At 33.3% G+C, this 71872-nt stretch overlaps 6 protein-coding genes across 9 annotated transcripts; 4 read left to right on the top strand and 2 right to left on the bottom strand.

Annotated features, from left to right (window-relative positions):
- The first annotated feature begins 112 nt into the window (after positions 1 to 112).
- LOC142618035 (7-deoxyloganetin glucosyltransferase-like) lies at positions 113 to 1677 on the top strand. Its single transcript, XM_075791013.1, has 2 exons — positions 113 to 634; positions 724 to 1677. Exons 1-2 carry the CDS (start codon positions 118 to 120, stop codon positions 1653 to 1655), a joined length of 1449 nt encoding a protein of 482 aa, XP_075647128.1. The 5' UTR covers positions 113 to 117; the 3' UTR covers positions 1656 to 1677.
- Positions 1678 to 5749: 4072 nt separating this feature from the next.
- Positions 5750 to 8558, bottom strand: LOC142617755 (serine/threonine-protein kinase RHS3-like). Its single transcript, XM_075790708.1, has 3 exons — positions 8489 to 8558; positions 7363 to 8273; positions 5750 to 6862 (listed from the first exon to the last, which is right to left on the bottom strand). The coding sequence occupies exons 1-3, from the start codon at positions 8525 to 8527 to the stop codon at positions 5998 to 6000; spliced, it is 1815 nt and encodes a 604-aa protein (XP_075646823.1). The 5' UTR covers positions 8528 to 8558; the 3' UTR covers positions 5750 to 5997.
- Positions 8559 to 10954: 2396 nt separating this feature from the next.
- LOC142615158 (peroxynitrite isomerase Rv2717c) lies at positions 10955 to 14329 on the top strand. Its single transcript, XM_075787862.1, has 3 exons — positions 10955 to 11325; positions 11618 to 11686; positions 13836 to 14329. Exons 1-3 carry the CDS (start codon positions 10996 to 10998, stop codon positions 13953 to 13955), a joined length of 519 nt encoding a protein of 172 aa, XP_075643977.1. The 5' UTR covers positions 10955 to 10995; the 3' UTR covers positions 13956 to 14329.
- A 631-nt stretch (positions 14330 to 14960) lies between these two features.
- LOC142617307 (DEAD-box ATP-dependent RNA helicase 27-like) lies at positions 14961 to 23195 on the bottom strand. Its single transcript, XM_075790092.1, has 11 exons — positions 22675 to 23195; positions 21713 to 22084; positions 21177 to 21260; positions 19443 to 19484; positions 19170 to 19241; positions 18321 to 18620; positions 18180 to 18218; positions 17959 to 18063; positions 17443 to 17511; positions 17231 to 17356; positions 14961 to 15382 (listed from the first exon to the last, which is right to left on the bottom strand). The coding sequence occupies exons 1-11, from the start codon at positions 23095 to 23097 to the stop codon at positions 15200 to 15202; spliced, it is 1815 nt and encodes a 604-aa protein (XP_075646207.1). The 5' UTR covers positions 23098 to 23195; the 3' UTR covers positions 14961 to 15199.
- A 14672-nt stretch (positions 23196 to 37867) lies between these two features.
- Positions 37868 to 40928, top strand: LOC142617779 (aspartic proteinase NANA, chloroplast). The gene is made up of 2 exons (XM_075790739.1): positions 37868 to 38820; positions 40009 to 40928. Exons 1-2 carry the CDS (start codon positions 38171 to 38173, stop codon positions 40826 to 40828), a joined length of 1470 nt encoding a protein of 489 aa, XP_075646854.1. The 5' UTR covers positions 37868 to 38170; the 3' UTR covers positions 40829 to 40928.
- Positions 40929 to 59248: 18320 nt separating this feature from the next.
- On the top strand, positions 59249 to 64227 carry LOC142615872 (YTH domain-containing protein ECT2). Of its 4 annotated transcripts, none has more exons than XM_075788786.1 (9): positions 59249 to 59388; positions 60024 to 60126; positions 60685 to 60850; positions 60951 to 61027; positions 61524 to 61967; positions 62111 to 62599; positions 62709 to 62921; positions 63094 to 63246; positions 63643 to 64227. In XM_075788786.1, the coding sequence occupies exons 2-9, from the start codon at positions 60070 to 60072 to the stop codon at positions 63739 to 63741; spliced, it is 1698 nt and encodes a 565-aa protein (XP_075644901.1). In that variant the 5' UTR covers positions 59249 to 59388; positions 60024 to 60069; the 3' UTR covers positions 63742 to 64227. The 4 variants fall into 4 exon arrangements, with proteins under 4 accessions (XP_075644901.1, XP_075644900.1, XP_075644903.1 ...); XM_075788785.1 differs by lacking the exon at positions 59249 to 59388 and adding an exon at positions 59409 to 59734; XM_075788788.1 differs by lacking the exon at positions 59249 to 59388 and adding an exon at positions 59409 to 59734 and having other exon boundaries at positions 63646 to 64227.
- Positions 64228 to 71872: the final 7645 nt, after the last annotated feature.

Consider the following 71872-nt stretch of genomic DNA (forward strand, 5'->3'; position numbering starts at 1 on the left):
AAAGAGCAGCCGCAGGTTATTTCTCTTGTATGTATGGTGTCCGAGGAAGATAATGTATATATTATAAGACTAGGCATATGCATTTTGCACTCACACACACACTACAGAACGAAGGAAATGGATTCAAAGACACATGTAGCTGATAAGCCTCATGCAGTTTGTATTCCATGCCCAGTTCAAAGTCACATGAAGGCAATGCTAAAGCTTTCAAAGCTTCTCCACCATGAAGGGTTTCACATAACCTTTGTGAACACTGAGTTCAACCACCAACGTTTTATGAAATCCAGAGGTCCCAACTCCTTAGATGGCTTGCCTGACTTTCGATTTGAAACCATCCCCGATGGCCTTCCTCCATCAAATATCAATGCCACCCAAGACATCCCTTCTCTTTCTGAATCCATTATGAATAACTTCTTGGCTCCATTTTCTGATCTCCTTGTAAAACTCAATAGTGCAACTTCAGATAATCCTCCAGTTACTTGTATTGTTTCAGATGGTAGCATGGCATTTACAATTACTGCTGCTCAAGAATTCAAAATCCCGGTTGTGATGTTCTTCCCTATCTCTGCTTGCAGCGTAATGGGTGTTCTGCAACTTCCTACTCTCAAGGACAAAGGCATCATACCTCTTAAAGGTGTAACAAAAAGTGCAAAATCCAATTGAAATCTTGCATTATTTTATTGTAATTAATCATTGTATGCTGAAAACTTTTTGACTTTGCAGATGAGAGCTATCTAACAAATGGGTATCTCGACACAATTATAGACTGGATTCCTGGTATGAGAGACATACGTTTGAGGGATCTTCCAAGCTTTGTACGAACCATTGATCCAAATGATATTGTTTTTAGGTGTGTGATTGATGCAGCAGAGAGAGCTCCTAGTGCTTCAGGAATTATTGTTCACACATTCGATGAGTTAGAGCAAGAAGTTTTGCATGCTCTCTCTACCATGTTTCCTCATGTATATGCTCTTGGCCCTCTAGAACCACAACTCAATCACTTATCCAATGATCATTTGGAATCAATCGGGTATGATTTATGGAAGGAAGAAACCGAGTGCCTCAATTGGCTTAATTCAAAGGCACCCAACTCAGTGATATATGTGAGTTTTGGTACCTTCATTGTCATGACACCATCGCAATTGGTTGAGATTGGTTGGGGACTTGCAAATAGTAAGCACCCATTTTTATGGATAATCAGGCCTGAATTAGTTGAAAGCGGATCAACGATTTTGTCACCGGAGTTTCAGGAGGAAATTAAAGAAAGAGGTCTAATAACTAGTTGGTGCCCTCAAGAGAAAGTGCTAAACCACCCCTCAATTGGTGGGTTCTTGACACATAGCGGTTGGAATTCAACCATTGAAAGTGTGTGCGCAGGAGTGCCAATGCTTTGCTTACCATTCTTTTCAGATCAGCAAACGAATTGCAAGTATACTTGCAATGAATGGGCCATCGGCATGGAAATTGACTTTAATGTCAAAAGAGTGGAAGTAGAGAAGATGGTAAGAGAATTGTTGGAAGGAGGTGAGGGAAAGAAAATGAAGAAAAAGGCCATGGAGTGGAAAAAGTTGGCCGAAGAGGCCACAGGTCCACTTGGTTCCTCATCCATTAACTTAAAAAATTTGGTGAGTGAAGTCCTTTTATCAAAAGGCTAATGTACCCTGCTACTCTCCTTAAGCTTAGATTCTGTTACTTCGCTTGTCTTTAGACTCTCTCTCAATTTGGTCTTTCTCTTTTAAAGTTATTTTTTATATTTTCTTGTTAATTCTTGTTTTCGAGGTTGGCCCTTTGTTGTTATTGTTAATGTCAATGTTTTTTAATAATAAATGAAAGGTATTATTTAAGATATAGACATTTAGATTTACTGCACTTACACTCTCTGACTAAACCCAATTATATTACATCCTAAATATAGCATTGAAAAACTAAAGGATACAAGAAAAAATCAATAGTTCTGCTGCTTTGATTTCTACCTGTTGTTGCCAAAATATCAGTGCTATTGATACCATATTTATTGGCTTTTAAATTTTAATGGAAATTTAAGTCTTGAGTAATGAGATAAACCAAATTTTATCCGCCCAAATTTTTTGTTTATTTCAATCAATTTTGATTGGATTAACCAAATTTAACTGAGATTTACCTGAAATCTATCCATTTGAATTTTTGATTGAAGTAATTTGGTCCTATATAAATATCGTGAAACTCCCTTTAGAATGACTGTTCACAAGCAAAAGTCAAGCTTGAAACGTTTGTTGTTTTATAAAATATACTACAATTTTCTATTGAAAATTTGAAATACATCATGGATTTTTCTTTCTCTGAAACATTGTCATACGTTTCTTTGTGGCTTTGATGATCCCAAAATTTTGGACAAAAATTATAAATTATAAGTTTCATTTTGGACTAAGTTTAATTTGTTATCTTTTTTTCCTTTCTTTTCCTTGATGATAGATGTCATCCTATGATATTATATGGTATATAATGATATAATGTTATTCTATTACGTAGCATATTTTGGATAATTTTTTTTTACAACCATACATTTCCTTTTGAGTATTATTTTACTCTTGTTTTATATAAACTAGTATGTAAGCCGTGCTTATGCACGGGAATGATGAATTGTAGTAGTAATATTGATCGTAGTTCGATTACGACATTTGGAGGTACTAAAATAGTTTCTCCTTACAATTTTTATGATATTGGTTACACTAAGTTTCTTATTACATTGCTATTACATATATAATTTTGAAAATTACTATTAAATACTACATATACAATATCAATTCATAATTATTGTCTGTGGAATCCTACTAAATACAACCCAAAAAAAAAAATGATCAAATAGTATCTCCTAAATTGAATGGGAATAGGTGCATGGGATCGTTCCACTTAATTACAGTTTGTTATGCTCAATATCTTCGCATACAAAACATTTAAATATAAATAGTATTTAAAAAATATGCTAATTAGTTAGAGAAAAAATAATTGCAAAAATCTAAACAATTTAATTTGTATGGAAAGCTAACAAAAGAAAATTTTAATTTTGATTTTAATTGAATTTTCTCTAAACTCTGGTTTTAAAAAAATATATTACCTAGTTAGTAATAGACTGTATATAGTTATGATATATTACATAAATGACTTATAAATTTGAATTATTTTTAGTTGTACATAAAAAATGGTTCATAACTATAAAATCATTCAAACTCTCTCTTCCTTCAATTTTATATGTAGAATTAAATATATTATTAGGTTTTTAATGGTTCATTTATATTGGACTCGTTTTCTACACTAAATTAACTCATTTGGCACAAAAATTGAAAAACTTAGATTAGATGGGACACTTGACCTAAAATTAAACCCTAATTGAAATCCAATTTTCACATTGAATTAATTCATTTGGCACAAAAATTTAAAAACTTAAATTAAATGGGACACGTGATGCAAACTTGGACTTTAATTGAATCCCAATTTGAAATCTAATTGGATTTTCTCTTAGTTTTGCCTATTAATATATATATTCTCTCCCAAAAAAAAATGTGACTATTCTCTCTCTCTCTCTCTCTCTCTCTCTCTCTCTCTCTCTCTCTCTCTCTCTCTCTCTCTCTCTCTCTCTCTATTGAGATAGATGAATTTTTTTGTATCTCTATTTTGGTACATTTTAGTGGTGTGTTTTTTGAGTTCCCCATTGCATGTACTCTCTCTCCTTCTTATGTACTCTATCTCCCTCTTATAGTTTTAGTTTGAGCTAATTCTTAAATATTTTGAAACTGAGAATTTGAGTTCATATTAAAATAAATTGATATGGCTATGTATTTGAATGTGTCTATCAATTATTTGAGTAATACCCATGTAGATTGTATATATCAATTTTCTGAGTAATACCAATCGTAAATTCGTGATGAGGTTTGATAATTATGATAATAATCTCTTTAAGAGAATGGGAATTTTGAATCATTAATTTGAAACTTAAAAAAATTTAGTTGTACAAAAAAAAAAAAAAAAGAACACACTAAAAAAAAAAAAAAAAGTTCGAAGAATATAGACCATTTATAAAAATATTAATATCAATTAAACACACCCAAGTTTCTCAACCAAAAAAAAAAAAAAAAAGAACATCTAAAATAATAGAATGATATATTTGTAGAGATAAAGATATGGAAAATATTTTTAGAAACAGTTAAATTTTTAAGGAGAACAAATTATCTTCAATTAATTTTAAAGAATAAATTATATAACATATATGAATTAAGGTAAATAGTAGTGGGGAGATGAAAATGTAAAAGGGAGGAAGAAATGTTTGAGGAAGTGTAACAATAAGTTAAGAAATTAATAATGAGAAGAGTTAAAAATAAGAGAGAGATGTTATTTTGATTGTTAAATAATGGAGTTTTTAATTCATCTTAAAGGAGTAAATGTAAATAATAAAAAAATACTATAGGAAAAGTTAGGAAGAAAAAGGATAACAACATGATCATTGATGTGGCTCAACTGGAGTCTAGCAAAAATAAATGTTATAATTAAATAATGAAAACAAAATCTAATTTGAAAATACAATCTAATTATCTCAAGGAGTTAACTATGATTGAGAATAAGAAAATTATATGATTATTCAAAAATTCATATAATGTTAACAATTGTTAAAATACTATGTGAATAATAACAAAGGTTAACAACTGTTAACAAGTTAGTCAATCATATAATCTTATTATTTTAAATTATTTTACATTAGAAAATATTGCAGGAACAATATAATTTGGTGAATACAATCAATACAAAATTTAATTTTTGTATAAAATATAAAAAGAGTTACAATTATCATAAGCCACTTTTGGATTGTAGGGTAGAAAAAATTGGGTTTGAGAAAGTTTGTTTGTTGTGAAAATTTCAAGTAGTAATTCAAAAGGTAACATGTTGTAGTTCATTTTTTAATTATATAGTTGTACGATGAATTTTGGTTGTAATTTATAAGTTGTCTAGGATAGTACATATTTATTAATTCATATATGAATCTACTATTAACATCACTTTATTATTCACCTTTAACAAGAGCATATTGGAGTGGACTTGAAGTTGATTTTTAATTGAGGTGACTATAATTGGTTGAACCTATCAGACACATTGCACATATTGCATGTTACCAAATTGCAGGTAATATGCTTCCACCATTAATAAATTGTTAGCTTGATAGCTGTTAAATATTTGTGAAAATTTTTCATGTCATTGGAATTATTTGTAAATTAAGAAGCTTATATCTTTTAAGAAACTTAGGGTCCGTTGGGGATCCGTTTATTTTGCTAAAATTAAAAATTTTTGCTGAAAGTACTGTAAATAAAGGTAAAATTTATATGAAATAGTATAGTGGGACCTATGAATAGTATCAAAAAGTGCAGTAAAACCCATGAATAGTAGCAAAATAAAAAAATAAGTTGGCAAAAATTATTTTTGCCAAACGGACACTTACTAATCATGATTGTAAATTTTGAACCAATTGTCTTACTATTTTTCCTTTCCATCTCTTCAAATTAGTATAATATATTAGATTTTTTCTCAATCTTTTTACTACAGAAGTTTCATATAGCCAGACTAAGTTTTTCGATTCAACCTAGAGTAATAACAATTAAAATTATTATTGTTGATATTAGAGTGCCTGAAAGCTGAATACTTCTACTTCAAATCATCTTAAATATAGTGACATCATTACAAGAAACCCAAGTAAACCAATTCAGTATATTGATAAAGTCCTGAATATTAACACCCGCCCCCCCAGAAGGGAAAAAAAAGAGTGAATACAAGACCTTTGAATGAAGATTTATTCCTCTTCATCTGAAATTGTGAATCAATGAAATAATGTTTTACTCCAGAGAGGTCTTCTTCAGTACACCATCAACAAATATGTCTAATTTGGATTCATTTGTTTGTTTCTTCTCTTTATACAAGGTGAATTCCCTCCAGAAATGTATAAAATCTGCAAATTAGAAGGCGGGTCTCTTATTTCTAAAAGTACTCAAAATCTATATAAGGAGGATCCTTAGGACTATTGCTGTTTTTGTCACCTCCTCCAATTTCTGTCATTTTCTTCTCTGCAGGGATTGCCTCTTTGCTAGCATATTGTGAGAAGTCTACAGGTTCAGGAATGTGGGGAGGTGTTGCACATCTCACCAAGGCCCAGTTCACTCCCTCAAAAAATGGGTGTTGTTTTATTTCTGTAGCACCCCTTTTATATGCAATCCGCTTATGTGGTTCTTTTACCAAAAGTCCTCGTATGAGATCACGAGCCACAGTGCTTACTTGTGGAGTTTCAGGAAATCTAAGTGGCTGGCCTACAACATTGAAGAGTGTGGCACGATTGCCTGAACCTTTGAAGGGAGTTGTCCCATGCAATAGCTCATACAAGAAGATGCCAAACGTCCACCAATCCACTGCACTACCATGACCCTCTCCGCGGATGATCTCCGGTGCTAGATATTCATGTGTACCAACAAAGGACATTGAGCGCACATTTGTTGGCTCTGCCATCAATTCAGGAAGGGAGCCTCCAGCACACAAACCAAAATCTGATTTTGATTTTCGATTCTTTTTACTTGGTAAAATGCGTGGAAGAAAATTTGATGGCTGCATACAACCATGAATTAGCAACTCATTATCTAAGATTCCCCCAGCAACACCAATGCTGTTTACATTGGTGGCTGAAGACTTCACTAGTGTTGGACTCACGGAGCAACGTAGGGATAAGTCAAAATCCGAGAGCATGATATGACCCTCTTCTCTCACTAGGACATTTTCAGGCTTCAAATCCCTGTATACAATGCCTAGCATGTGCAGGTACTCAAGTGCTAACAACACCTCTGATGCATAAAACCTGTTAAAAAATGTAAGAACTTAAGAAATCTATTTGCTCTGAATGTCTAAAATCAAATCAACACAAGAAATTCAGTTCACTAAGCAAATTTCGATTAAGTGTTAATAATTCTTTAGAAATTTTAGGCCTCCTTTATTCTGGTTGGTCTAACAGTACAAGGTAATGCTATTTCAAATCCCTGTATACAATGCCTAGGATGTGTAGGTACTCAAGTGTCAACAACACCTTTAATGAAAAAAAAAAAAAACCTGTTAAAAGATGTAAGAACTTAAGAAATATATTTGCTCGTAATGTCTAAAATCAAATCAACACAAGAAATCTTAGGCCTCCTTTATTCTGGTTGTTCAAATAGTACAATGTAATGCTATATATACTTTAAATACCATCATAAAATAGTCATCATCAGAAAAATAAACAAAATTTCAACAATTTGTAGAAAGATAAACTAGACTGATAATCAAAGAATACAGTGAAAATGTAAATAGGTGGTAAGTACTAACCGTGCAGCCTCCTCAGTGAAGTGTTTGTTGGGTTGTTTTTGGCGAAGAGAATGAAGATTACCACCACTACAGAATTCCATGACCAAACAATAGAATTTATCAGTCTCTAAGTATGAATATAGAGTAGGCAAGAATGGGTGGTCAAGAAGTCCAAGTATCTCCCTTTCTGTCTGTGATCGCAAAAGCTTGTTTCTACTCGCAAGGGAGCCCTTGTCCATGACTTTCATGGCAAAATAGGTCTTTGTTCCTCTAAGCTCAACAAGATAAACACTCCCAATATCTCCATAACCAATGCGTTTGAGAAGCCGAAAATGGCTAAGATTTAGAGGGGAACCTTTGGAAACTATATTAATGGCATCCCACCGCACATCTCCACCAGTATGTGGCCTGAGGGGTGTGTTGGATCCCTCTAAGCTATTGCTACGAGAACCATTCACAGTCCCTTGGCTAGGGTTGGTGAAGGAACTGGTACTCTTTCCACCATTTGTCTTTGTGCTTGCTGGTGTTACTCCAGCAATCCCTGCTGTTGAAGTTATTGGGAATTCAGATTTTCCAGGTGTCCTTGGGCTTGGAATTCCATTATAGCTTGGGCTCGGAATTCTATTATAGCTTGGGCTGAGAATTCCATTATAGGTAATATTGTATTTAGAAACAAACTTGTCAACTGGCTGGTCCATGTTTCTGAGATCAGATGGAGGGTCAATTGTCAAATTTGGTTTCCTTCTGGACTTTGGATCCTTCTGTCCAGGTTTATTTGTTGGATCTTGAGATGAATCAACATAAGCTTTTGCTACTTTATCAAGTTTTTTGGGCTCATACAGTAAGTCATTGTCTGAACCAGCAGCATTATTTGCAACATCAACCATCTTTTTGGGTCTCCATGGTGCTTTTTCAGATGAAATGTGGCTCATCTGCATTAACAAATGAAAATTTTATTTTTATCACAATATGTAATTCTTCACATGTTTAAATAATTAGTCCAGACAAATTTACAGTTTTATTTTCTCTTTTCAATAATTTCATTGAAGAGTAATCCATTTCAAACAATAATATCATGTCTATTGTTAGATTTGTTTCTAAAAAGAATGAAAGTGCATGAATGAGTCTAGATATAGAGCATATTTACCTCAGGCGAGTCTGGTCTCTTGACAGGCTTTGATGACATTTTTAGGGCTACGAAACACCACCACTCAGCAGGAGCTCTGACAAGATTTGTATAAATATGAATTATTTCTCCCAAAATGAAATGCATAACAAATTTGTAACAGATGACATGATGTGATCTTGTGTGTATAGAAAGGTTGGACATTTGGGATCTTGTATATCAATAATATATTCTCAGATTAATCAGCAACTAGATCCTCCATTCAAATGAATCATAATCTATAAACCTTGTGGACAATGCAGTTGCCAATTCCTCTATACATGTATCCAAAATAATCACTTATGAGCTTAAACTCCTTTACGTGTATGAAATTTTGCAATGAATAAGAACATGTCAAACAAATAAGTCCATAGCAAAAGCTACCAACTTTTGAAACGTGTCATATGCATACCAAATCAACATGAGTGGTATGCACGTTACGGTATGACACAGCACACACAAATCAAACGTCATAGTTGGATTAAAAAACAATGCAAACAGGCAAAAAACAATACAACAAGAAGCGCGCACACACAAAAACAAGGAAAAGATCAATGCAAATGCAAAACTAGCAGAGACCAATATGATAAAATATGGAAGGGAATGCGAGACAAACCAGAAATTGAACAATGATAGCAGCAAGAAGAACCAAGTTGTAATTTTTTTTGTTTGTGTTCCTGACAAGTCATTGCATTTGTGTTGAATAATATGAATGAAAGGGAACAGCTTTTTGTTGGAATTTGGGAGAGAAAAAAGAGGAGAGGGTGTAAAGGGAGGGAGGGAAAGAGAAAGGAAAAGGAAACTGGGTGTTGAGAATGAATGAGTTGGAACTTGTTCTTGATTGAACCACCATGCACCACCCATCATCAGGAGTGACAATTTTTAAGAGAAATTTGTGGAACAAAATTGAAAAGACTCATAACAGAACTACAATTAGAAAATCTCAATTTTATATTTTATATATATTAAAAAAAAAGCAAAATAAATAAATAAATCAATGTGTGTGAGTGTCAAGGAGAAAAAGAGAGAGTGTTTCAAACTTGTAACAGGAAGGAAAGAGAAGAAAGAAAAGGTCATGAGTGAAGACGGATGGATAGGCACTTAATTCTCTCTATCCTTCAATTCAAACTCTATAACTTACCAAATTTAGCCTAAACTAAAACTAACAGAATTGGGCAGCAATTTCATTGTGGGTAACTTGTTTCATGACGTAAATTATTTATTTATTTCATTATTTGTTGCTGGATCAAGTAAGACACATTGCACAAATTGCATGTCACTAGAACAATATCACTACATTACCATGTCACCATTTTTTTTTGAGGACAAACTGCATTTTCCCTATCATAATCTTTCACATAGCCTTTTACAATCACCCCCCCCCCCCCCCCAAAAAAAATTCAAATTACTAAATTACTAACATTCTAATTTGAGAGAAATGTAATAATATCCACCATTCTGTCTAAATTAATGGAGGAAATGCTAGAGATGTGAAAAACAGCTCATTGATTAAATTGCCACTCATTGATTACAATAGTAAACAAACCAAAACTGAGCAGTACCATTCGGTCTTCTTCAGCACGACTTGAATACTTAGTGCATGTTTGAGAATCTCATAATTTTCAGTAGCTTATAATAATATGCTGAGGTTTTCTATTATTATACTCACCTCTCATGTAATTTAAAATAATACACACCTACCCTAAAATTTAAACTATTTATACTGCTTTCCTCTAAATAGTTGAAAAAATATTTTAAAAATTTCCCAAAGAGAAAAGGATTAGGACAAATTTACTATTAGAGAGAGTATAAAACCTATAGATGACTGTTTATGTGAAGGTAAAAAAAAAAACAAAAAAATATATATATTTGAGGGTATGTTTGGTAATTATTTTTTCCCTTATTTTTTGTTTTCAAAAATAATTTTCTATTTTTAAGATTAAAAAAGTTGTTTGACAACCCAAAATTGACAGAAAACAAAAACTGTTCTCAAAATTCAATTTGTAAAGGAAACTAAAAACATGCAAAATGTTGTTTTCAATTTCTAGTTTTTAAAAGCCAATAAAAATACACATTTAATTTAATGAATGTGTCTTATTTAATGAATTAGTATTAGAGTTCAAATCCTAGTAACAACATATTTTAGTATTTTATATTTTTTTTTCTTCAAAAAACTTTTTTTTTTTTTTAATTTCAACTGCCTAAACATGTTTTTAATTTTAAAAATACAAAAAAATTATTTTTTCTTTATATTCCCCAAAAACAAGCTTTTGAAAAAAAACAAAAAACAAAAACTGTTAGTAAATATAACCTAGAGTTTTTATTTTTAAGTATTTTTACACTCATTCAACCTTAATGCAATTTTGCCTGTGTCCCTTGAAACTTCTAGATTAATAGTAAAAAAAAAACACTAAAAAAGACAAAGGAAGCAAACGTAAATCCCAAAGCTATATCCAAGGGACAGGAGTTGCAAGTCAAGTTGAAGAAAAATGGAGAGCCCAACACCAACACCACCACCACCATCATCTTCATCATCATCAGCATCGGCCGTACACCCAGGAATAGCACCAATATCATATCTGCTGGGAACATGGAGAGGCCAAGGAGAAGGTGGTTTTCCCACCATCAATTCCTTCTCTTACATCGAAGAGCTTCATTTCTCTCACCACTCTTCCAAGCCCGTCATTGCTTACACCCAAAAGACTTGGAAACTCCATTCTGGGGAGCCCATGCACTCTGAGAGTGGCTATTGGAGACCCAGAGCCGATGGTACCATTGAAGTTGTCATTGCTCAAAGCACTGGCCTTGTTGAAGTCCTGGTAGGTACTGCAGTGTAGCACTACTTATCTTTGTTTTTTGTGCCTACTCGTCAATTCTAAACTTAATAGTAATTATCTCTCTTTTTTCTTTTCTGACTTCACTTGGGTTATTATTTCAAACAATGAAGAAATGGGTCAAAGTTGATTCTTTGATTTGATGCATAATTCTGTGAATCAAGAAGCTATCTTTTCTTTAATTTATGTTATATGAAATCATATGCAGTTCACATATATGATTGTTCTCTGTTTGGGGATGAATGTGGTGTTGATGTTATGTTTATATCCATTCCAGAAAGGGGACTATGATGCAGAAGAAAAAGTCATAAGGCTTCAAAGTGAGCTTGTGGGCAATGCTTCTGAGGTAATTTATACTGATTTTTGATTGTGGTATCATGATGCAAAACAGGTTTAAGATATGATGGGTTCACAAAGAAAAATATCCTACTATTTAATTTTCCTACTAAAGAATGAGTTTTCTTTAGAACTACTTAACTCTCCTATGACAACTCGGTTTTGCCCTCTTCAGTTTGGATTGTTTGTGCTGATAAATTCATGGTTATTTTAGAGGTTATGTGTAAAAATGGTGATAGATGAGCTTTCTTAACAGTCTTTTTTTTTTTTTTTTTTTTGAAGTGGAGATAGAGCAGTATTTTCTTTTTCCTATTGTTGTCAAAAAGTGAAAGTTTCGTAGATGCATTTGATAATTGGTATATATATGATAATGTTATCCAGGAAATGGCAATGGAATTCTTCTAATGATGTGTAGAGAGCATTGGTTGTTTTATACTCCAATGAAAATAACAGACTCCATTATCGTTTTCATCTTTTTCCCTCTCATTTTGGCCTAAAGACACTTTATACGAGAATGAATATTAACATGATCCGTATATGTCTAATCTAAATTTATTTATTGCAAAAACTGTCAAGATGGTGCTCTAGTGCAGAAAAAGTTAAGTTCTTCAACTTGACCTTGAGATAGAAGATACCTCCAAAATGTGCATTTGAGTTGAGCGTTGAATAGCTATGTTAAAGATTGCTTGCATCATCTTTGATGTGGAGCTTCAGTTACATTTGAGGTTTGTCCTTGGGAGAGGTTCTCGTCACTTGACTTTTGACTTAAATTGATTGTGATAATACCTCTGGAAAATCTGTAGGGATCTGTGATCTCAACTAAAAATCGAGGTAGAGTCATTGGCAATTCATTCTTGATGGTCCTTTTTCTGTTTAATGGGCATGTTTTACGTACTTTACTTCCCCTTTGCATATTACTAGAGTCAAATAGATTGCACTAATCTCTCTACTTTTGCCGCTAAATGATGTGACCTTGCCTTTGCAAGAGCTTCCCAATCAAAATTTTAGGACTTGGGCATTGTGTTATATTGATATTAGCCACCCACTTCCATTCTTTTCTACTTATATTCTGCCTCCCACTTCCTTTCTCTAAGCACAAGCAATTAGACTGTTATAACTTATTACTTACATATATTGCATAATAAATTAAGCATTTCTATTACATTTAATGTTTAGACCAGCATCTAAAGTTATCAGATGATGTCTGATTCCATGATTATCTGGTTATTTTTGGTGTAGTATTGTTGAATAGTACATATATCGTGCAATGTTGATGAGAAGTTGATAACTGTCACTAAGATGACGGTTTTAAGATAATGATTTAGAAGTGTGCAAAGAAAACTTCTGATGGGACTGGTAAAAGAAGTGTCCTTCTATGAGATGAAAGGCCTATTTGGGCCAAGCAAATCCGATCATATGTACAGATTTGATAAATGTCCCTCTCTCTTGGGTAAAAGGATATGAACAAAAAAGGCCAAGAGATCACTGGGGAGGGCCTATCTTGATTCATGGAAGTATCATGGGGACATGAGGAAGGTATACCAGGTGACATTCTGAGGGATATTAAAGGTCATTCTAAAGGACACTAATAAAGGAAGTGATTGTAATTTTGTAATTTATTAATTGAGAAATTTTGTTGCACTTTTGGAAATGATGATTTGTAAGATCAAGCATCATTTAAATTCTAAAACTGATATATTTATGTGTCTATGCAAGCATCTCATTGGACTAATCTACACGCTAATATTATAAATGAATTTATTTCTGACAATCTATTGGTTGTTGCTCATTCATATTCTTTAAGCAATTTTGATGCTTTGGTAAGAAAATTCCTTTATTCTCTATTGTGGACACCAGATGCAGCCATGCAGTCCCCCCAATCTTATTGTTGGATGATGGAGGCCCATTGACCTGATTGACTGTATGGGATTTGATTTGATTTTTGGAATTTGATTTATTTCTGGAATTAATATAACTGAATTTTGAGTTATTTCTTTTCGTACTGGGTTTAAAAAATTATTTCATTACCTTACTTGGGTGCCAATGTTAGATTTTTTTTCTTCCATTGGTGTAACTTGGAATTTTGTGCTGTGTCACCCTCTCTAAATAAAATGTTTTGACTGTTAAGTAATCTATGTTCCTTTCCTTTTCTGCTATAGGTGGAAAAGATAACCCGAGTTTTTCAGTTAATTGGAGGAGATCTATCTTATGTGGTTCAGATGGCTACAAATGCTACTAGTCTTCAACCACATCTCAAAGCCTCACTCAAGAAATTGTGATGCAAGCATGCTTTAGAAAAGTCGAGTGTATAAATGAGCATCAAAATAAACTCCTATATGAAACTGACGCTGATGGAAAGGTATAGTTTCCCGTTTGTTCAGAGGATAGTGATCTCCAGCTTGGTTGGAATTTGGTAATGGACACTTACAATTGAGTCTATATTAGAATACAATTTAGTTCTTCACAAAGTATATTTACATCTATAAATTCTGATGTTTTGCTTATTTACACTTTCTAGTCCAAGAGTTATGCCATATAGCTATGAATATTGTTGTTCTCCTCTCTCTCTCTCTCTCTCTCTGTAAAAGGTAATTATGTCACTTGTTGAAATTCAATGAAGAAGACAGTCTCAATTTGTTGAATTTGCTGTCAATACTGTCCATTTATTAATTGAGGGACCACATGCCTCTTACATCAGTTAACAGTTTTTAGCCAAATTGAGAGGGAAGGGGGTTGGGGTAAGGGACACAAAACCTGTCGTCTCTCTCTCTCCCTCTCTCTCTCTCTCTGTTTCTCTTTTCTTACAAGCCAATCCTTTGACCGAGCCACCAATTGTTTCTTTGTCTCACTGATTGCTGTGAATTCGTCTTCAGTCACCTCTCTCTCTCTCTCTCTCTCTCTCTCTCTATATATATATATATATATATATATGTGTGTGTGTGTGTGTGTGAATATTTCATGACCCATGCCACCAAATACCCATACCCAATATCAAAACTAAATGATCATGTAATTGAATTGATATTATGCAGTGCATCCAAATTTATAGACTTCTGATAAACTTTTTTTTTTTTTTTTTGTGATAAATATGATAGTTACAATGGAGATGAGAAATTTGAATTCTGAAAATCATTAGAAACATCAAGAGATGTTAGTTGAGCTACAAGACTCTCGATATAAGGCTATTATTGTTGTTGTGAGGATGAGACCTATGATGCACACAGTCGCTTAGGCATATGAAATTGAACAATAACTTGCATAGTGTAACATAGAGAGGAAACTAATTAGGACTAATTTAAATTAACATTAAAATCAAAATTTTGTGGGCATTTATGCCTGCATTTCCATGAGTTTGACTTTTGTTAAGCTTCTTGTATGCGCACCACATACAAGATTTTGCTTGAGAGATCATCAGGGTCAATACACAAGATATCATGACCACAGTACGTTGTGATGAAAAAGAAAAAAGAAAAAAGAAAAACCCTCTTTTGCAAAGGCACAACACTCTACAGATCCCACCTATCTAATGCCTTGAAAATTGCCGTTTATCATCTCCACCTCCTTGTCTTCCATAAGGGTTGCTCTCACTAAAACCATGTTTAGCTCCTTCAACTTTTCGCAATTTCCTTCTGAACTTTGAAGCACCACTATCTATGTTCAGATTCACCTTTGGTGGGTTTGAAAAGCAGAAAGAAGCTGCAACAGCCTGAACAAACAAAATACCCAGAACATGAGCATTGTATTATAAGTTGTATATTACAGCATAACAAACAGAAATCAATCAATTTTTCTTTAAAAAAAAAAAATCAGAATCATTTGAACCCAGGTCAACAAGCATGTCAAATTGGCTACACAGGTAGTACCTCTAGCCTAAACAAATCAAGTTGCTGTCTAATGACGTCACCGTAAGTATTCAGCACAGTTGTCTTTACATTTTTTAACCAAAAACAAGCTGATCAGGCATAGCTAGTCGTACCAAAAAGAATCAATTTTCTTCCAAAAAATGCTAAATCCTTGAGCTGTAGCCTCTCTCCAAAAATAGAAACCGGTCTGGTTGGTTTCTTTATTTGTCATTCCCTAGCGGAACATACCACAAACACCTAGAGCTTACAGCCTAACAGACATCCAAGGTTCATAGTTGATGAGATGTTATTTTAACCCTTAGATGAGGCATTCAAGCACCGTGTTGACGTAGGGACTTCCTTTTTCTTTTAACTAGATAAATTTCCGCACGATGTGTAGTGCAACTTAATATTAGTTTTCTTCAATATTTCAATAAGTTTGCCAAGAATATTGTATATTAATTGGTTGACACCTCAATTTCCAATAGAAATATTCATGATTCATATCCCCAAAGTATATAAAAAAATTTTGAATAAATTTCCCAATAAAAAATTGTAATCTTTAGGTATTTTATAGACAAAATATAAATCATACTATATATGTGTGTGTTTACAAATTGAAAATTGCATGATATAGTGGTTAATATAGATAAGCTTGTTTCATGCCTACTAAAAAAATGCATACATCCTTCAATTATTGTTTCTCATATAAATGTAGAAAAATTATATTAAATACACATATATTACATGTGACTGAAAAGAGTTAGGAAATTTAAAGGATTAGGATTTATTTTAGTGAATTCACAAAGATTTAATTTTTTTCACATGGCTCATGTCAATTGTTGTCAAAGCAACTAAACATGAGTAAGAATGTCATATTCTAAATTTATTATTATTATTCCAACTAAAAATTATCTCTTAGATAGAATTTATAAAAATAATCATATAAATTCATTTGATATAAATAATTAATGCACAAGTATAGATAATTAATATAAGCATTTACTCTATCAGCTAATTTAATGAACTAATACTTTAATATAAATGCAAACTTTGTTGATTTAGAACTCTAAATAAAGAGAACTTTTAAGGAATGCTCCACATGGTACAACTCCATACTCTCTAATATGAGGTCTCTACTTTTATATATATTGATATGATTAGATATTTTCCCATGCATATGTTTGGTTGGATTTTCTCTTTTACCCAAAATTTTAGGTTCACAAATATGGAGAGGAACTCCCATAATTGGGGGATTAAAATCCCCCCATTTGAATTAAAATGGACTCCATCAAGAAACCCATTGTTGTTCTATACAAACATACTATAAAAACGTGTTAAAAATTTTAATAAAAAATATGACACATCTTTTAACAATGTGCTTAGGGCTGTCCCCCTAGGGTCAAAGCAATACAGATTTCCAAATGGACACTCTCCATTTGAACCTAAATTGAGAGGATCCTTTACCAGAATTAGTGGATATAAAGCTCACCCAAAACACCAATTTAGCCAGCTAGGTGATACTTATTTGGAACCAAATTGCTCAAGACACCTAAATTCAAGAAAAGGCCCTTAAATTTTTTATTTCTAGAACTTTGTTGTCACCCCCAAAATTGTTGTCAATAGTTTATATTTAAAATGATAGAAGTTCCCATTTACCAAGAAGAGAGGCTTTTACCAGCAGATCACTTATAAATATATAAGGATTTTACCTGCAGATCAAGGCGGTGAACATCAAAGATGTCTTTCATAGAGTGAGAGTTATATGCTAATAAGTAGGATCTGTACGCATCTTTGGCTGACTTATTCAAGTAATAGTTACTGCCCACCAACTTCTCCTGCAATAATCCAAATACTCCAAACTAAATCCAGCAGTTTAAAATAGAAGAGATATTGACCATAAAATGTGGAAGCAGTAAAGTACCAGGTGAGACTGCACATTAGCCAACTTCTTTTGATCAAATTCATACTCTTTAACATGGACTTTTTCTGCCTGAAAGTAGACGTCATCTTAGGATGCAAAACAAGCAACTATACAGCAACAATTTATTATGGAAAATAAAGGAAAAACCTATTGGCCACTACTTTGATTCCTACTCATTTTTCTTCACAGGATCCTCCACAAAGCAATAGTCTTTTTCTTCTTTTTCATTTATTTTATAAGCTCTTTTAATGTATTTATTTCTTAAAAAATAGGTAAGCTACACATGCACTTAACGGGCATTGAACCCAACTCCGCATCCCCATTCTTCATTTTAATCTAAACTTTAAGTTATACAATAAACCCCCCCCCCCCCCCAAAAAAAAAAAAAACTAGCCTCTTCACATCATACTAAATATGGATGTGTCGACTTTAACATAAGGATTGTCTAAATCAGTGGCCTCTAGTTTGTTTTGTTTGATTGCTTTTCCTTTTTCTTATTCAGTGAATATACTATACCTTTAGAAGGCGAAGAAGTTGCAACTCTTCAGGTATCAGAAAAATCAGAGCATTTCCTATTGCACCTTCCCCACGAGCTGTTCGACCAACCCTATGAACGTAATCCTGAAAGGCGTAACCCCAAGCTAAATATCAACATTATACTAAACATAGATGAATAGAATAGAAAACAGAGATTATATTAAATTTGTTATAGGAGGGCAGGATGGGGAAGTAATCACCTTGGGCTCATCTGGAGGATCATACTGCACAATCCAGTCCTACAAACAAAGACAAGGGGAAAATAACAGAATTTAAAACCATATCAGGAATAACAATAACAGAAAAATAATTATGTCACATAGTAAACAAAAGAAACATACCACATCAGGAAAATCAAGCCCACGAGCAGCAACATCAGTACATAATAAGATCCCCTTCTCAGCTTTGCAGAAGTCAAAAAAGGTTGATGTCCTTTTCTGCTGCTTTTGCTTTCCATGGATATCAAGGCAGTCCACCTGAATGTATCTCAGTAGTTCAGAATGGAATTTGACCGAATTGCATGAAGAGAAGAAGACCATCACTTTCTTTGACAGATTCCTTTTCAAGAAGGAATACAAAAGAATAAATCTCTTGGCGCTGGGCACAACACAATAGCCTTGCTGCAGGCCTTCATTGGTGACCTATAACACCCAGCATCTTGTCAGATTTCAAATGCAAGGGGCTGAAGAAGAAGCAACATAATATAAATTCAGGACATCAATACTAAGTGGTTAAATGAACAAGGTCATTGACACGGGACATGGCAACATGGCAATTCCTGAAAAATTAGGACACCTCACGGTGGAGATATGACAATTAATTAATTAATCAATTAATACATACTTTTAGGCAAAATTTATGGCTATTTTAAGTTTTCGAAATAAATAAAAACATATCTAAAATCAAAGGAATTTATTTAAATATCTTTTTTTTCTTCCAACACACTGAGGGCACGCATGCAGTCCCCAGCGAGAATGTCTGTGCTCTCACTCTTTTAAAGACAACATTATCAGGCCATAAATTAAAGTCTACATCAGTGTAGAAAGGTACAATAAAAATATCATGTTAATAGACATGACATCAGTAAAGTTATCAATAGCAATTATTTGATAGAAGATCGCTCACTGTCGCAATAAGCTATTTATGTGCACCGCATGTCAAGTAGTAGTATATAAATTAATCTTATCTACCTTTTTTCTCCCAGCATCCACATCAATATAGATAGGAGTTGTCTGAAATGATAAGCGTGCAAGATCCTCAACCTACAAATTTACAGGAAAAACATTAGAATCCATATCAAAACCAAACTATTTGATATTTATATACACACACAAGAAAAGTGAAAGCATGTTTATACAAAATTTTCTCCACAAAAGAAATAAAAAGAAATAAATAGCATAAAATATTTGTAACGTGGAAAAGAGAAAAGATTAACTACCATGCGGCTTTTCAAAATGACTAACCTTTTTAGTCTGGGTAGCTGAAAATAAAGCTGTTTGCCTATTCTGCACATTGAGTAGCAACTCACAATCAGTTAAAGAACCTTGGATATTACCATAAATGATATAGCATATGATTTCAATTACTAACTGATAAGTAAATGGAACTGAGAATATTTCCATTTCTAATCAATACATTGCTAAACAAAGTTGAATCTTTTCAGAAAAATAAATTGCATGCTAGATGTAGAAATTGACTAATAAATAACATCTGTCCTTAGCAGCAATGTCCTAGCATCAGACCCACAATCCTAATTTCAAGTGGTGGAATATTGGAATCTATGAATTAGCTGACATGCATCACTCGTTTGTTTTGTTGTAAAAGGTTTTCATATGTAATATGTTTTTATAGCAAAACATTTTCAGGTGTTCTGTGTGACATAAAATTTTCAATTGAAAAGAACACGATGGTGCCTCCTAGCCACCAGATCGGCAGCCAGACCACCATGATCGATGGCTAGACCACCAGATGGAGAGGTGACAGCCACTCTTTTTCTGTAAAATGTTTTACTGTGTTTTTTGGTGGTTAAACGTTTTACAGATTTTTACAAAGAGTTTTACAGCCAATGGAAAACATTATCAGATTTGACCAAATTTTACAATGAAACAAACACCGTAAAATGCTGAAATTACAGCGAAACAAAGGGTAGTGCATGTGTGTTAAAATTTTATTGAAAATAGATAACACCACTGAGTACACAAACTGTGTGCTCAGATAACAAAATCAAGACAAATTACAGCAGTCAAGAAACTCTTTAACAGATTGGAACACTGGTGGAAGCATCCCGTGGATGCAACTACAATAGTTGAAACCAATAGTTGAGACAATTCTCTCAATTAGTACATCCATTCCAAGGAAGCAGAGTGAATGCAACTACAAGAAAGCATTTTATTAACTTGATTTGTCAGTAAGTTAACATTGCATTAAAAAATGCATGTCTGCTCAGCCAAGTAATATAACTGATGTAGAACAGTGTAGGAAAATAAAGATAAAAGAGGAACAACAGGATAAACATGACAAACCCTATGCTCCACCACCTAGAATCTAGCTAAAAATCTTAGGCATCTCCACCTAAGGGTGTTTGGCATCACTACCAAACAAAAGAGGAGCACATTCTGAACTCATAAAATTGTTATTCCAAATCACACTGCCTTTCATGATTTTACAAGAGAACTAGTTTAATAGGGCTCGGGGATTACACCAATATGGAAAATACCTCATAAAACCCTTAACATTAAAAACCAAATTCCAAATTCAAAAAAAAAAAAATTTAATTTCAAATTCAAAAATGAAATTTAGATGATTTTGGTGCTCCTTGCATCAATAACCTTCTTCAGAACAGATATATGTACAACTTTACTTTCCCTCCATTGGGATCTTGGGAAGTACCAAATGGAGGAAAGGAAAACAACCTAGATTAGTTTGGAAATGCTAAGGAAACAAAGTCAGTTTCTCACCATTACCACTTCCTTTTTCCTTGTCTTTCTTCCTAATAACTAAAAACACGACCTGGCTCTATTGTTAGATTTGGTGAAAGCTTGACACAGCATTAAACCTTTTTTTTATAGATGATACAGCATCAAACTTGCACATGGTGTTTACTTCCATATGATAACTGCCTTAATTCACCCAATGATAAAAAAAAAAAGTATAATATAATATTTTTTAAAAAAACATAGATTACAATATATTTTTACCTTTGGTAGGAGCTTAATAATCTGCCTCATTTCGTCCTCAAAGTTTGATTCTAGTATCCTGTCAGCTTCATCAATTATTAGGCACTGCCAGTTCAAGTTAAAAGAAAAAAAAAAAAAAAAAAGAGTAATTAGAACATATATAGATAAATTGCATGGAATAACTAGCTTTAACTTGAGATAAAAAAAAAATTAACATTTTGAAGTTAGTTGATTACCAAGGAGGATATCATGGTATGATTTGAGAAAAATATAAGAATTTGATGAAGTTTGGTAAATATTCTTATAGAAGTGCAGTAAAAATTTGAAGTTAGTCGGTTACCAAGGAGGATATCATGGTATGATTTGAGAAAAATATAAGAATTTGATGGGATATTTTTTACAACAGCAATACTGTTAACAGTTTGAAGTTACAATTGAGATTTGATGAGAAAGTCATGTATAGCAACATTCTCCTAAACAGCTAAAAAAGTATAATATGCAGAAAAAATATTAATAATAACAACAAAAATAATGTTATGAAACTGGGTGTGCATTACCTTCAAGGTTTTAAACATGAATCCCTTGGTATTTTGAAGATGATCAAGCAGTCGACCAGGGGTTGCAACTAATAAATTCACTCCTTTGACAATACGCTCTGCTTCCGATCTTCTAGCTGAGCCACCAATAACCAAACCAAGAGTCTGGGAATGGTACTTGAGAAGGTCTTTCGCGACAGCATGAGTCTGTATTGCTAGCTCCCTTGTTGGGCAAATAACGATGACTCCAGTTCCATTACGTGAAGAAAAATGGCTGTGATGTAACAACTCGACAGCTGGTATTAGAAAAGCAAGAGTTTTCCCAGAACCGGTCCTTGCAGCTCCAAGAATATCTTTGCCAAGCAATAGTGGTGGAATTGCTCTGGCTTGAATCTGCATTGCATTTTTTTAAAAAGCGAGGTAAAAAAAATTGCACTAAGCATAATAATTAATAAGTCATCTTCTACAAACTTATCTTAAACCTACAACATAACATGTAGTAGAATAAAAATACGATCTTTGATCAAATACATGATCCCATAAAATACAAAGTGAGAGAATTTCCCTTACTAATGAGTATTTACATAATGACCCAAAAATTTTCACAAAATATATGACAGCTGCCAAGGTGTGAAGTTATCAATAAACATTTGCTAACTTAATTGTCGAAGTAGCATTAGGGTCCATTTGGTTAGGCGTTTTGGAGCCTAAAAGTGCGTTTGTTTTGCAATAGCAACTCCTCGTAGCTTTCTTACAAACACTCATTTTAAACCCAAAACACGGTTTTGCAACAGCTTATACAAATGCACCCTTACTCATGTATCAAAGAACAGCAGTAGTCATATATTCCAAAGTAAACTCATAATTAAGGAAATGAAATTTCTTTGCTCATGGAATCAAACTAACCTAATAATAATAAGAACAGTTGAATTGAAATTGAATTATAAATTTAGTGAGAGAGAGAGAATTTGGGGAAAGCTAACCTGAGTCATATATTGAAATCCAATATCGTTAATAGCATTGGAAGTGGGTTCAGAGAGACCCAAAGATTCAAAAGACTCAGTGCTCATAATCCCACCACCACTCTTCTTCACCTTCTTCTTCTTCTTCTCCTCCTCCGTCGATTCCTCACCATTTTCTCTCTCTTCTTCTTCCGCTTCCTCTTTCTTCTCATCTTCAATCTTCATCTTCTTCTCTTTCTTCTTATTCTTCTTCATCTTATCCTCCTCCTCCTCCCCCTCAACTTTTTCAACTTCATCTTCATCTTGGGGTTGCATTTGAGGGTTTTGAGGCTCCTCCTCCGCTGAATTCTTGTTGGGTCTATTTCTCTTGCGCTTTTTCTTCTTCCTGTTGGTCTCGTCGGCGACCATTGTTGTGCGCTTTAGCTCTGAATCTTCTTCGGCCATGTTGTTGTTCAGCTGTTGTTTCGATTCCAATTTCCAAAGGAAGAAGAAGAGGAAGAAGATTTTCAGTTTCTCTCTATAAAAGGGTTTTTGGGTCAGTCAGTCACTGTTGCTAAACCCTAGCCACCATTTCTTTTTAATTTGGGCCGGGCTAAACCGAGTCCAACGGATCGGATCACTTTATCATTTTTTTTTTCTCTAACAAGGAGTAAAGAGTAATAGAAACTCATATAAAATATGCTTTTGATATTTTTCAACACATTTAAAATGCCTTAAGAAACTCTAATGATTCAAAGTCATCCTCATTTTTAAGCGAATGTTTTCCTTTCAAATCTTTTTGTTTTTTTTTTTTTGTGTGTGTGTTTTGTTTATCTATCCTAACATTTTTATTTGATTACACTCGTTTTTTTGAATATGTTGTTATTTAACGATCAATATTTAATATCATAGAGTATAGCCAGTGTATGCATAGTATCATGTGTTTAGTTTGTTACTAATTTCAAGCTTAAAGAGATTTTGACATGCATACACACAATTTGGCTAATGCAAGAAAGATTAAGAATTTTTAACAATCTCACCCCAAGTGTGTATATTGTCTGCCTTGGGATTCCATGAATTAAAACCCTCTAACAATTATAGAATACCAAAAGGGGGTCTTGTAATTTATGAAATCCCACATTGCCTAGAGAATCACATGGGAATGTGCTTATAAGGAGTGACCTCCCTTTAATGTGTAAAGACATTTTCTCCTAATACTGTGTGCTTTAAAGAGAATAAAACCATGAGAAGTATGAGCCCCAAAGCGGACAATATCTGCACAGTTGAGGAGAGATTGTTACAACCACTTAATTCTTCAATTAGGAGAAGTAAGATAAAATTTAGTATCACAACTTTTTTGCCTAATTGTGATGTGGTAGTGTGAGTGGTGGAGAAAAGCCACAATTGTGATGTGGCAGCGTGAGTCATGGAGAAAAAAAAATTATGGAGTCCATGTTTAAGTGATAGGTAACCACTCAAAGTCTGTCACATCAGAATTGTGGCAAAGTTCAAGTCCCTCCTCTCACTTTAAAAAGAAAAAGAATAAAACCAAATGGCTTGAATTGAGCTTTTAGGAAATATGGATTTATTTATTTATTAATAAATATTTCTTGGCATCCAGTCCTGTTGAATCTAAATTAGGCAACCAGCTGTATCTATATGTTTTTGCTCAATCTAAGACTTCTACAACTAATGGGTTGGCCCAAAAGTTTTACCACTCAAAAGGGGCTCATTGGCCCGTAGGCCAGCATTTCCAATGACCACTGATTAGTTTGCTTTCCAAATAAGCATATGACAAACGCGCTTGATTTTAAGACGGCCCGCAATGGTTACAACAGTTTAGAGCAAACTATTTTCCTTTTGTTAAAATGAGCTTAGAGTTAGGACTCTCTTTTTCTTCTTTTTTTAAAATTTTTTTTTAGGATCTACATAAGATTGTGTTTGAAATTTAGAATACAGAATCACATATAACAATTCATAGTTTACCAAATTAGAGCACTCATTAGATTAAGAAATTCAAAATGTGTGACAGAATCAAGAGTTTTGTAGTTCAATTGACATCTACTCCAACCCATATTTTTAAAACGTGGCACTCTACTCTCTACCCATATTCCTATTCTTACCTACTTCTACCATTCATTCCCTTTTTTCTCCTATGCTACTCTACTTTCCTTTTATCTCCATCTTCTACTATTCACTTTCTCCCTCATTTCAACTCAAACTTTCTAGCTTAGTACTATGAATCATCAATTGATAGGAAGAAAAAAGATCTACTTCAAAATCTTTTACTTTGGATATGTATCTGTCTTGCTCTTGCAAACATGTAGGCATCATTGTTGTGGGTTTGTTTTGGTTAAATTTTGTAAAAAATCTCTATTTCTCTTTTTTCTCATAAACCTTAGAATAGCAAAATTGGGTCTATTGGGATGTTTTGTTTTTTTTCATTTAGGTCCAAATGAGCATTTTATCAAGTTAAAAAATATTATAAGAAATTAGGATCATCTGATCCTGAATGATCGTAGCGATCCTACCAAAGATCCTTGAAAGATGTGAATCATTTTGGACTGGTGAAATCATAAGATCGTAGGATTGTATGATCTACATCGGGATTTTGACAACCATATATTATCATCTCTAATAACTAGTAAAGAGTAATAGAAACGCATATAAAAATATACTTTGATATTTTTTAGCACATTAAAATGCCCTAAGAAACTCTAATAATTCAATAGGGGTCATCCTCATTTTTAAGCGAATGTTTTCATTTCAAATCTTATATTTTCTTGTGTGTTTGTCTATATCTATCTTAACAATTTCATTTACTGACACTCCTTTTTTGAATATGTTGTTACTTAACAATCAACATTAAGTACCATAGAGCATAGCTAGTGCATAGTTTCATGTATTTAGCTTGTTATTAGTTTCGAGCTTAAAGAAATGAGAAGGATTGCAGTTAGTTAATGCCTAGAGTTTGAGAAACTCACGTAAAGGACCTAATTCAAATAAAATACATGTATGATGTATTACTGAATGCAAAGGACTGTCTGCACTTAGCTAATGCAAGGAAGATTGGATTTTTTTTACCATGAGATTTTGACAAGCATACACAAAATAAGAAGATCAAGAAAAATGTTGAAAGTCTTGGAATTCCATAGTATCACTTAATTCTTCAATGAGAAGTAAAGTTCGAGTCCCTCCTCCCACTTAAAAAAAGAAAAGAAAGAAAGAGAATAAGAATAAGCCCAAATGGCTTGAATTGAGCTTTTAAGCAACAATATGGATTTTATTTATTTTTTAATATATATTCCTTGGCATCCAGTTCTGTTGAATCTGAATTGCCCAGGATCATATGCCCAATCTAAGACTTTTACTATTGATGGGTTGGCCCAAAAGTTTTAGCATTCAAGATGGCCTCATTGGTCACTAGGCCAGCATTTCCAATGACCAATATGATTAGTTTTGCTTTCCAATTAAAACTTATTACGAAAGCGATTGATTTTAAAACGGCCCGCAATGGTTACAACTTACAACAGTTTGGATCTTCCTCTCCTCTTTTTTTTTTTTCATTTTTTTTTTAATATTTTTTTTTATAGTAAATGGTATTTCTTTCAGGACCTACATAAAATTGTGTTCGAAATTTAGAATACTGAATCACATATAACAATTCATAGTTTACCAAATTAGATCCATTAGATAAGAATTTTGAAGTAAGTGGTTGGATCAAGAGTTTTGTAAGTCAATTGGCATCTATTGACATTTTCAATAAATACGTTTGTGGTTTAAATTCTTTCACCCGTATTATAACTATTAATTCTCAAAATAAAATAAATATGTGACATCAAATAATATATGGGTTCTAGGAAATGGCCTAATGCATTTGCATGATGGCAAAGTAAATTTTATTTTTTTCTCTTCGAGATGGACTAGAATGTTAGAGATACATTATACATATTAGCCCAATGTAATAGGCTTAAACCCACCTATTATATATGCAAGACAAGTCACCTATTTATACTAGTAGTTTAGGGTTTAGTTTTCTATATATACTTATGTTATGGTTCATTGTATATAACACAAATTTTGTACTACACTTTTACATAATAAAGATGTAGATAGATGGAAGCCAAGTAAATTCTCATGTAAGAACATTCGCAGCAGCCTTGATGTGAATTTAACCAAATTTGGTCTTTGAGTGACCTGAGAATGCTCTGACATTGTAGGGCTATTGACTATTGTTGCCATATATTCCACCACCTCTATAAGCTATAGCTATGCCATTTCGGTGCTTCCCATCATGATTATATTGAACCAATTAAACGGCCGGTGATTATACAAATATTACATGCCATACTTTTCTTTTGTGTTCAATGTGTTGAATGAATGAATCCTTGAACAAGATTTTGCTGCATCAAAAAAAAAAAAATGAAGTTCATCTTCTATCTCTTTATGTTAGTATATAATTAAGTACTAAATTTTTTATTGACAGCTCATTGGTAAGATTGTCATGCATGATGCATATAAGAAATTTGCTTAGAAAATGCATGCTTTGACTGCTGATGTGTAATTTGCTTTTTCAATCACATCGATCGATCTTAGTTGTGTTCCGTTAATATTCTGCTCTGCCCGTTGAAGAAGTCGAAGAATAAGAATGTCTATACGCGGAATTCGGTGCTCTTCTTGACTTGTGTACTCCACCTTTTAAGCAGCAGTGTCGGCTCAATAGGTGTGCGCAACCGCCTAAGGCCCGAATAAAAAAAGATCCTTAAATTTTTACCAATAGAGATATTCTGTACCAATAAAAATATTAATTAAACCTTAAATATTCACCAATAAATAAAAGTTGTTTTTTTTATCAAAGAAAAACCGTTAAAGAAAAATATTTTCATTGGATGAGTCAATCATGTGATCTCTTACACATAAATGTTAAAAGAACTCATTAATCTTACACTAGTAAATAAATTTATACTCAAATTCTATTTAGAAATATCAAATATATAGCTTTATTAAACTTTTCAATCATAACTTTTTAGTATTTGGTTACTTCATTCAATAAATAATGTTTATTTTAGTTGTATAGTTATTGAGTAATGCGATGGGTTCGTTTTAATTTGTAATTTTTTTAAAAAGAAAATAGATTTTAAATGAAAAGAATCAAAAGTCAAATAAATACTTTATTAATATTCAAAGTATAAGAATAGACCTCACTTAAAATTGTCGCCTTAGGCCCCACAGTACCTTGAGTCGGCCCTATTAAGCAGAGACCATTTCTAAAGAATCATTAATTCTTAATTATTTGAATGTTTTTATATACTATTAAAAATGGTTTTCTTTTTTATTTTTTTAATAATAATTGATAATTACCACAATAAGGGACTAAGGTTTTGAATCATTTATTTTTATATATATATATATATATATATATATATATATAAACCGAGAATAATGATTCTTTTAATATAGAACAGCATAGTATATCATTGGATTATAAAATTCTATAATAAGAGTTAATTAATAACTTAAGAAATGTGGTTGAACTCAAAATTGATAATTGGATTATCATTATAAAACGAAGACCTTACCACCAATACAAAAAGATGAGAAAGCATATTTTATTTTGGGTATATGTTTCCTTCCACTTACAGTTGAGTAGGTTTCAAAGCTAATAGGACCCATTAACTGTGAGTGTAAGAAAATATACAAGTGAAACATAATGTATTATCTCATAGGAACAATTTATCCATGTACAATTTCCAATGACATGCCAATTTGCATGTTGGTAATTTGGGGTCAATGTCCTAGTCCTAGGCCGAGGCTAAATTTAATTCTATTCAGTCAAGTCTATGGTGGGGTACAAATTATTATTAGACTAGTGACCATAAGTTTGTTGGTGGTATCTTTTTTTTTTTTTTTTTTTTTATGAACAGTTAGTTAGTGGTATCTTCTTTTTATGGAATTTGGTTAATAATGCATGGTGTATATATTTTTTTTGATGAATAATGCATGGTATATATAGTTTGTTAATATCATCATATAGGCTGTTGCTATTACATGTCGAAATCCAACACAGTTGTTTATATTATTGTACTACAAAATCAATGTCAAATCAAGTGTTTTTTATTTTTTTTGGGATCATTGTCAAATCAAGTTAACCGCGTTTTACCTGCACACATATTATGATTGTAACCACGACCCTTTTTTTTTTTTTTTTCTAAGAAAATTCGCAACTTTATTCGAACAAATATAAAAACGATATATAGTAAGTTAAAGCGGATTCAACTATGTATGAATTTTTCTTTATTCAAGTTATATATAAATCAATGTTTTTGACATACTAAGCCAAAATATGAGCAAAAAGATTTCCTTGTCTTTTTACATGAGAAAATTATACCTTTTTGAATTCATACAGCTTTTGTGAATTCCTTCAATGATGTTGGTAATAACAACCGAAGGTTCACTAGACCCTATCAAAGTAGAAATTAGAATTTGTGAGTCACTCTCCACAGCCACACCACCACTATTTAATTTGTGTTTAAAAAATGATACTAGTAAGAAATTGACTTTAGTAACAATAAATTAAAAATAATATTATTAACTTTATTTGTGACGGAGATAAAACCTAGAATTTACGAGGCACTTACACCTTAACATATATATTTACAAAACTAAAAACCTGCACGCACAAGCTTAGTGAATTTTAAAGAAATTATATATGTAATTTTCTATGTCATTCAAAGTTTAGCTTTTTATTTTTATTTTTCATGAACGAAAATGGGTATAGGGGCGATTTGAGTTGGTGTCTAACACTTGGGTATGACCATATTGACGCTTTTTCTGCTAGGCCCTGAGCCTGCAGGAGTAGGGGATCCGGATTAGCCATAGCTATACACCAAGCCCCATCGAGGGCGAATATTGAGCATGAGCTGAGAGTATGAAATTATTTCTCAGGTACTTTTCATTGCGGGATTCGAACCTGAGACCTCCACCTCCCAAACCCTTAAGACTAATAAGGGACTAAGCATTTGAATCATTCCTATAAAAAAATATATAAAAAAAAAACCTCGAATAATGATTCTTTTAATATAGAACAACATAGTATACCACTGGATTATAAAACTCTTTAATAAAGAGCTAATTAATAACTTAAGAAATTTGGTTGAGTTCGAAATTGATAATTGGATTATTATTATAAAACGAAGACCTTACCACTAATACAGAAAGATGAGAAAATATATCTTATTTCAGGTGTATGTTTCCTTTCACTCACAGTTGAGTGGGTTTCAAAGCTAGTAGAACCCACTAGCTGTGAGTGTAAGAAAATAAACAAGCAAAACATGATGTATTATCTTATAGGAACAATTTATCCATGTACAATTCCAAGAAATTTCCAATGACATGCCAATTTGCCATGTCGGTAATTTGGGGTCAATGTCCTAGTCCTAGGCCGAGGCTAAATTTAATTCTATTCAGTTAAGTCTATGGCTGGGTACAAATTTTTATTAGACTAGTGATCATAAGTTTGTTAGTGGTATCTTCTTTTTATGGGATTTGGTTAATAATGCATGGTATAATAGTTTGTTAATATCATCAGGTAGGCTGTTGCATATATATGTCGAAATCCAACACAGTTGTACATATTATTATACTACAAAATCATTGTCAAATCAAGGTTTTTTTTTTTTTTTTTGTTGGATCATTGTCAAATCAAGTTAACCGCGTTTTCCTTGCACATATATTATGACAGTAACCACCGCTATTTTTTCATTTTTATAAGAAAATCACAACTTTATTGAAACTAGGATAAAAACGATACATTATGAACCAAAACAGATTTAATTATGGACGAATTTTCTTCTATTCAAATTACATATATATGAATAAATGTTTTTGGCATATTAAGCCAAAATATGAGTTAGGCTTTTGCCCTGTCTTTTTGCATGAGAAAATTGTACCCTTCTGAATTTATACAGCTTCTCGTGAATTTCTTCAATGATGTTGGCAATAACAACCGAAGATTCATTAGACTCTATCAAAGTAGAAATTACGATTTGTGAGTTACTCTTCACAACCACACCACGGCTATTTAATATGTTTAAAAAATGATACTAGTAAGAAATTGACTTTAGTAACAATAAATTAATAATAATATTGTTAACTTTATTTGTGACGAAGACAAAATCTCGAATTTATGAGGCACTTGCACCCTAACATATATAATTACAAAACTGCAAACCTGCACGCCCAAGCTTAGTGAATTTTAAAGAAATTATATAGGTAATTTTCTATATCATTCAAAGTTTAGCTTTTTATTTTTATTTTTCATGAACGAAAAATGGATATAGGGGGTGGTTTGAGTTGGCGTTTAACACTTGGGCATGACCATAGTGACACTTTACTCGCTAGGCCTGGGCCTGTAGGAGTAGGGGATTAAGATGAGCTATAGCTATACACTTAGCTCCATCGCAAATGCTAGTAAGCATGAGCCGAGAGCATAAAGTTATATTTCTCAAGTGTTTTTCATTGCGGGATTCGAACTTAGGACCTCTACCTCCCAAACCCTTAAGACTAATTAGCCCTCAATACTAATTAACCCTCAAGACTAATTAACTAAACTAATAAGTCCATAACTGCTATATCATAGTCAATTTTGTAAAGCTACCACCCATATATAGCAATAGTGCCAGTTAATTTAGGTTTTAGCTCACATTATTAAAAACTGAATCAAACGATTATTTCTTCTTTTTTTTTTTGGTCTACTAACACATTACCAGATTTTGGAGTCCACGGTTCAAACCCCCCTCCCCAGTTATTGAATGATAAAATAAAAATAAAAATTGCAAACCCATCAAATTCTTAGGAATTAATATTGTAAAAAGGGGTTTTATTTTAAGTAAATGGAAAGAAATATGGTCATATATATTGTGAGTTGTGAGGCGTAGTAATGGGGTTGGAACTTGGAAGAGGTCAAATAAATAATATATGCATGTGAGAAGCCAGGATGTTTCTATTATCATGGCCACCACCATCATTTCATTCTCATTCTCATGCATATATATTAGCTGTATCCAATTCCTTACGTTGTATACCTAATAATGTCAATCTCTCTTTGCTACAAAGTCAAACTTTCTAATTATATATCTAATCTTTCTCATATTCAACTTTTTTTTTTTGATGAACCTCATATTCAACTTTTAAACAGCGGTGATTAGACAGATAATATTACTATTTCTTTTTCTATATTGCACTTTGCACGAAACTAGGAAGTCAATTTCACAAATTTCTTTCCTGTACCCCAAAAAAAAAAAAAATCACCCCTATTTTTTATTATTTAATTTTAGTGTACGTACGTGGTTACATATCACTCCATGGATGCTAAATATTTTATTTAACAGTAGAGTAATGGAGTTTTTTCCATGGAATAAAGGGATGGAATAGATTATATAGATACAGGAGCGAAACAATCAAATTTTTAATATTGTAAGAGATCAAAGAATTTTCAAATAAACTAGTAGTATCATTCTTTGTTCCAAAAGCAATTATAGGTATGAAAGAAATCCGAACTCTCTTTGAGTGCTATTCATAGAAAAAATATCAATATAATATTTTCGTGTAGAAAGAATTGTTTAGATGAATCCCTTCCCCCTAGCTTTGCCGGTGATTTTAAGTTTGTAGTATATACATTTTTTTTTTTGATAAGTAATCAGAAAGCTTATATAAAAGAGATAAAGAAAGTCATACAAGAAGTTCATGATGATGAACAACAAGAGAATGAGAAAAGCTACTAGGGAACAAAACTAAGAGAGGACATAAACACTGAGAGAGAAGAACAATTAGTAAACCCCCAACACCGAGACCACTCTAATAGGCTACGCTGGCATAAAAGATTTAGCTCAAACAAGGTCTTCTCTTTGTCCTCAAAAGAACGGCGATTCCTCTCCAACCACACAGTCCACATTAAGCACCCTGGAATCAAATTCCATATGTCCGACTTATCCTTTCCATGCCACTGATGCCAGCAAGAGATCAAGTCCGCCACCGATCCTGGCATAACCCAAGGAATCCCAAAGGCCTGAAGCATCGAAGACCATAGAGAGTGGGTAACAGGACAGTGCAGGAGAAGGTGGTTAACCGACTCCCCATCCATGCAACACAAACAACACCTATTAACCAAAGGCCTACCCTTAAGCATGAGGTTATCCAGGGTGAGAATCCGGCTATGAGCAGCAGACCACAGAAAGAACGCCACCCGCTTAGGGATCTTAGGTTTCCAAACCCCCTTCCAAGGAAGCCAAGAATCCGAAGCACCCCGGATCGCGAGTACCGGATAAAATGATAAGGACAATTATTGGTTTAAATTTATTGTTCATGTAAATTGTATACCTTTACATGAACAGTGTACAATATTATAATGTAAATATTACCCGAAACAGTGGAATGTGTTAAAGTGTATTTTTATGTAATTAACATATCTTATAACAAAATATACTTTACTTGTATTTGAAAAGATCTAAGTGGGTTCAAAATGATCATTTCAAGTGGTTTTTATTTATTTATTTATTGAACACATGAAGATTACTCAAGAAACAATATAAGAAAAGTTGAAACAGGTGTGGGTGCAAGTGCCTAGGACGAGTGGTTTCCTTATGGGAAGTACACCTCGGCCTAGGGTGGACTAGGCAAAGGGTATAAATGAAGTCATCACTTAGATTAGGTCTAGGAACCATATGTATAATACCCTTGTGAAAGGACTGATCTTTACTAGAGCACGTGTTTGGAATTTAGGTATGGGGATGGGAAGGTGTTAGGCACCTAACCCCACCCGACCTGTCGGTCGGCTTCTACTTATTGTGTTCTAAATCCTAATTCTATCAAAGAGTTTTCTAATATGTTATTCTATACTCTCTCTCTCTCTCTCTCTCTCTCTCTCTCTCTCTCTCTCTCACACACACACACACACACACACACTAACATGAATCTAAAGCAATCAACATGGTATAGCATCCCAAAATCCTAGCATTCATCTATCACATATATTCAAGGGCAGCAAGTATATCAAAAGGTAGTAACATCAAACATCATTGAATGCATATCCAAACAAAATTAGACATCGACGCATCATGGCATCAATCAAGCATCTTTATCGACCCTGTCATATTCATCAACCAAATCAAATGCATGTTCATGTGATTATGCATGACTCACCTCACTACATCTCACACCTATGTATAAACACATATCCACGTTCATATGCATGTTCATGTTATTCATCGAAGGCACAAACTCCAATCATTCATCTAATAATTTAAGCAAGTGAACATGTTATCATACTGACCTAATGACCTAAACATGTGAAACTAAATGAAACAAAAACTAAAATATGGAAGAAAGCAAACAAAATTCAAAGAAACTTGAATTTGGGTTTTTAGGCATGATGTGTGCGCATACCTAGGGAGTGCATGCACATCCCATGTGTATGTGTATGCATACTCGTGCTTAAAACATGCGCATGCATACACGCGCAGAAACATAGAACAGATGAATTAAAATAGGAAATCTAGCAACCTATCATGCTTCTTATATGAACGTGAGGTAAACCTAGACTAACAATAGGTATATTAAAGCATCAAAACATAAGAACAAACAAAAAAACAAATAAAAACAAAAGAGACAAAGTTAGACCTTTACTTGAAACCTAGAACTCTTTAGAGCTTTGATTTGACCATTCCCCTTAGTCAATTTAATCAAGAACAAAACCAATAAGGTTAATAAGCTTAAAACTCAAAGGCCAAGACTAAAATAGATCCCAACCAAGTAAACTTTAACTTGAGGATGTTTTAGTGTAAAAACTCCTCTTTGATTCACTATTTTCTAGTGAATTCGCTGTATATTCTCTATATCTTGTAAAAGAACCTTTGGAGGCTTTTTATAGCGATCATAGAAGGGTGTAGGGCAGCTCCTAAACGATATAGGATTCACTCTACATAAATTTATGTCTAAAAACTTTCCTTGCAGGTATTTTAGAACCCTGGATGCATGCGCATACATGGAGCATGCGTACTTTAAGTGTGCATGCGCTTACGCATGTATGCATACGCATGTTTAGGGTTTTTTGTGCACATTTTGTTTATCAAGTCATCCTTTAAGTCAAAGTTTTACAAGATTGGGCCCTAAATCAATCTTAGGCCTCCAAGTGATGTCGTCATTAGAGAACAGGGGCTCGGGTAGTAAGGGGTACAAAATGAGGTGTCTACAATAGGTTGTCTTGGTACCTAGCTTGACACCTCCAATCTATCAAGCTTTAATGAATCTTGATACCTCCCTCGATACCTTACGATCTATCGAGGTATGTAGATTCTGAACATGCAGATCTATTTTCTGCCCATAATGACAAGGATTTTCTAGGGTTTCATAATCTAGGGTTCCAGAGGATATAAAAACAATATGTTTATAGCCGTCATTACACACAACGACACTCATATTGAGATACATGCTTTTTGTGAAGCCATTGCGATCTTGTGCGTCATAGGGTTTTGTTACCAAGTTGCATTCAAATTTACAAGTGTGGATTGATATACTTTGCATTCAACGACAACAATCAAGTTATTGTGCAATTAGACATGAATTGGAGGTTTGTGCAAAGAAGAAGTCCCTACAAAACCAAGTCTAATTGGAGATTAGCATAAATGTTCAATTGTAGGTTGATATTTTGGGATAGGTCGGGTAGTGATAAGATTCCTTATATTTGTAATCGTTTTGTCTTGATTAGTAGATTATTGGGAGTAGTGACCTAAAATTCACTCAGTGGAGTTTTTTTTTTTTTACCTTGTAAAGGTTATTTCCATTAGTCAACAAATCACTGTGTCAATTTAATTTCCGCTGCACTCAAGTTTAGATTGGTGATTTGTTCGTGCATCCATTGCATATATTTTGAATTATTAATCATTTTGGGTAATTGAATTAATTAACCAGGATTAATCTTTAAGCCATCAGAATGTAATAATTTTTCAAATGGTAAATCTCCGACTCTTTCAATGAAGTCAATACACTTGGGTTCCCAAAAAAAACTCTATCAAGTGCAAGAAACTTTTTGATAAATGGTTTATGCATTCTTGGACCTTCAAATTACAAATGTAAGATATAATGATTTGAAATAAGACTAAAGTAGATTGATAGAGCGCGTTGAATTGGTAAAAATATCTAATAGAATTGTTGAAACTTAGAGTCTATTTGGGAATAGCTTATTTAGTTGAAACTAAAATTTTTTTGTTGAAAGTGTAAAAAACACTGTTAAAAGTTAGCTGAATAGTATAATAAAACTCAAAAATAATATAAAAAAGAAGCTAAAAACTAAATAAACTGAAGCAAAATAAGCTCATCCCTAACTCATCATTGGAAGCACGAAATTACTATCTAGAGTTAGGACCCAAAACACAATAGCAAAAGGTAAAAGCATAAAATGGTTTCAATTGGGATTGGGACCTGACATGATTGTATTTGGATAAAGCTTGCAATCATAGACGCGCTTTATTAGTCTACTCTGAAACTCTGAACGAGAGATGTTTCACTTCACCACATGGACAGCTGTTATTGTATTATATATATAAAGGTGGTGCACTTTCACGGTAAAGCCCAATTTGCTTACAAAATGTTCAATATACAAAAATAATAGCAAACTCGTCAGGTTTTTAAAATATGAATAAGCCATGCTGCAATTTTTTATAGTCATGTTTTCACCTGTAAATTGTAATTCTCTCATGTAATGATCTTTAGCATGCGTTTCCATGCAAATTATTTTACGCTCGCGTTTTTTGTTGAGTCTCACGATACTGTTCATAACCCCGTCAAAAACGTGAAAAACGTGCATAATCATACATTCCTGGGTCCCACACAGTACTATTTATATTTTAAAATTATTTTGCTACAGTATTTTCAGTAATAATTTTTCAGTTTTCAGCAAAATAAGCTGTATCCAAACAGGCCCTTAATAAACTAAATAAACCTAAAAAACTGTTTATTGTTAAATCAGCAAAATAAAACTATATCGATCAATTTTAAACATATAATAACCGTTTTTGTATCTAAAACTCTAGTGTTTAATAACTTGAAAACAGTATCAAATAGTGAAGTTTATTATTCAATTACTTCTAGATTTTATTATTTATTCATTTATTAAAAATAATAACTTATTAAATAACCAATTTGAGCTCGACACTTTCAAAATGTATTATTTTGAATTTTTAAAAACATGGATAGAATTAGGAAATTTTATTTCTCTTTATTTAATGAAGTTTTCCAAATAAAAGAAAATATATACACACACATAAAAACTACATACATAAATACGATAAAATTATAAAATTTGGGGTGGAGGTTTTTGATGGGGTTAGGAAAATTCCCCCGCGGTCTCTCAAGACCTAGCTCTACCATTACCATTTGTGATATAACCTTACCAATGATCATCGACAATTTTTTGCGATCACTAACATTTTGTAAGTTCAACCTAATAAACATTTAATGTGAGACTCAGCATATATATTTACATGGCACGCTTATTCAATCCATACATAATTGGAGTTCTTGATTTTCCAAATATTCCTATCTAACCTTGAGCCTATAGCACTACAGTGGTTTGATTGGCTAGCTCCACAGTGTTTACTAAGACTATCTAGATCAGCAAGTTACCATAGGACAAAAAGGTCTAGATTTGTGTCACTGTTTGTAATCTAAATGTTGAAAATGATATATATAGCTCCCTTCCTTATTTTATTATGTCGGCTAGCAAGTAATGCCGCATCCTATGCAATTCTTTATCAAATATATTATGTGCTAGCTGCATCAGACTATAGCCAGCACAAAAGATCTCAATAAATTTTGCATATACCATATATTATAACCTGATTTTGTACCTATCTTATATGATTAAATAAAACTAATAGGGTTGAATTTCAAACTCTAATCATCATGGATGAGAGAGAGAGAGAGAGAGAGACTGAGAGAGATAGAGATCCCTATATCAAAATCATAGACAATATTTAAAAGGAATAAAAGGAAACCAAGCAAATACTATCTATAGACTATAGGGCCAGAAAACAAGCATCCTGAAGAATAGCTATACATTAAATAAATAAATAAAATACAGAAAGTAGACAAATATGAAGTCAGCTCTGCTGTGGCCTGAGGGGTGCACAGTGCACTGCACAACACACACAATATATAGCCCCAAATCGAAATTAAAGGCGCCTCCCTTTTGCTAATTCTATACCTTTCAATATTTTTTTGTTGCTTTGCTTTGCTTCCTTACTCACTCACACCTAGAACCTCTTTTTCCAACCCCCAACGCTTTCACAAACTTTACCTTACAACTTGATAATTACTTGTCCCCAACTGCAAACAAATCCAAACCCAATATACCCTTTTAACTCGTAGCATTATTTTGTTCATCAAGTCCTATCTCTCTCCCTCTCTCTCTTTTTCTCTAAGTACTTGTGTAAGTTCTTGTTCCTCTCTCTATTGCCAGCTCCTTGTTTTAGTTCACAATAATATGAAGTGGAGGCCAGTGCTACTCTCACCCCTCCTCTTCATCTTCTTGGTTTCCATTAGTACTGGTTTCCATGGTTTGGTTTTGTCTCACACAATTCCCGAGGAGCATGATCATCAGCATTCAAATAAGATGAGGCTGGAGTTAATACACAGGCACGGTCCTCAACTCATTGGGAAACTAGTGCATGAAGCAAGCAACAACAACAACAACATGCCTAAAAGTCAGCAAGAACGCATTTTGGAACTTGTGCTCCGTGACACAACTCGTCACCGCATGATCTCCCACAAACGTGGTCAATATGGCCCAAACTCGAGGAGAAAAAACTGGGAATTCAATTCCTCCATTGAAATGCCAATGCATTCTGGTGCTGATTATGGGGCTGGCGAGTACTTTGTGCAAGTCAGAGTTGGAAGGCCAGCACAGCAGTTTATGTTGGTTGCAGATACTGGGAGTGACTTGACTTGGGTGTATTGTACTAGAAACACCCACAAACGCGGACACAGAAATCATCGCAGGGTGTTTCATGCAGATCGCTCTTCTTCCTTTGAAACTATACCTTGCTTGTCTAATATGTGCAAGGTTCAGCTTGCTGATCTCTTTTCACTCACTACCTGCCCCACACCAATCACCCCTTGTGCTTATGATTTCAGGTTGGTTCTCTTACTCTTTCCTATATCTGCATTCTTGTTTCTTTTTCTGCTTAATTGCCTGTTGTTGACTTATTCATTAGCATTTATTATACTGTTTAGATTTATTTCCTGAACCAGTAACTGTGTACGAAGTGTCATATTATTTAAAATGTTAAATGACCCTAAATTGGATAAAATTTTATATTTGTAACATTTAATTTTTTGTTTACAGGGTTCATATAATCAGCTTATACTAAAGGGTGATCACCCGTATGTAATTATTAACAATTTGCAGTAAATTGACCATCCTATGTACAATTGCTTGGGGGTCTAGGGGAGAAAGGTTCAAGCGGCGGGTTATCAGCATGTTGTAATTATTTAAAACAATTTGTAGCGAATGTCGCTAGCAGTAATCAAGATTTGTTTTGTTTTCAAATTGGAAAAGATGGTTTTTTTTTTTTAAGGAAAACAAATTCAGTGGACAGAGTATGGGGGTGATTGGGATTCCAGCGAAGAAGCAAAAACCCAACCAAAAGTGGTTGGAATAAATATGTCCTTTGTAAGGTACACAGGTCAAATTCAGTGGTAAAAGCCAGCCTACAATAGTTGGAACTTGTCATTATTGATGTGAGTTGAGTTTTCGTTGTGTTCCATTAATATAGACCGATATCGGTATAGCTGGGTTGGCAGAGTGATGGGTTTTTCTAGTATTGGTCATTGTAAGAAATCATTGTCAATATCGTGATCACGGACCCTTTTTGTTATGTCTAAACACTATTCACAAATATATTTGTCTAATCCATTTTTTAGGAGGACATTAACCACCCGAAGTATCTCATGCATTAGATATATGTCCCATACAATATACACTCTCGAATAAGATACATATATTTTGTTGTACGATATAATTAATGCACAATCACAACCACTGTCGGGCAAATTTACCTACTGGTGAAGTTAGCACTTCTCTTACCTGTATTCTACACAAGATTTAAATGACAGTTATTGCTAGTAGGTAAAGCTTCAAATGAGCCCGACATCTTTGTTGCCCCTCTTACTAGTCCAAGACTATTAGGCTTGATCACAAAAACGTGTCTTGACTTTCCCTGTCTAACAAGTTGCATTTTATAAGTTCATAACCTCTTTCTTTTTCACATCCATATTTTACCAATGTTTAATTTGTATACTACTCTTATGCATCCTGATTAGTTACATTGATGGATCGGCTGCGTTGGGCGTCTTCGCCAATGACACTGTAACAGTAGACCTTACAAATGATAGAAAGATGATGCTAGATAATGTGCTAGTTGGGTGCACAGAGTCTACCCAAGGTGATGCATTCAAGGGAGCTGATGGTGTATTGGGGTTAGGCTACAGCAAGTTCAGTTTTGCAACAAAAGCTGCCGAAAAGTTTGGTGGCAAGTTTTCATATTGCCTAGTTGATCACTTAAGCCCCATGAATATCTCAAACTATCTCATTTTTGGTTGCACTAGAAATGAGAATTCATTGTTGGGTAATGTGAGATACACCAAGCTCCTCCTCAATGTGATGCCTTCATTCTATGCTGTAAAAGTAATGGGCATTTCCATTGGGGATGTGATGTTGAGAATACCATTTGAAGTGTGGAATGCAAATGTTGGTGGTGGAACAATCCTTGATTCAGGCACAAGCCTAACAATTCTAGCAGAGCCAGCTTACAAGCCTGTCATGAATGCATTGGGGATATCACTATCACAGTACAAAAGATTGTCCTCGGACATAAAACCATTTGAGTATTGCTTCAATTCAACAGGATTTGATCAGTCATTAGTGCCAAGATTAGTGTTTCATTTTGCAGATGGAGCTCGATTTGAGCCACAAGTGAAGAGCTACGTTATTGATGTAGCTCCTCAAACAAAGTGTCTTGGATTTCTGTCAGTGAGATGGCCTGGTACTTCTATTATTGGCAATATCATGCAACAAAACCATTTATGGGAATTTGACTTGGTGCGTAGTGTAGTGGGTTTTGCACCCTCTAGTTGCACCTAGTTCTCTTTTCCTCCATTCTTGTGTATGACTGTGTAAGTTGAATTCAAAGCAATACTTGTTCTAATTTGTTTAGCTTGAGCAATGAAAGACATTAACAAAACCTTGCATCATCTCAATTACTATTTTTTTTTTCCTTACAACAAATAGGAAAGGGGATTTGAACTAGGATTAACTCAATACAATTTGATACATAAGACAACCTTTAAATAGGGTATTTTTAATATTTCATTAGCAATTGTGTGTCTCAATGCAATATTTACATGCTTCTCGCTTTTTAAGATACAAAATTACTAATTAAGTTTTTGTATTATAGTTTTTCTAACATCTCCTCTCAAATGATAATATGGCCTGTTTAATTGATCTAAAGTAGGATTTTAATTTCAATTTTTTTTTTATAAAAAACTCTTTATGCAAAAACAATTATAACAAGTAAGGCCAATAAAACTCTATGAACGATATATGTACTATTTTGAAAAGAACCTCAACTTTTTTATACCATTAAGAATTACTATTAAATGTACCATTACGACTTTATTTAACAATAAAATCACTCATTAACCTTGGCATATCCAAACAAAGATGAATTTAATGCATAACTTGATAAATTAATACTAACTAAAACTAACATTAATTTCATATAGAGAATTAAATATCATGTTTTTGATATACAATTTAACAGAAAGAGATGAAATCTATTATTTTTGTTAAAAAGTGTTCAACATAAACTTTCAACAAGGTGATTTATGGTGAATGAAAAATGGAATATAATTTTCATTTTTAATGAAGGTGAAGAGAGAGAGAGAGAGAGATTGTTCGGTAGGCTGTGTGGGTGATTGAGTAAATGTTAAGAATTACCATGTGTGATACCCACAAATTGAAGCATCAAACTGTTAGGAATTTTTTATTTAAGCAACTTACACTTCCGATTGCGTTAGATTTCTATTAGCTAGTTCATTTTTAATTTTAATTTTAATTTTTATTAAAAAAATATATTATACATCCGCAATTTGAGAACAATTTTTATTTTTATTTTTATTTTATTGGGGCTTAGGCCTTAAGTGGCCTAGGCCTTGGGTCCCCTTAGGCTTCTGACCATCCCTCAACTATTTGCACCGGTAACTCCAGATGCAAGCTAGGGTGGTCCTAGACCACCTGGCTTGCGACTTGCAAACAATTGTATGTATACATTTGTTAAAAAAATATTATAAACTAAACTAACTTATTGTAACCACTCTAATAAAAATGTTGAACACCCTGATTTGTGAATTACAAAAATTTGGGTTAAGAAAAATAAGAGTAATGTTACATTCACAACATTTTTACAATAATTTCATAACAAATTCAATATAGTAAGCTGTTATTAATTCTAATTTGACCCAAATACCGTACCCCCCCCTCAAACATAATTCTTAATCCCTTTTATACATTTAAAAAAAATCTTAAATAATGACAATAGATATTAGCCCAAATAATAACAAATATAAACCAAACAAAAATAAGACAAGACCAAGCAACAACAACTAAACAAATTGTTCAACAAAAAGCCTGTTATAAAACAAAAAGATAAAAATTGCTAATTATATAAATTTGTAGATCATTCAATTTATTCAATAAAATAATCTCTAATTTCATTTTTCCTTAAAAAATAGTACTAAGAAAAATATTGTGGTTATGAGTTTTCTTTGATAGTGAGTCAGTGATGATAGTTATATTTTTTTGGCTTTGCAATCACAACAATTTTGCTCTTTTTGAAGACTTGACTCGCAATTATAGCAAATATACAAATTATCGCTTTATTAGATTTTGTATCATTTCAATTCCTCAGTGATTACCATAAAAAACAATTCCTTGAGCCGCCACTAACTATTTGATAGTTGATACTTCAATCTTGTCATTTTATTTTTGAGAGTATAATTACTTGACAAGGAGATGAGACTAAGATAATTAAACATGAGTGAGTGAACTCAAAGGAAAAAAAAGAAAAAAAATCACTATCCGAACTACTTTTTTTGATTTAGATAATCCAAGTTCATGAAATTTCCGTGGGGTTGCAGTGTTCATTGCGGGTACATGAATGTATTTGGAAGTAATCTAGTGCACTCCACGGCTAACACACACACACCGGGTTAGTGTGAAAGCAATCAATATTCAATAATAAAACAACAAAACCTGGTTCCTTGTGCGTGCAATCTAAATGACACTCTCTTCATCAATCATCTTCATCAATTATAAGATCCTATCAATTAGCAACGTCTAATCTACTCAAAATATTCACCGAAAAAAAAAAAAAAAGGGAAAAGATGGATAAAGGTTTTCCTTGTTAGTTGAGATGTATGAGTTGTGTACTCAAAAAGGAAAATTTTACAAAATGATAGCCAAATAAGCGATTTCATTTTATACCTAACACTTTTTATTGGCTATTGAAAAATTGGGAGTCTATTGCACCGTTAAGATTTCAATTCTTATATCTAACTGCACATATACTTTCATGTTGTTTAAAATTTTATATAATTCACATTGGATGGAGCTTTAGATTTATAATATTTAATCTGAAATCCTAACATTGAAGTAAATTGTAAATTGTTGTGTTAGGCTTTGGGGATGAAATTATACGTTCCCGCTACTAAAGGACATGTGATATGGATTGATGAAAAATTATTGTGGGGGAGGGACCTTTGGTAGATAGGCAAGTTGTGGATTAATGTACGTAGCCCCATCCCCATGTGCTATGAGGTGTGACCAAACATAAAAATTACATAAAATATTGGAATCATATAGTACTAAGCGTGCTTTGCCAAGCAATGAATTTGCATTTTTTTATTAGGTCCCATTGCACTGTTCACGGACCAACCAAGTATTGAAAAACGCAGCAAAACCCTGGGTCCCACGGCACCATTCGTTTAAAAATTATTTTGCTACAGTATTTTCAGTAATAAGTTTTCAGTTTTCAGTAAAATAAGCGGTATTTAAAGATCCTAAGCATGTGATCTAATGTAATGTGAAATGTGAGAAACATCTTCACAATTATTTTATGTTAATTTAAATATATGACAACTATACCCGTGACTGAACTGCATTAACACAAATTTGATTATTATGCATCAATTCTTGACTACAAAAAGAATATCAATATTATTATTATTACTACAATAATATGAATGCGATACCATTTCTGACGTGCACGACTCATATAAGGAAGAAGCCAATAATGGTGCTGGCCAGTGGCCACTCCAGCATTATCAATGCCCAATTGTCCTATTTTGTGTGAACAAATAAACAATCAAACCAACATTTTATTGATTTTGTGTATATATCGCTTTTTGGAAAATCCAACAACCCAGTCCAATGACATTCGAATTAGAATGAATTGTGTACACTTATTATTCTTCCCCACTAGAGAAGAAATATCCTAGTAGGACCCCTATTTTTCCACTGTCTGACCACACTTTCTGCTAAGCAACTCTCAATGATACAATAAAGATGGCTATCAGATTATGATTCCTATCTTTTCAGCTCATTGAGCCATGCCACATAAGGTTGAGTAAGCAATGCTATCCCACCACTGGGTAAGTTGAGCCGAATGGTACCTCTCTATGCTTTATGTACATGGCGGAACATGGGGCCTCGATGGAGGGATGGAGTATTTATATACAATAATTTTAGGAAGTAAATTGTGTATGTAAACTTATTGAAGATTGAGTAATAGGAAAAATAATAATATCCTCGTAGTAGACCATGTCATTTGTCCACTATTTTATTAAAAGACTTTCACTTATTTAAAATTTCTGAGTTAGAAATTTTTTTTAAAACAAAAATTAATTACTGATTCAACAATTTTAAACAAGTGTGAGTCTTTTAGTAGAATGATGGACAAATGAAATGGTCCATTACGAGGATTGTATAATTTTTCGAGTAACGGGCCTACAAAATGATCATTTGGCGGTTCAAAATGAATGACTTATAATTGTATGAAATAAATGAGTAGCAATTGAGAAGAACAAATTAAATGCAGCAATAAATAGAGATCATAGATGAATTGAATAAAAAAAACAGATTGGCTGCTGAATATAAAAGAGAAGGAAATATTGTCATCTAGGAAATGAGATATATAATATAAATGAGAGGATGAGGTTTGGACAATCATGTGGTTTTCATAAATTATGGCGCCTTTCTCGCTACCTTTGCTACCAACTCACACTTATATTATATTCTTCATGTATCTGGCTATCTCTTTAAATAAGACCAACATATAAAATTATATATATACAATTTCAGACAATAAAACCATTCATCCCATGTGCATTATGGTCTAATATTAATTTTATTTCCTTTTTTTTTTTTTTTTTGTGTGGACCATATCTCTCAGATAATGACCTATATCATTGTCTTACTCTCTACAAGGATTTGGCAGGGTCATGTGTTAGGAGTGGAGTGGTTAAATGAAGAAGCTTCAATGGTCAAATCTAGCATCAAAGTTAACCATTATACTGCTATAAGACAAACAAACTTATTGGTAATGACCTTGAGGATACACTGTGGGAAACAAAAAAAAGAAAAAAAGATCTTGAGATAAAATGACATTTCTTGGTAATTTCAATTGAAATGGACACTCAGGATTTGAATAGTCCCTCCCTAGGACCCTAGCTACTTAAAATAAAGTATAAACGTTATCCATTTTGAACCAAATGTCTTAACCCAAAAAAATTAAACTAGTAAGATTTGAGTCTAATAATTTTATTAACTAGAGTAACAAATTATGCACCTTCTTCTGGTGGACATCATTAACATCCAGTTGGTTATTTATTGTGACCCAAAAGAAGAAGAAGAAGAAGAAGCATAGCTTAATAAGATTTGATATTAAGGGTAAAATTTTAAGAAAAGAAAAGAAAAGAAAAGAAAATATTTGTTTTTTTTTTATTATTATTATTATTGTAATTTAGAGAGAAGGCCATGGGACCTGGTATATATGTAGAGTTGTTCACATTCAGCACAGCTTTTATCAAGAAATAATTCTTTTTTAATTTTGCCATTACAACTGTAATTCTCACATTTTTCCTTGTCTTTCTATGAGCATCAACCTTTCTTTCTCTTTCTGACACCTAGAATATGATTGTATTTTTTTTTTTTCTACTCCCCAATTGGAATTTTGGACATTACAGCCACACTACCTCTACCTTCCCTCAAGGAAAAATTGGCTTTACCCGCAACACAATTGATATTTGTTGTGTATGTAATAAATCTAAAAGTGTAAAACTCAAGTTCTCTTTAGGGTCATGCCTTAAAAAAATTTCAATTGAATTTAATCATATGATTGTACTAACCAATGAACCACATGGTTGAATTTAATATAGTCGAAAAAATAACATTTCTTTTGTTACATGGGTCAATACAACTATGTAATTGATTTAAGTTGGAAAATTAAGGTGTAACACTTAAGAAATTTTCAAAATTGAAATTTACTTCTCAAGTGTATTTGCTCTCAGTAACTGAAATTTAACTTTGAAATTCTCTTCTAATTTTGGCTGACATAGTGAAATTAACCTAAACAAAATGCAGTTTTTTTTTTTTGGTAGTGGGTAGGGAAATGATTCAAATGAAGAAAGCAAGGAAGGCAAGGGGAAAATTTTGAAATAAAAATGGGCCGGCCTTTTGCTGAGCATATAAGTAAAATTGGGATAAAGAAGTTCAACTAACATGTTACTTTGACCTTTTCTTGGGTCCCAACTTCAGATGACTCTCACATCTCAAAGTTTGGATTGGACTGGATTTTAAGACAATAGCTCTCATAAAGTAATGACACCTCGATTAGCCCATTGAGTTTTAATTAAATTGGACCTGATCCAAGCCCACTCAGCCCATAAGACACACAAACACAATGTTCTCAGCAGTAGCTGCTTTAAATCATTTCCTGAAGATAAGGATATCAAACTTTTTTAGCTTCATTTCTCAATATTATATCTGAAGATCTAAAGATTTAGATAGAGATAAAATATTTAACAGAATAAGGCTTTTTAATCAGAATAAATTGGAGGTAAATACAAGAGGATTTGTGGAATATAGTAATTTTTTTTTTTTGAGAAAGTTTCAACTTATAGTGTCTGTTTTTGATGAAAAATGATAGTTCTTTATTTATCATCAAACCAAGACACAAATCGATTTTTGCTACATCTACCATGTGTTTCCTTTTTTTTTTTTTTTTTTTTTTAAACAACTCCAAGTGTCTGCTAACCCACCAAAAAAATAAAGAAAAAAAGAGAGAGGCTGAAATCTAGAACTTAAAAGAATAAAAAAAAAAAAAATTACAATATGTTGGAATTCATACATGCATCAAGCTTCAACAATGGAGCAAATTGTGAGAGAGAAAATCTATCTATGAATGTGTGTGTATATTTACAATAATCTAACTTTGCTGTTTATATACAAAGCAGAGAGAAGCAGGAAAGGAAAACTAACCACTAACTAACCTTCTGCCCAATATAGACATGACACCTGTCATCTAATTCAAACTAACTTTACTGTACAAAGACTGCTTGTAGTTTAGTATCTCTATATACAAAACGACCTACAGCTCACGTATTATATACACTATTCAACTCTACATCACAGAGTAGAACTACAACACAGTACATCATCTAACACAATATACTATTCATGCAACATAATTCACATCTATAAAACACTACTCATGATTATAATTGCTTAACACTCAAAAAAAAACTTTATAGCTAAAACACTATATGTACTTGATTGTAAAAATATAGTACATAAAAAGTGCCTATGTTGAGATGACACAATTGACATGGTGCCTAAGGCCGACATGCTTAGAATCGAGTGTGCGGACCCATGGCAGAGGCATGTGCTTAGCACATATAATATGACAAGCTTGTGGTCAATTTGGGCTTGATTTCTGTGGCCTTTTTTAGACCACAGAGAGAGAGATCTTTTGAGTAATGTCTTTAAAAGGATGCTCGTAGTAAAAGGTTGAGAGAGATCTGTGAAGAGGGAGTGGTTGAACAACAGTGAAAGGCGTTGCTAAATATATTACTAAATGATCAAATGAAAGCACTGTATAGAGCTTTTGAGGCGTGCATGAGTCGCATCAAGTTGTGGTTGGGATATTTTTCAACCCAACACAAACTCGTCGATTTGAGAAATCTTCAACCTAACATAACATATGATGATAGCTCTTAAAACCAACCGAACCTGATGCATATGTTGGTTTCAGGTTGTGTTGGGCCATTGAGTTAAAGACCATTTTGTCTGGTGTAATAAAAAATTTTGAGTTTTCTTTCGGTTATCGAAGTTCGTTTTTCACGTGGGTTCCAATTAGCTATATTGATAAAGTTTTTTATGGTTATATAATAGATTTAGAGTTCAATCCTCGCCTACTTAAAAAATTAATTAGTGTCTTGATCTGATGATAAAGAGCTATCATTAAGAACGGACATCATATGTTAAAACTCTCTAACAAACAAAAAGTTCATTTTTCATAAATGATTATAATTTACGCAATTGAACCTAATATTTTAATTTTATCGAAACTAATTCTTAGAATATAAAAGTAACATATATGTCAGATTTTTATTTTTCACGATATCAAATCATAGTATATATGTTAACGTCACTGTCCACACCAACACAAAATAATCCCAGCAGCATTTGTGTCCACCTTAGTAGCTAGTGATGAGGATTCGCATAACATCAATGGCTTTGAGCATTTTCATGACGGAAGCACCTACGTTGGGTTTACCATCTTTTTGTACATGTTTTAATATATAAATGTAGTTAGTGACTTTAAAAAGTAACAACTCTTACGAAAACTTATATATTTAAACCAGTGTTGGCACAATGGATGAACCATATAGGCAACCTCCTAAGGCTTCCAATGAAAAAAATGACCCTTAAATTTTTACCAATATAAATATTCTGTACCAATAGAAGTATACATTAAACCCTAAATATTCACCAATAAATAAAAAGTAGTTCTTTTTTTATCAAAGAAAAACTGGTTAAAGAAAAATATTTTCATTGGATGAGACAATTATGTAATCTCTTACACATAAATGTTAAAAGAGCTCATTAATCTTACACTAGTAAATAAATTTATACTCAAATTCTATTTAGAAATATCAAACATATAGCTATATTAAACTTTTCAATCATAATTTTTTAGTATTTGATTACTTCATTTAATAAATAATGTTTATTTTAGTTGTATAGTCATTGAGTAATGCAATGAGTTTGTTTTAATTTGTAATTTTTTTTCCTAAAAAAATAGATTTTAAATGAAAAAAAAAAATCAAAAGTCAAAGAAACATTCTATTTATATTCAAAGTATAAGAATAAACTTCATTTAAAATTGTCGCCTTAGGCCCCACAATACCTTGAGCTGGCCCTGATTTAAACATATACAAAATGATAGGCATATACAAAAGACTAAGTTTATATATTTAAACATAAATGTAGTTAGTGACTTTACTTCTAAATGAAATAAAGTAACAACTCTTGCGGCAGAAAAACTTAGTTTTTATTTTAAGTAAAATTTGGATACAGTTTCTTAGGTGACGTAACTTAAAATTTTCATGTGTCTAGAGTCCTGTAATTTAACTAACACCTTCTATTGTTTCTAATAAAAACATCTAGGATTTAAAATCTCCTTACTTCCAATTAAAAAAAAAAATTTAAGTTCTTCGTGTAAATTAAACCATATGCTTTTTATTGATCAATGCATCAAACATATTGTAATTCTTTTTGTAAGGACAATGTATTCAACAATTTGTTCATTGGCCAATGCAATTAGCCAATTACAAGTTCAAGTTTAATTGAGAAATCAAATTATAACAACCATTGCTTCGCAATTCCACTTTACTTGTAGGTAGTGGTTGTGAATGTTCGTGAACTACCTCATCAAGACAGTATTTAAATGTGATAGAAGCTTGACCCAATTTAATCTTTCTTAATTTTCTTGCTTTATATAATCACCAGCTTTGTAAGTAGCATGAATCTTGTAACTAATATCCAACTTTTCTACATATTCTTTCCATAGAATTCTAAACAATCAAATTTTTACTTAAAATAACATGCGGTCCAAGAGTTTTTAACGAAATTTTTTGTACTTACTTCGGATGATGTACGCTATTCCAATCATATTTGTTGAGAAAGTATATGTATATATAAATAAGGGCACCACAAAAAATACTATTATGATTAGGCTATCACTTTTTTTTTTTGGAAAGAAAATTAGGCTATCACTTAAACCTCATCTTATAGTATTTTTAATTAAATTAACTTATGCACCATATAGTTTGTTTTAAAGAAAAAAAAATTACGCATCATATAAGTTTATGATAATATGTACTATGTAGAATAACATAATCTTTCGAATTGTATTAAATGAATTATTTTTATATTATATAATATTTAAATATATATATATATATATATATAAAAATTAAATCATGATCTTGTAGTTTAATAATGTTTTTTTTATTATACAGAGAACCAAAATTTGAATTCACCTTTTACTCAAAAAAGAGAAGAAAAAAGAATTCACCTACTTTTCGTATTGTAACAATAGAATATATATATATATATATATATATATATATATATATATATATATATATATATATATTTGTAAGAATTTAGAAACTTGTCTCAAGAACTCTAATAAATCACAAACTATATTTTTGTAACGCACTCAAAAGAAAATAACACAAAAGGAAACTTTTACTTAACCCATTAACTTATTTTCTTCTCTATACATTAATTTATTCCTTACGCTCTTTTTACCCCTCTCTCTCTTTGTTCTGTCCATGTCTCTCTCATCTCTTACACTTTTATTCAGATCGTCGGTAGCTTTGGGTCGTGGTGGCTTGGGTGATGACTGTGGAGGAGCATGGTGTTGGATTAGGTCTGGGTTTTGAGGAGGAGCATGACGTTGGGTTGGATCCGAGTTTTGCCAAATGTCGTCGTAATCGACTCTCCCATCTCAGCCTCTATCTCAGTGGCAATGGCAATGGCAAAGGTGATGACAAAGGCTAGAAGACTAACGTTGATGGCTTGAAGATTGGTCGTTTCTGGGTTTATATCGCGTGAGTCTTGGGTTTAGATCGATATTTTTGTGGTTTCTTGGTTTGATCGATGGTTATATCGTGTGGGTTGTGGGTCTTGGGTTTGATCGATGTTTTTGGGTTTTGAAGATTGGTCTTGGGTCGTGGTTTCTTGGTCGTTTTTGGGTTTTGAAGATTGGTCTTGGGTTGTAGTGTTTGATTGGCGGTGGTGGCTGGTGATTCGGCGGTGGGTTTGGCAGTGGCAATGGGTGTGGATCTTGGTGGTTGTGGCTGGTGATTTGTGGGTTGTTGTGGTTTGGTGGTGGCGGCCGGTGTTGTGGTTTTTATTTTTTATTTTTTTTTCTTGATTCTATGGTGTTTAAGTGGTAGTGGTGGTGATGGCTTTGGTGGGTTCTTCATGTTTTGTGGTTTTTTGGATATGTTCTTCATGTTCAAAATTTATGTGAATGGAGAGAGAGACAAATACCACTTTTTGATCTTGTTTTTCTTGCATTTTTGTTCTTTTTTTTTTTTTGAGGAAAAAGACATAAAATTTAAGCAAAAATACCTATTTACCCTTGATTTTAATAGAGGTGGGTTAAGAAAAATAAACGAAACATACCTCAAATGGGTTAAGTGATACTTTTCAAACCACAGATAGGCAAAGTAATTTTCATCTAAATCACAGATAGGTTATGTATAATTACCCAAAAAAATTGAAGTGAATCATTTTATAATTAGAATGATTTTTCCTAAATGTCATAGGTTAAAACTTTCTTAAAAAAAAAAAATTCCTAGAGCCCAGCCCGCTACATCCAAGCATCTTAAATGTCTTCCTATTCATTTCGATTTTTTTTTTTTTTTTGGAAAGCGATATATAATTGTCCAAATTCAGTAGTTCAGTGTCATTAAAGCATTACACGTACACGGCATGTTATAGGTCAACGTGGCAGTCCATGCTATCTTTCAATTTCTTGTTTTTGTTTTTGTTTTTTTTTAGAATCAGCTATAATAATTAGTTAATTTGAATAAATAAATAAATTTGTTTGGCCATGACTATTAGTAATTTGAATGAATGGATGGATGGGAATACTTGGCCACCAAGCAAACATTGACAATTGACAATGAAATTGAATGCCTCTTCTTCTCTGAATCCTCGTTTCTTCTGGTTCTCCCTTTGTTTTATTGGCTTCATTGAAACTTCCAAAAAAAACAAAAGCAAGCATAGAAAATAAGAAAAAAGAAATTGATATTATTGTCTGCATCATTGAATTTCAACCCAATACTTGAGAATTCAATGGAAAACATAAAATCATATCAAGTCGGCTAGGTTCTTTCTATGTCATTTAGTTTATTCATCTCAACCCTTCATTTTAAATACTTTGATTGATGCTGCACCTTAATTTCTTAAATCTTAATGCATTTTCCTAGAGATGACTCTTTCCTCCAATTAATTATGTGTCATTTTAAATAATAAAAAAAAATTCAATCTCTTTTCTCTCTTCTAGATCCTACTGAGTTTTGCTTCACTTTCTCACCAAACACAAGCATTACTTTGTGTATGTGACGACTTCAACAGTTGACATCAAATTTCTTAACATTATTGTATACCTAAGAAGTTTCTTTATTTCATTTTTTTATTTGACCCAAAAAAGAAAGAAAGCAAGTGGGTCTTTTATTTTTGAACATCTCAAATAAATAAATTAGATTTTTGAAAAAAATTCTTCGAATTTTGTTTCCCTTGTTAGTGAAGATAAGAATATTAGACAAAGTTAATAACACTACCAACTTTCTTTCGTTGAGAATCAACTTGTTTACTAGCTTCTTTATATATATATATATATGATGAAAACATGAACGTATCATTGCATAACAAGTTACGTCTTGTAATCAGATACCATTCAAAATAGTAAGGGACCGTTTGGTGAGATTAGTGAGAAGCATTAAAATTTAGAGTAATTTCGTCATTGAGCTGGAACAGGAGTTTTCACACTTATTTTTTCTCCAATTTGAAGAAATGAATTTTTGGTGGGCCGAGAGAGAAAATGTCTGGGCCCTTCCAAAAAATTTAAATCATTTCTCAACTTACCAAACAATATTGAAACCTATGTTCTCTCTTTTATTTTCTATCCTCCATATTCCATTTCTAACTAAATTGACTCTAAGTTCCTGTCACAATGGAAAGCCTACAATCCAATTGGCAGAGTAGTCACGTAGAAGTGAAGGGACCTGAATTAACTTTAGAAATGTCATCGGTATTAGCTTTAACATGGCCATCAGGGGGAATCCAAGAGATCCAATGAGGATTTTAGATATGAAAATTAATAAATTATCTAACCGATAAGCACAACAATAAATTTTGTTGCATGAATGTTAGATAATATATAGTATGAAGTATGAACAATTTGTGAGATTAGTAGTGGAAGATAAATTTTAATATAAACGAGTTTGCCAGAGAGAAAAGATGAACACTAATGACTAAGGAGAGCCATGAAGGACAGTAGCGATAAACATGTTAATTCGACACCATTTCTTAATAAATTTTATGTGAGGCATGCACAGCAGGTTGGGTTTGGTGCAAAACTAATTTGGCTCATTGACAATTTCTTAACAAATGGAAGGGTGGCTTTAGAGTGTTACATCAAGAGAAGTCTTGAGAGAGAGAGAGAGAGGTGTCGAGAATGGTAAGAATTGACAAATCTTGTAGCTATACGATTGTGAGGGCAATCCCAAGAAAATAAAATAAAAAAGACATTGAAAGAGGTGGTACTTGTGACTTCAAAAAGACTTAGTTTGGGTTTAGTGTTCCTATAAATTCGACCCAATCTTTGGCACCTCAAAATCCAATTTCGAAATTTTGGGATCTAGCATGAGTAGAATTAAAGAAAATTATAAGGTGAAGACATTATACATATACTATAATTCGAATTTTCGTACAAGAGTATCAAGAACTTGGGTGAAATATGGAATCAGGGAGATAAGAATTAGATTGAGTATGAGGCCTGACAACTTAAAATAAAATGAATTGTTCCATGAAAAAAAAAGGTATCATCTTATCTACTAAGGTAAGAAAGAGACAATTCTTCATTCAAAGGGGGTCCTATAAGGAAAGTTTGAATGAGACCTATTTGTAGCCAAAACTCCATCCAGATAGAGATTAGTGTTCCATGAAAAATAGACAATTCACTTCCTCTTTCATAATTTTATAGTTACAATAATGGAGAGGGAAAAAAAAAATTATACCTTAAAAAAAAGAATTTTAAATTAATATGGGTTGTTGACCACCCTATGAAAAAAAACTTGTCCATCATAAAAAAAACTAGAACATCCTAAATAAAATATTTGAACTCGTTAAAAATAATATTTGACATCTCCAAAATTTTGGTACATTGGAGGTTGAACCAAAAAATTGAGAGAAATATTATGTTAACAACATTTTCATAATACATTTTAAGTAGTAGATTGTTATTGGTGGAGAAAAAAGTGATTTCAATGATATGTCCAAATTAGAACCAGTAACAAATTGTCGCTAAGATTTGTTGAAGAAATATTGTAGGTGTAACACTTTTTAAAAATTTTCCAAACAAAAAAATTAGCCTAAAATCCCAAATCAAATGTTTCATAGCGATATTTTAAATTGTTTTTTAGAAAGGCATATTTTAAAATTGCTATTTAAAAAAAAAGATTTTTTTTAATAGCTAGTCTATTAGTGTTTGCTTCAGTTTTTAGTTGAGTTTGTTGGATTTATATATACGCATATGCACTAAAATAATGCCTTAGTACTTCATTAAACACGAATAATGTAATGGTTCAATAACTAAGTTGAATATGTTGATGTGGGGACTCGAGGACCAAAGATTGGAAGCAACACTATAACCTTCAGTTGTTCCTCATGAAGAAGCATCCATGGCCCCAGGAGTGAGGTTGCCCGAGGAGAGAATGAGAAGTGACAGAGCGTCCTTGGGGGTTATGAGAAGTGAAGGTGGATGCCTTAGGGGGTGAACAAGATATTTATGGGAGGTTTCTTGTAAAGTGTCATCTACTCCTCCGCATCAAATGGCTAGCAATAGCTTTATCAACTGCATTAATGAGGAAGTGACCTGAACAGTAGATACACAACTTAGCAACTCCTTCCACTATCTTCACCAGAAGTCTAGTGTGACAAATGTCCAAAAGGGATTTAGGAGGATTGAAGATGGAGGGCTGGGATGCATGAAGCCATGGAGTATATAAAGGAAAAGGACTCTCAGATAATGGGGATCCAAAAGGAATGAAGGAAGAAATATCAGAGTTAGAACAGTAACTGAGAGAAAGAGAGTGAACAGTGTGTATAACAACCAAGAACATTGTCCTTGGGCAAGCTTGTGAAGATTAATCTATACATTTAAATCTTATACTTTTGATTCCTCATTCTCTATTTGTGTTCTCGGGTAAAACCCAAACTTGTTCATCCCACTCTTTTTACAAATATCTATTGATTTGGGCCGCGTTTGGGAACATCAATCTTACTATTTTAAGTGGGCTTGGGCGACCAAAATTTCGTGCTCTTATAGTTGAATAAACCTGTAGTTTACCATTTATTATTTTGCTAGAACTATGTACAAATTTCTTATAAGAAAATCAATTGTATCGCAAGATTTATTTTTGAAGCAATTTCATATTAACTTGAATAATCTTCTTTAAGATCCTAGGTTATGAGAAAATGTCTCATATTTTCATCCTAATAATTAGGATGAAAAAAAAAAAGCTTATTTACAAAGAGGTTCATGTCAACTTCTTGGCCATGGTTTTCCTTTAAAAAGTTACTAAAGCATTGCATCAATTTAATCCTGATTAGTTTAAAGAATACAAAAATTGGTTGGAACAAATTATAAAAAAGTATGATGCATTTTGTGTATATTTTACTTATTTAGGCAAGATGTTAGTAATTAAATAAGAGTTTAGTAGTTTAATGATTACTTGGTTGTGTACATTAAAAAATATGGAGCTAATAGTATTGATAATGAACTATCATACAAGATTTCAAAATATAAAGACTGGTAAAATGAAGTTTTAAAACTTTATATATTTGCCTCAACACCTTGACCAACACCCTCACATGACCCAACTTAGCTATGTTGCTTACCTTGTCAAGCTGGATCAAAAGTCTTACTAGCACTTCCGAAGTCTCCCACAGCAACATTCATGCTAGCAACCAAGTGTCAACTCCAGCTAGCCAACAGTTCCCTGAAAAGGGGTGTGACATGCCTCCATGATGTCAATATATTCAAAATTTATTTTTATTCAATTTTTTTGTTTAATTTAAGTTTATTAATGACCACCTTAAAAAACGAAATTCTTGAAGATGACACTAAGGGTATGTTTGGTTGGGGGTGAAACAGGGAGGATGAAAAATAAATAAGAGAAAATTGATTTTATGAGTACTTGATTGGAGAGAACTGGAGGATGAAAAATTAGTGGGGCCTAGGTGTTCTTGTTCCTAGCTCACCAAAATTCTATTTTCCCAATTTGGGGAGAAAATTGAGAGGAGATGAATGGTTATAGTCAATGACTAAACTACCCCCTTCTCTACACATTGGACCTGATGGTTGATTTTTATTTATTTATTTAATTTGCTTTGCTTTCTTGGGCGTGATACAGATTGTGGGTTCTTTCTTTTGTTTTGCTCTTCTTCTTTTTCGTTTTTCTTTTTTTAATCTCTCTAACCTAATAAATCCTAAAGATATGTTAGTTGAGTTGTAAAGCTTTAATACCAATAGTCCAACTTAAACACAATACAAGTTACTCTTTACTCTAAATAAGGGATTTCTAGGATTTTGAGATGGATTTATGAGTTGTTGCTTTAATTAAATTTGTGTGAGAAAATGCCTCTCTTTGAAAACTTGAGCCCATAAAATATTCGTGTTTGACCATCTTTGCCGGCCATTATGGATATGAAATGCATAATTTTGAAATGATGCTTCATGTATGATTTTGAAATGACGTCTCTCAAAAGAAAAAAAATGTATGCCTAATCCTTAATAAGCCTTAGGTTTGATAATTATAATTTATCTATATGCCAATTGGCAATGATAGTATGGAATATGAATACTCACCAAAAAAAAAAAAAAAAACTCACCAAATAAATGAGTGATAGGCTAAGAGCCTTGCTACTCAACTCACACTTTTGGTAAGGTCATTAAAGATGTCAATGCTTCAAGGGTTCAAATCCCCCAATTCAATTATTGAATTATCAAAAAAAAAAAAGAAAAAAAAGAAAAAGAAAAAGAAAATAAATGAGCAACAGATATAAAAGTGAATTGAATTACAATTGTTATTGGCCTCATCATATATACATTTTACAAGGATCACTAGTGGCTAGTAAATTAATACGGTTTTATTTATTATTATTATTATTATTATTACCCAGAACTAACAATTATTTTCAGGTATCTTCACCTTTTTGAGAAGCTATTTGAGAAGCAGGTATCTTCACCTTAGTAGTAGAGTTATGATTGTTGGAAATAAAATTTTGTTGATATTTACCCCATAGGATAGCGTAGAACTGAAAATTTTCTTCTAGTTCCAAAAACACATTTAAAGCATTATGAGATTATATATGTACGATGATAATTAAAACAATATTCATATATGTCTTCAATCAATTGATTTGTATTGGTATTTTCATTTTCACACACAACTAATTTCAATATTATAGGTTTGAACTTTATTAAAAAAACGTAATGCACTTAAGGTATTATATATGGGAAATTTACTTCTTTTTTTTTTTTGATGAGTAAAAGGGGCTGGGAGCGACTATTGTAACTCACTTCCTTGGACACGATTATAAAGACACCCCACGCTTGGGAAATTTACTTTCTTAAAATTAGCAAGTTTTTAATAATTTAAGGACAAAGTTTAGCTAAAAAATTAGTCGTAGCATTAGGCTACAAACTTACTTAATATCTTTTTATTAGAGGTGAATTTTGACAAATCCACCATTGGATTGCATCTTCTTTTTATATTTTCTATACTTGCAAAATTTCAAGAAAATTAAAGATCAATAGCTATGTCATCAATAAATTTTTTAAATTGCAAGTTTTTGTAATTTAAAATTTTTGCACAAAATATAAGCTTATAGATCATATAGTAATTAATATCCAATTGACACAAAATTTAACAGGTGTATTAAGAGCATAAAAAACATTCAATTTAATGGTTAGATTTTCAAAATATGTTTTAATATTTATTTTATTGAGTTAGTTTGTAGCCTTAAGCTATAACCAATTTTTTATAGTTAAACTTTGTCCATAATTTAATAAGTTATATGAATAAAATGTAAGGACAAAATTCTTTTTAACCAATTTGAAATGTCAAAATTTTATCCATTAGTATTGATTATAATTGACAGTAGTCATTCTATATCAAACTTACTGTATTGTGTACTACTTTTCAATATGAAGAAACAAAAACAAGAAGATTCCACACCAACTAAATAGAGCAATTGAGAGAGAGAGAGAGAGAGAGAGAGAGAGAGAGGTTTTCTTAGGAGTAATCGGAGGAATGGGCAAATCAAGCAATAAAACAGAAAAAAAAAAAAAAAACGTGGAAGCCTCTCCACCCTCCTTTAATCCTCCTATCCCATAATATATGTGAATTGCGGTGGGATCACAATTTGACTCTCTACAACCACTCTAAAAATAAATATGCGTGGTGTGATGTCGAATGTCATAAAAGATTTGAGTGTATTTTCCTTATCACCATTTAATTTTGAAGTGAAATGACATAACTCACGGTCCGACAATATATATACACACACTCACATACTCACATAATATCAAGACACTAATAAGTTTTTGATGATATTAGTTGAATTTAAATCTCAAATATCTTGCCAAAAGGTTTGTAGCTGAATTGACACCTCCTCATGTACAAAGTGCTTGCGGTTCTAGGGAGGAAAGAGTTTCAGCTGCGGGGTCAGCAGCATATTGTAATTATTTCTATAAAAAAAAAAATCTCGAATATCTTATTCAAAGATAAAGTGATGTGTGCCCTTAAGATATATATTAATAAACTATTCTAGGAAATTTTTTATGAAAAAATGAAAAAAATACCAATTTTTTGACAATTTTTTTCAAATTTTTGTAAAATATTTCAAAAAATAAATAATTAATGTGTAAGTGCATATATTAACCAGTCCCATATATTTAAACTATAATAAAATATCAATCTGCTACTCTATGATCAATTTTTTTATTATTTTTTGTTATCAAACAAAAACACTAATTTGAACTCAAATTTATCTCCTTTTTACCGACAAGAAACTTTAGGAATTGAGTTTATCAACAGGCCACATAAAATACTAATAATCTTAAACCCACAAAAAAAAAAAAAAGACTTCAGTTTTTTTTATTTGAGAATCTAAAAAGACTGTTCAGTTTGGTTGTTTTGTTCTTTCTTTCCCAAATATTGTTTCATGGAATCATCGTCATTCGTCACCCACCATTTCCTTCCATCTTATAATAAGTGGTAACTCTCTCTCTCTCTCTGTCTCTTTGTATTTGTGTTTCTCTTCCAATATCCTAAAAACAAAAACCCACTAAAACAAGAAAGGAAAAAAAGAAAGAAAAAAGAAAGCCAAATCTGAGATACACTACTGTCTGAAGATAAAAAGCACCCAACTCTCTCGGCGTTTTCAGACAAACAAAACGACCAACTTCCGATAATCCCGCAACTCTCTCTATCTTCTTAGATTTTTTTTGTGTTCTTTTCTAAATCCTTGCTTTTCTGGATTTATCTTTAGCCTCCTGAATACCTGGGATAAATTCTTTTCTCTCTGCCACCATCTCCACCTCAATTCATTGCCAAACACACAGTATCTCTCTCTCTCTCTCTCTCTCTGAATTATCAAAAACACAAACTTTACTCACTTTTTTATTTATTTATAAATTTCTTAACCAAAAAGTCTTTATTTTTTGCTGTTTTTGTTTTCTAATACAGTAGAATGGATTTGTGTTTTGCTTCATAATTATTCTGTTTCTTTTTTCATGCAATAAAATTCCAACTACCTTTTTTATTTTTTATTTTTTTTTATAGTTTTTGAATTGCTGTCTGAACGTTGACTAATTATTTGTATTTGTTTAATTGTTGTTTCACTATTTCAGATTCAGATACAATAGTTACAGTAGAAGAAAGAAAGAAAGAAGAAAAATGGTGAAGAATCTCAAAAAAGCTAACCCTTCTGTGGAGCTCGCAGATTCCAATCTGGTAATCTCAATTTCATTCTTATCTTTTTCAATCTTAGATACCACCAGCTTAATAATTTTCTCTAATTTTTTTTTCCAAGCCTCTTATATACTACATGAAATTAGCATACAAGAGAGACGCTTAAAACATGTTTTCTGAGGCTTTTTTTCTAAATGATTTTCTCAGTTCTAGGCCTTTTTTTTCCCCTGGAAAAAGTGGTAGGAATTAAAACAATATGTTGTTCTTGTTTTTGTTTTTGTTTTCCTTCTAAAAAAAGTATTTTTTGAATAATTATGTTTTCGGGTGGAATTGGAAACCATGAAATCAGCCTCTATAAGCTCTTATTCATGATTGATGCCTGTATTAAATTTGAATATTATTGCTTACCCATCACTTCTCCATCTGCAAAATAGGGAGCTTTGTATACTGGGTACGAGTACGACCTTTATTATTGCATCCATTTCAAAATTTTCCATCAAAATTTTGATCAAAATTGGAGCTTTTCCCTTGTGTTTTAATCAAATTGGAGTCTTTTCCTCTACCTATTACTGATTTGTGAACTTGGGTTATTAATTTCAGGCCCCATCAAAGGACACAGGCCATCAATCTGATGCAATGTCGTGTATATCATCTGCTGGAGATGCGACAAGTAGTATCAAAGGAAGCGAAGTTGACCATGATTCCCTTAATACAGATCAAGGCGGTTCTTATTCAAACAGCAGCTATTATGGATACTATTATCCAGGTTGGCTCATGCTAATCAAATACACTTCAGGCTATTCTAGTCTTGTCTTTTTATTGATTGTGTATACATGTTTTCACATCTTACAATAGCGTGTTCACAGGTTACGATGGTTCCTATGGAGAGTTGGACAACCAAGGGTACTATGTTGGTGGGGATGGAATGGAATTTCAATATCCTGTAAGTATCTCAATCAGTTACCTGATTGAAATTTATATGCTTTTAAACACAAGTTATTATAACCCCATTCTTTTGGCTTGTTGCCTGCAACAGAGGTATTGTAATTTGTGATACTATAGTTTTTAGAATCTCTCTGTGATGATGGGCCTTGTTTGCTCATGTATCCCGTGAAATTTGAATTTTCTGTTTGGGATTAATTTTCTATAGAAGAAATTTTGTCACTTTCTTGTGATATTGATTGCATGATGCAAATATACCCATATGCAAGATGCAATAGCTCCTCTGGATATAGTTGTTACTACAAATTAATAGTGATTAACTGCCCAGATATCTTTGTAATTTGATCTGTTGGTCTTTAAGATCTTACATTGGAATATTAAGAGGTTTCATTGGAATTCCCATTTTTGTTTTGCGAGTTTTACCATATGATCAACATGTATATACGATTTGACATTTCATAACAAGTCGAACTTACATTGGCTTTTGCTTCATTTAGGTAATGCAAGCAGATAATGGATCTTTTGTCTACTTCATGCCAGGGTTTCAGCCTAGTTATGCTCCATACTTGCCTGTAACCACAATTGGTGTTGATGGACAGTATGTTGATCAGCAGGCATATCTATCAAGCCCCATGTTTCAACCACCCGTTGCCTCCCCTGGTTATTATGCCCCTACTTTCCCTCATGGGGAGTTGTTACCGTCACCCTATATGTGGGATCCATCCCTTCGTGTTGGAGATGGAGCTTTTGGAAATAGCTATACTGGCTTTCCGGAATTTTCAGACCCTAAATCCAATTTATCTTCTCCAAGTCATACCCGTGCTCCTCTTTCTAAAGGCTATTCTGAGTTTAGTGGTCCGTTGGGTATCAATGGCTCCCTACCATCATTGGATATCTCATCAGGCCATGGCATGCGCAAGCAGCTAAAACCAGTGAACAAGGTATTCTAGCTCTTTAAGCTGTGTGTTGTTATGTCCTCTTCTCAGGCAATTTTAGTGAATTTTCTAATGATTTTTTGGCCTTTCCTCATGGCACATCTTTCCTGTCAGATGTACTCACTAAAGTTTACTTTCTGGTTTCAAAGTTTTCAGCCCAAAATCAGGGGAAGGGTGCTTTGCTTTATTCAAACAACCTGGTTAATTTAAAAGCAAATGTCACGGGTTGGGGCAGCACTGAGATGATGAAATCAAGAAGCAAGTTTAATGGTGCTACCACTATCGGTTCCCTTAATGAGCAGAACCAGGGTCCTAGAACAGCCAATGCAAAAGGTGCATTGTTGTCTGGAGGTAATGCTGCTGGATCCTTGGCAACTGATGGGAATGGAAATAGTAACAGCATAACCTCTCTAATCAGGACGGATCAATATAACCTTCCTGACTTTCCGACCAAATATGATCATGCTTTCTTCTTTGTTATCAAATCTTACAGTGAAGATGATATTCATAAGAGCATCAAATACAATGTGTGGGCTAGTACTCCTAGTGGGAATAAGAGGCTAGATGGTGTATATCAAGATGCCCAAGAGAAGATGGCGGAGAAAGGCAGCAAGTGTCCTGTGTTTCTTTTCTTTTCGGTATGCTCTAGAGTTCATTATGGTTCTGATGTTGGTGTTTCCACTCTGCACACCCATTGATCCCCAATAAAAGGACTAATGTCTCTCTTTGTTTGTTTACTTGTTTCAGGTTAACGCAAGTGGTCAATTTTGTGGAGTAGCAGAGATGATTGGCCGAGTTGATTTTAATAAAAACATGGATTTCTGGCAGCAAGATAAGTGGAATGGTTATTTCCCTGTCAAGTGGCATGTAATAAAAGATGTTCCAAACCCTCATTTACGACATATAATACTTGAGAATAATGACAACAAGCCTGTTACCAACAGTCGAGACACGCAAGAGGTGTGCAAAACCAACTAGTAGACAAGTACTGTTTTATTTATTTTTCTGTATTTTTATAATAAGCAAAAAAAAAAAAAATTGTTGTTTTATTTTACTATTATTTCTTTTAAATTTGGTAGCAAACTTGTAGGCCATTTCTGCCATGCTTATTTCTGTCATCTTCCATATTCAGGTGAGATTTCCCCAAGGTCTTGAAATGTTGAATATTTTTAAGAACCATGTTTCAAAGACATCCATATTAGATGACTTTGATTTTTATGAAAGCCGGGAGAAGGTGATGCAAGACAAGAGGACGAGGCAATCAATACCCCTTTTTAACCTGCAGGTTTTGTCTTCCTCCCTCCTTATGCTTAATCCTTTCTAACAAGTTTCTCACTTTTCAAACTTTTCAATGAGTGCATGTGATGTGGGGCCATATAAGCATAATTAGAGGTGGAGGGTTAGGAATCATACGTCTGGTCTGGACCAATAACTAATTGGTGGAGTTTTTTATCTTAAGATTCTTTAAATGATTCTCCTTGATTACAAAATGATTAAAGAATAAAGAAGGGTTCCTCATACAAATAGCATGGTGGAGAGTGGTGTGCCAATGAAATTTGACTTTATTCCATTCTATAGAATGGGCCTTTGTAGAGTTCTTTATTTAAGTTATACTGGTGATGTCTTTTTAATATTGATATTTGATTTTGAATGTTGTGTCTTATTATTCATTATTTGGCAGCAGAAGATAGATGAATTAAACACCGGTTTTAAATCGATAGATCTGTCGGCAGTGAAGAGCATTGAGCAACCTGAGGTTGGAGACAAAGTGAAGAAATGAAGGTAATAGGGCCGGATGGTTTTCCCGAGGAAATGAAGCTGCATTTTGGGAGGCTTTTACTTGGGTCCAATCGCTGCTGATACCAATGCACTTGGATGGATATAAGAGTCCTCAGTGAAAAAAAAAAAGGATTAAATTAATTTATTGAAGATTTTCAGTGATCCTCTACTAGGAAAGGAATGGAAAGGTTGATCCTTTCAGAATTGAGTTGGTGGCTTGGCTGGTTGCCAAGGAGCTGCTGTTAATTGTGTACCATATAGCATAAAAGAAACTTGGATTCCCATTGATTTATATGGTTATGGGGTGTCATGCAATCCAAGTTTTTCCCATTTTTTCCTTTTAAAAGTTTTCTCTTTGTATAAAGTGTGTATCTGGGTTTCTTTTTCCTTTTCCTTGTTATAATTTTTCCCATATTCGAATTTCCTCTTTTGGACTAGACAGCTAGTGCAACACACATGCTATATATGTAGGAATATCTTTGAAAGAGACGTGGGTGGTGGTGGTAGTGGTGGTGTTTGGTCTCTCATGTGGATGAAGTTGGAATTTGCACTAGGCATGAGATAAATTTTTCTGAAAGTTGTAATTCTAAGTCATAATGGGTTTGCAGTGCTGCACATAGCATGGATTTATTTATTTGTTTTTAATCACTCACTTTTAACTAAAAAAAACAAATTAAAAACAAATTGAGGGAATTGGAAATTCAATCGGAGACAATTCTTTCTGAACCTTTACTGACGATAATATAAATAAGATTTACAACCCATAACCTCCACATGGCCAAAAACTTCTTCAGCAGACCAGATACAGAAGGCAAATTAGCTCATATCAGTTACACTCTTTCACACTTGCTGAGCATTTTGCTAGCTTTGTGGTTCCAGTATCTGCCTATTTCTGTAGTGTCCACCATTGAAATACTAGCAGTGAATGCGAAGCTGCTCTGTTGTAGTCATGCAGCAACGAGTGTGCAGCCAAATGTGCATGTTCGAAATTCATAGCAGTCCACACAAGTCACAACCAGGCTCCTTGTCTCCACTTCTGAAATTTACTCCTAACCAATGCCAATACATTTCTGGCCATAGGACATACCCACAAGTAACACATTTATAACCATCTCTGTGGTTTGATTGGAGAAGCCGTAAGTTAAATTTATCTCCATGTATCAGCTTATAAGATTGTTTCACATGGAAATTTTAATAACTTCATTTCTAGTGGGTACAACTTTGGTATGTGATGAACCCAAGCCAAGCCTAGCTAGTCCAACCTACTAGAATCACACATGACATCAGTGCATAGATATGATCAAAGTTGAAGAGCAAGATTTGCATAGATAATTAGTTACAAAATAGTTAGTTACATATTGTTTTTACAAGAGTTTGCTGTATCATCAATGATGCAAGTTTCTCAGCGTCTTCTCTAAAGTTCTCCTTTCTTTTTTTAATTTATTTTTAGAGGGTAACTATTTCAAATTAAGTTAATTTTTCTCACATTATCATTCATGTTTCAGTTCATTTCATTCACCTACATTAGAACTCAAGAATTTCATTATAAGTTGTAGTTCACTTTAAAATTTTCAATAAAATTCAAAAGACACAGTTATTGGTAAATTTTCCTTGGAAATAAATAATATTGTTTATTTTTCATTGATCAATGCATATATGTGTTTGAATTTAATTAGGCAATCAAATCTATTACACTCCAGGAACTATACAAATATAACTTGACTATCTATTTATTCCTATATATAATGAGATTTTTGTGTGTTTATGTTTGGTTGCCAAAAAAGTACAAGAAAATTTGACAATGTTCCTAAAATATTTCTTTTCTACCTTTAAAATTTGAGAAAGTAAATTTTTTTTTCAATTTAAAAATGATAACGTGACATTTTTAAATTTATTATTATTATTTTACTAGTCACGTTAGCGTCAATTATGCCAATTGTGCACGATGTGTTCCATATAAGCATTTTTTGATATTCAATTGATAGTAGGAACTAAATTAATTGCAAGTTGAAAATAATTTGGATCAAATTGACTTCTACCAAAATGTAGTTGTGCGCACCCAAAGTGTGGCTAATGGGCTCAATTTGTATTTGAGCTCACAATCTATTTATATCGTGAGCTTTGTGTTTCCTACTATGGGTAATCCTTTGCTCGGAGACCCAGTTGCGCATTCGTTTTTGTAAACCCTCTTTTTCTCCTGATATAGTCACTCTTATTCTCTCTATTTTCTCTCTGGAGTTGCCAACCCCCTCTTCTCAATCCATTCTCCTATTTATAGCTTGAGGCGAGTGGAGGTGTCATAATTACTTCCTTACTCGTGCGAAGAGGGGTCCAATCTTATCGTTTCTAAGTGGATGTTCCGTTGGGAAATGTGGTAATGGCATTGGAATTGATTCCCACCTTCAAAAGACCGCTTGGCAGCAATATTCCCTAAGGCATCTCCGAGCAGCCGAGTACAGGGCGTCTCCGAGCTATGATACTCCCGACCAGGTTAAAGACGTTTGGGAGGGGCTTACTTTAGGAACCTTGGACAGCGTAATCTCATTTTTGCTATTAGGCCTGAATTGGGCCCTAAGGTGCCCGGATCGAGGTGATAGGTCCAAAAAGGGACGGGGTGGCGTATTGGGCCGCCAGGCCAGGTCCCCAGGCCCGTACAATAGTCACCCTCCCCTTGATTTGTGCCCGGCTACTGGGAGTGAATCAAGGACAGTGATTGGCGTTAGTGGTTCGTTGGGAAGCCCAACCATCGGCTACTGAGTGGACGAGACAGCCGTCAATACTTTCTCAAAAAGAGCGTTACGCCAAGCTGTCACATTTAACCGTCATCATAACCTGACAGTTCGTGATTCGTGCCCGCGGGTGTGGAGGGTTGCGAAGTGAAGCCAAAAGGACTTTCCTGCCTTCTGGTTCATTAAATGTTCTGGCTCTATAGATAGTTCCTCCAAGTTTTTCATTTCACTCTTTACATCATCTCTCCTTCAACTTCCTCTCTGCCGAGCATACTCTTCCTGTGTGTAAACACTCCACTCCAAATCAGCACTTCCTAGAGCCCAAAGTAAGTTTTCTTTACTCTTTCCTCCTCTTTCAATTTATCTTCACTCTAGGATTTAGGTATGGGATACTCTCATCTTCTTGCATTTGAGGCCGCCTTGGCTAACTTCAGAGCGGCCTATGGCATCCCTAGAGATGTTGATATTGAAGGAAAAAATTTGGTTTTGCATCTCATGCAAAACCCACAGCGGAAGCGACGAACTAGGATCTATTTCATTCATGATTGATAACGTGCACTATGTAAATTTCAGAATTTAAGAACAAGATAGCGTACCTTGGTGTGGAGAAATTCAAAACAAAGATTAGAAGCACTTGGGAATACTTTTAATCTTCACTCCAATTCCACTTTACGCACAAGATGTGTGGTCTCTCAATCAGTTTTTCAAAGGGAGAATGAAAGTGTGTCTCACACTCTCTCACACACCGTTTCTTTTTCTTTTCTAATCTCTTCTAATAAAAATTCTGTATGTTTCTCCCTTTATAACTAACTGATTATCTAATTGGGTTGGCTTATTGGGCCTTCCTAATTGGGCTTTAGTGTGTGGCTTGGAGTGGGACCAAAAGGGACCAATAAGACACTAGCTCCAATGGGCCTTGGGCTTTTCCGTCAACTCTTGACAAGTCCAAAGTTACCATTAATTATATTTAATACCACTATATAAATATAATTGCACTCTAGGCCTTATTAATAAATTATATCCCAAGACTTTATTAAGCACGTAACCCCTTCATAAAATATTCGTAGTAACACAAAGTCATAAATGTAGACTGCCACTTTGTAAATTACTACATCTTATCCTTGAGTACCCGGTTTAATTCTTTAAAGTTATTCATTATATATTTATGAAATCCAATTTCATAAATATATACTTTAGTAATTTCTTACTAAAGTGGTTAGGCCTAACTCTCTGAATAACTGAACGCATTAAACTTATTTCAAGGGAATATTTTATATCTCCATCAAGAAACTATGAATTCCATCTTGAGAATATATGTTCCATCAACACTAAATGTGGCTGCCCAACATACTGAGGTTTTGACCGTTATTTCAGATCTCACTCCTGATATATCAAAGCAACCTACACTTCATGATCAGGTCCATTATTCTCTTAGGATTAAGAGTTCATGCAAATAGAAGTCGTGAGATTTATTATTCATTTGATAGTCGTTAGAAGAATAATAAATCTCACAGCGGTCCTGTTCAATATGTTTTAACTCTTAAAACATATCAACATATCAACTAGAAGCTTCCACTTCCATAATCAAGACAAATCATCTTAGTTGACACGTTATAGTCTTCGCAAATGAAATGCCCAATTTCATCACCGACTACGAACTATTAATTCAGAGTTTACAAAGAACTTGTGATTTACATCTTCTGTGACTTTTCACATAAATCACATACAATGCATCTCATGGACTATATGATAATGTCTCATATTCATGTTACCATTATTTTAGATAATAATAAAATAACTTTATTAATCACAATATTAAGTCATACATCATGTCATACATAATATCATACATAGCATCATACAATAGGATTTAAGGGCACTAATTCTAACAATCTCTCACTTGCCCTAAAGACTATTGTGCATTAATCTAACTCCCATTCCCTCCAAATGTGACTCGAAAGTCCTTTGAGGTAAGGCTTTGGTAAAAGGATCTGCTAGATTATTTGCACTTTCAATCTTTGCTACCACAACATCTCCACGAGCAACAATGTCTCGAATGATGTGGTACTTCCTCTCAATGTGCTTTCCTTTCTTGTGATTTCTTGGATCTTTGGATTGTGCAACCGCTCCACTATTGTCGCAAAACAATGTGATGGGAACTTGCTTCATTCTCACTACACCAAGATCAGAAAGGAATTTCTTGAGCCAAACAGCCTCCTTTGCTGCTTCACAAGCAGCAACGTACTCGGCTTCCATGGTGGAGTCCGCAATACAAGATTGCTTGACACTCCTCCAACTTATGGCTCCACCTCCCAAGGTGAAAACACATCCTGAAGTGGATTTTCTAAAATCTAGATCTGACTGAAAGTCTGAATCTGTATAGCCAATGGGAATCAAATCCTCACTATGGTAAACAAGCATATAATCTCTCGTTCTCCTAAGATACTTGAGAATATGCTTTACAGCTTGCCAATGTTTTGGTCCTGGATTTGATTGATATCGGCTGACCATGCAAACTGAATAACAAATATCTGGTCTAGTACAAAGCATGGCATACATGAGACTTCCCACTGCAAAAGCATAAGGAACTTGTCTCATCATATTTTCTTCCTCTTGAGTCTTAGGCCTTTGGTCATCAGACAGAGGAACTCCATGTCTAAAAGGAAGCAATCCTTTCTTGGAGTTTTGCATGCTAAACCGTTCTAGGACCTTATCTATATATCCAGCTTGTGATAAGCCTAACATCTTATTCTTGCGATCTCGCCAAAGCTTGATCCCTAGAATAAAGTTAGCCTCACCCAAGTCCTTCATATCAAATTGGCTAGACAACCAAATTTTAACCGATGACATTACCCCTACATCATTCCCAATGAGTAGAATATCATCAACATAAAGCACTAGGAACATTACTACTTTGTCTCGATGTCTTTTGTACACACATGGTTCATCAAGATTTTGTTCAAAACCAAATGACTTGATTGCTCGATCAAATCTGATGTTCCATGACCTTGATGCTTGTTTAAGTCCATAAATGGACCTATTCAACTTGCATACCATATGCTCTTGGTTCTTCGCTATGAAACATTCTGGTTGCAACATGTATATTTCTTCTTCAAGATTGCCATTAAGAAATGCAGTCTTGACATCCATTTGCCAAATCTCATAATCATAATGAGCAGCAATGGATAAGAGAATTCTGATAGATTTAAGCATGGCTACTGGCGAAAAAATTTCATCATAATCAATACATTCTTTTTGTGTATACTCTTTCGCCACTAGCCTTGCTTTAAATGTTTCAACTTTTCCATTTATCCCTCTCTTTCTCTTGTAAACCCATTTGCAACCAATAGGTTTAATGCCGTTAGGCGCCTTTACAAGATCCCATACATGATTGGAATCCATAGAATCTAATTCAGATTTCATAGCTTGAACCCAATGATGTGCATCTCTATCATTCATTGCTTCATCATAAGTGTAAGGATCCGATTCAACCTCTTCTGAGATAGCCTCATAAGTTTCTCCCAAACCTATGAATTTTATAGGAGGCCGAATAATTCTCCCACTACGACGAGGCACCTGTGTACTAGACATCTCATGAGTAGTATCTTGTGGTGTATCTAATACAGTCACATCATCCCTAGTTTCATCCATTGGTTGTTCAACTACAGGTTCATTCATTTCAGCCAAGACAACTCTACTTCTAGGAGTAAAATTATTCATATAGTCATTTTCCAAGAATTTGGCATTCGTGCTAACAAACACTTTATTATCCTTATGACCATAGAATAAACCTCTAACTGTTCCTTTTGGATACCCTACAAAAAATACCACTTCTGTTTTAGACTGTAACTTGTCAGACTTTCCTTTCAACACATGTGCTGGACAACCCCAAATGTGGAGATGTCTCATACTAGGCTTACGCCCATTCCACAACTCTACAGGTGTTTTAGGAATAGACTTCGAAGGTACTAAATTCAGAAGATACATTGCAGTATTTACGGTATATCCCCAAAAAGAAATTGGTAGAGTCGAATAACTCAACATAGACCTAACCATATCTAAAAGAGTCCTATTCCTTCTTTCTGCTACACCATTTTGTTGTGGAGTTCCAGGTGCAGTCAACTGGGATATAATCCCATTTTCAGTCAAGTAATCCTTGAAATCACCAAGAAGGTATTCGCCACCTCGATCAGATCGAATGGCCTTTATGTGTTTATCCAATTGATTCTCAACTTCAGCCCTAAACTCTTTGAACTTTTCAAAGGCTTCGGACTTCCGTTTCATTAGGTACACATAACCAAATCTAGAATAATCATCAGTGAAAGTAATGAAATACTCATAGCCACCTCTTGCTTGGATTGACATATGACCACATACATCTGAATGTACTAGTTCTAGCAAATCTTGGGCTCTTCTACCCTTTGCATTAAAAGGTCGTTTGGTCATCTTACCTTCCAAACAAGATTCGCAAACTGGAAAACCATCAAAGTCCATGGGCTGTAAAAGTCCATCTTTGACTAGTCTTTAAATCCTACTTGAATTAATATGACCTAAACGCAAGTGCCATAGATATGCATCACTAGTAGAAGGAAACTTTCTCTTTAATGATTTCACATGAGAGTTACTATCTAATTCAGAATTGTATAATTCATGCTTATTAGGAGTTAAAATATAAAGACCATCTACAATATTGCCGTAACGTATAAACACTTTATCCTTCTTTATTACAACATTGTCTTTCAGGATAACACAATATCCATGTTTACCTAAGTAAGTTGCAGAAATTAAATTCCTACGAACATTAGGTACATACAAACAGTCTTCCAATATTAAAACTCTAGACTTAAAACACAAATTAAACACTCCAACAGTTTCAACCGGAATCTTGCTCCCATCAGCCAAAGTAAGAAATAGTTCTCCCTCATTCAACTTTCTGGTCTCCTGGAACCCCTGCAAAGAATTGCAGATATGATTAGTACAACCTGAATCCACACACCAGGAATCTGTTGGATTCTGTACCAAACATATTTCAAGAAGAAATGAACTTTTCATACCCTTATTCTTGGCAACCTTGAATATTGGACAATTTCTCTTCCAATGTCCTTTCTCACCACAATGGAAACACTTTCCTTTGGTTTTCTTTCCTTTGTTGGCAACCCTTAAGGCAATTTGTTTACCATCTTTCTTAGTGAAGTCATTCTTTTTCTTCTTCTTACCCTTGCCTTTTGACTTACGTTGAGAAGGAGAAGCTTCACCCACATTGGCTTCAACACTAGAAGTACCAAGGATGCCTTCCGCCGCCACTAACTCATTCATTAATTCAGACAAAGAATAAATCTTTTTGTTCATATTATAATTGAGTCTGAATTCCTTGAATGTTTCTGGTAGTGACTGGAGTATCAT

Source organism: Castanea sativa, chromosome 11 (genome assembly GCF_040712315.1).
Source record: "Castanea sativa cultivar Marrone di Chiusa Pesio chromosome 11, ASM4071231v1".
Taxonomy (NCBI): Eukaryota; Viridiplantae; Streptophyta; class Magnoliopsida; order Fagales; family Fagaceae; genus Castanea; species Castanea sativa.

What these genes read in the sequence shown, in the direction of transcription:
- LOC142617779 (XM_075790739.1), top strand. Translation starts at nt 38,171, where the DNA reads ATGAAGTGGAGGCCAGTGCTACTCTCACCCCTCCTCTTCATCTTCTTG. An exon ending in CCTTGTGCTTATGATTTCAG is followed by an intron (nt 38,821 to 40,008) that starts GTTGGTTCTCTT and finishes CATCCTGATTAG; the next exon opens with TTACATTGATGGATCGGCTG.
- LOC142617755 (XM_075790708.1), bottom strand. Translation starts at nt 8,527, where the DNA reads ATGTCATCAAAGCCTGTCAAGAGACCAGACTCGCCTGAG. An exon ending in AGAGACCAGACTCGCCTGAG is followed by an intron (nt 8,274 to 8,488) that starts GTAAATATGCTC and finishes TTGTTAATGCAG; the next exon opens with ATGAGCCACATTTCATCTGA. An exon ending in TTCACTGAGGAGGCTGCACG is followed by an intron (nt 6,863 to 7,362) that starts GTTAGTACTTAC and finishes ATTTTTTAACAG; the next exon opens with GTTTTATGCATCAGAGGTGT.
- LOC142615872 (XM_075788786.1), top strand. Translation starts at nt 60,070, where the DNA reads ATGGTGAAGAATCTCAAAAAAGCTAACCCTTCTGTGGAGCTCGCAGAT. An exon ending in GAATGGAATTTCAATATCCT is followed by an intron (nt 61,028 to 61,523) that starts GTAAGTATCTCA and finishes TGCTTCATTTAG; the next exon opens with GTAATGCAAGCAGATAATGG. An exon ending in CTGTGTTTCTTTTCTTTTCG is followed by an intron (nt 62,600 to 62,708) that starts GTATGCTCTAGA and finishes TACTTGTTTCAG; the next exon opens with GTTAACGCAAGTGGTCAATT.
- LOC142615158 (XM_075787862.1), top strand. Translation starts at nt 10,996, where the DNA reads ATGGAGAGCCCAACACCAACACCACCACCACCATCATCTTCATCATCA. An exon ending in CTGGCCTTGTTGAAGTCCTG is followed by an intron (nt 11,326 to 11,617) that starts GTAGGTACTGCA and finishes TATCCATTCCAG; the next exon opens with AAAGGGGACTATGATGCAGA. An exon ending in TTGTGGGCAATGCTTCTGAG is followed by an intron (nt 11,687 to 13,835) that starts GTAATTTATACT and finishes TTTCTGCTATAG; the next exon opens with GTGGAAAAGATAACCCGAGT.
- LOC142617307 (XM_075790092.1), bottom strand. Translation starts at nt 23,097, where the DNA reads ATGGCCGAAGAAGATTCAGAGCTAAAGCGCACAACAATGGTCGCCGAC. An exon ending in GATTTCAATATATGACTCAG is followed by an intron (nt 22,085 to 22,674) that starts GTTAGCTTTCCC and finishes AATGCAATGCAG; the next exon opens with ATTCAAGCCAGAGCAATTCC. An exon ending in AACTTCTTCGCCTTCTAAAG is followed by an intron (nt 17,512 to 17,958) that starts GTATAGTATATT and finishes GTCTACTTTCAG; the next exon opens with GCAGAAAAAGTCCATGTTAA.
- LOC142618035 (XM_075791013.1), top strand. Translation starts at nt 118, where the DNA reads ATGGATTCAAAGACACATGTAGCTGATAAGCCTCATGCAGTTTGTATT. An exon ending in AGGCATCATACCTCTTAAAG is followed by an intron (nt 635 to 723) that starts GTGTAACAAAAA and finishes TTGACTTTGCAG; the next exon opens with ATGAGAGCTATCTAACAAAT.